The 72,089-nt window shown below is 43.9% G+C and overlaps 1 long non-coding RNA gene across 1 annotated transcript; it reads left to right on the top strand.

Moving 5' to 3' along the window:
• Positions 1 to 30,135: 30,135 nt before the first annotated feature.
• Positions 30,136 to 61,518, top strand: LOC122944378. The gene is made up of 3 exons (XR_006391009.1): positions 30,136 to 30,188; positions 47,283 to 47,951; positions 61,301 to 61,518. It is a non-coding gene; the product is annotated as an uncharacterized LOC122944378 (long non-coding RNA).
• The last annotated feature ends 10,571 nt before the right edge of the window (positions 61,519 to 72,089 follow it).

Below are 72,089 nucleotides of genomic sequence, written 5' to 3'. Positions count from 1 at the left end.
TGGTGCTGCATTATCTTTTAGCTTTTAAGGGGGGGGGGTTTCTGTGAGTTTATAGGAGAGGACTGCTGTACTTGGATCGCAGATACCAGTGATAAAGTCCAGGCACATATGGATAAGGTCACTGTAATTCAGGGCAGAGCTAGGGCTATTGCTAATGAGGGATGTAATCCTTTCACGGCTTTGGGTAGTTTTGGGGATTTCCTGTTTTCCATAGGTAACTGGTTAAAGGATGTAGGAGTATATATCCTCATGTTGTTCCTTTTTCTCTTTATCCTATATATCCTGGTGAGATGTTAATGCTGTTTGATCGATCCCCCAGGCACGTGCAGATGATCATATCCTCATCACAGCTCCCAGATATACCACAGATCAACCTATGTCTTTGATGGAAAGGATGTCCAACTTAACGTTAATTGCCAGGCCACACCTCCCCACATCAGGACCTCCCTCAGAGTCAACTCCCTGAAGAATCGAGCTGACATATGAATCATCATCATGGAGTCAATGACACCCAAGGAGCAAGCTGAGGAAACCGAAGATTCAGCAAGAGATTCAGAGAACACAGGGGACATATGACAAAGAGGAGGGAACTGTCGTGGACATTTTTATTAAGCATAGGATGACTATAGTGGATTTTCTTTTTGGCTTAGGAATGTTATGTAGGTTTATTTTGTATATGCCTCCCTGTGTAAGGTCTGAACGGATTACGGGTATAAAAGAGCGTGATCACGTCAAGACGTTACAAGGGAAATTCTATAGTTCAGCACTCGGGTTCCTACTCCCCCATGTGAAAGCCGCCACCGTTGGTTTGAGGGGGATCTAATGGCTGCTGGCTCTGAGAGCAATGTTCTTAGTGAAAGCTACCAGCGGGTTCTCATCAGCAACGGTGGGGTATAGCATGCTGATGCAGGTCTCACTGAACCATGGGGGCCCCAACATGAAACATTGGTTGGTGGGACTGGTGTCCATGTGAATGTTGTATCACCTTTCTTGATCGACCCTGTTTTAAAAGACCTTCCTCAGGGACTGGCCTCCCCTTTCCGAACCATGTCTAACAGAGGTTCACTTTGGGTCAGTAGGAAATTTGTACCAGATTAAATAGATATTGTTCAATTAGAGCCATATCTGTTTAAGTAAAAGGGCTGATTCATTTGGAAGCATTTGCGCTTGTTCTGGGTGTGGTAGTGGATGGTGAGCATGTTTGAGCTCCACCCACTGGCACTCTCAGGAAGTGTGCAAATGTGTACCTTCCAGTTCTGAAATGTATTTCTATTGGTCAAGGCATGAGGTGGATTGTACCTGCCTATCTGTAATATTATTGGGCAGCCATTTGCCATGGAGGGCAGGGTTAGCCCAGTAAAAGGTCTAACCCGAACATCCTATCTATGTGTAGAGCTTGCATGTTTCCAGCAAACACACAGAAAAACTTACCCAGGAGCAGTGATGGCCAGTTTGCCGTGTTCGCCCGCGAACACATGCGGGCTGCCATCTTAAATCACAAGTCCGGCGAGGCACAAGTAAGCCCTTGCCTGTGCATTCGCCGCGAGCCGGTCTGAAACAAATGCGGTCACCAGGAGCAAGCAGTTCCGAGAACAGCCACCGGGGGCCTTCATCTGGCTGTTCTAGGAACTGCCTACTCCTAGTGACCGCATTTGTTTCAGACCAGCTCGCGGCGCAGGCACAGGTAAGGACTTACCTGTGCCTCGCCGGACTTGTGATTTAAGATGGCAGCCTGCATATGTTCGCGGGCAAACACGGCGAACTGGCCATCACTGCCCAGGAGGACATATGGTGCTACTTGCAGAATAACAATGATCCCAGAGGCCTATTTTATGTTTTGTATTTTTTTTCTTATTTTTCTTTCTTCTCTCTTTTCCATTATGCAGGAGATTTTTCCTACTGTGCCAAATTACACAGATTTATTTTTTTATCTCCTTCATAGTCTTTAGTGTCTTCATGTGTCACATACACATATATATATATATATATATATATATATATATACACACACACACACACACAAGGCCTTAGATGGAAGAAAACATACAGTGATCCCGTTTTATTTTTATAGATATATATACCTTTCAATAGATATATATACCTTTTATAGATATATATACCTTTCAATCCAACCATTGATCCCAACTTTTATATATATATATATATATATAAAAGTTGGGATCAATGGTTGGATTGAAAGGTATTTTTTCATAATTTTACTATTTAGATATCACAGATTATACAAGGCCTAGAAGCCTTGTCTCTTGTAGAATGCAGTACTCCGAATTAGCACATCTCACACCCTTTGCCAGTTGGTGAACACAATAGCACCTTCCTCCCTTAACAAAAGGCTATTTAAAATCACATCTCACATACAATGACGGCAACATATGACAAGTCATTTAACTTATTAGAATTTAGATTAACCTTGGTCAATATGTAGTATAACCATTTCATGTATTGTATATAGCAGATATCAGTATTGTTTAACAAAGTTTCAATTGTATCTTGCCCCACACTATGTTCCCACCCCCAATGCCCTATAAGTATGTGCTGTGGAATAAAGATTTCAGATATTGACAGTCTGAGTTCAGTCTGGGCTGTCTTTAGCTCCTGGCCAGTAAAAATCAGATATCAATCCTTGGCTCTGGTAGCACCTGTGCCATCCCAGGGTACGACTCGCTCTCGGCCTCCACAATGTTCACCCAGTGTTCCGTCAGGGAAATGTAGGTTTTGTGACACTCCTTTCAGTTCATGACATGCATGTTGTATTGGCCCATGATGAGCTACCTGGTAGTTCTGTGCAAGAGTTGAGATGCAAAGATGTAGTACATTTTGATTTGTCCTTTGCTTAAAAGTGTTTGTTATCACTTTCAATGGGCCCAACCTTGCATACTCCCGACTTCCATAAACCCTACACATCTAAGTCTTCTCTTCCAATAAATTACTTGTCTTGGGTGAGTAGACTTGTGACACTATCCTCATTTTGCTTAGTCATTTATCTTAAAAGCGGTTGTTGGTTCTTTAAATTAATTAATTAATTATTTAATTTGTTTAATGTACTTTAGAACCCTTAGTAAAGATTAACATGCTAATACCATTAGCATGTCCTGTGAGAGTATCTTTCAATACATGCCAGTGAAAAGCACCTTGACCAAATTATACCAGTTGATGCTATGAAAGTATTAGCTCTTGTTTCCATAATCATTTATAGCTGGTTGCTTCCCTGAATACACTGGGACATGCTGTTACTGGGTACAGTTTGTTTTGTTCCTATTTTAAACATGCTTTATTGGGATATGTACTTTGATTTGGGCTGATTACTTATGTTATGTGATGCCCAGCCTGCGGCCCGCGAAGCAGTGTCATGTGGCCTTTGCAGTAACAGGACTTTATCAGCGCAGGGCGCACTGCGAAAGGCACAGGCAGCAAAGCGCCGCCTCCTAGCTAATTTATTCACTGAACTTGCTTCTGTCAAATTGAAGAGAAGCGCCATAATCTCGCACAGGCGCACTGGCAGAGGCATCGTCTTCCTGGCCTCTACCAGTGTGCCTGTGCGAGATTACAGCACTTCTCTTCAATTTCACAGAGGCAAGTGCAGTGAATAAATTAGCTAGGAAGCGGCTCTGGGTGGATGACACTGGGGGGGGATCTGTGGGTGACACTGAGGGGGGATCTGTGGATGACACTGAGGGGGTAAATGTGGATGACACTGAGGGGGTAAATGTGGATGACACTGAGGGGGGATCTGTGGATGACACTGAGGGGGGATCTGTGGATGACACTGAGGGGGGATCGGTGGATGACACTGAGGGGTGATCGGTGGATGACACTGAGGGGTGATCGGTGGATGACACTGAGGGGGGATCTGTGGATGACACTGAGGGGGGAACTGTGGATCACACTGAGGGGGGATCTGTGGATGACACTGAGGGGGGAGGGTCTGTGGGTGACACTAAGGGGGGCTCTGTGGATGACACTGAGGGGGATCTGTGGATGACACTGAGGGGGGATCTGTGGATGACACTGAGGGGGAATCTGTGGATGACACTGAGGGGGGGATCGGTGGATGACACTGAGGATGGAATCTGTGGATGACACTGAGGGGGGATCTGTGGATGACACTGAGGGGGGATCTGTGGATGACACTGAGGATGGAATCTGTGGATGACACTGAGGGGGGATCTGTGGATGACACTGAGGGGGGATCTGTGGATGACACTGAGGGGGGATCTGTGGATGACACTGAGGGGGAATCTGTGGATGACACTTAGGGGGATCTAGGGAGGGGTGTGGGGATGTTGGGGTGGGAGGTCCTGGAGAGGTGTTTGGGTGGGAGCTCTGGAAGGGGTGGGAGGTCCGATAGGTATGTGGGGGTGGGAGATCTGGGGGGGCCCCATAATTTTTTTTGCTATGGGGCCCAGTCATTTCTAGCTACGCCCCTGATTGGTAAGATTGGGCGGGCACTGGAGCGATAGAGCGCCCTGCTGAAGGAGAAGCCGGCGGGTGATGAAAGGAGGAGGGGCCAGCTCCTGGTGGTGTCGGGCACACGGCACAAGCATGGCGGTGGAGGATCTTACTGAAGCCTAAAGACCAGACATCAAGGTAGACCTGCAGAAGAAGGTGACAGCGCAGTATGTGATGTATACATGTGTGTAATGTATGTAGTGCAGTGTGTGATAATGTGCCTCCTCACAGTAGTTATGCGCCCAGATATGTGCCACCTCACAGTAGTTATGCCCAGATATGTGCCCCCTCACAGTAGTTATGCCCAGATATGTGCCCTCTTCACAGTAGCTATGCCCTGATATGTGCCATCCTCACAGTAGTTATACCCTGATATGTGCCCCCTCACAGTAGTTATGCCCAGATATGTGCCCCCTCACAGTAGTTATGCCCAGATATGTGCCCCCTCACAGTAGTTATGCCCAGATATGTGCCATTTTCACAGTAGCTATGCCCTGATATGTGCCATCCTCACAGTAGTTATACGCTGATATGTGCCCCCTCACAGTAGTTATGCCAGATATGTGCCCTCTTCACAGTAGTAATGATCACTTGTGCCCCCTTACAGTAGTTATGCCAGATATGTGCCCTCTTCACAGTAATAATGCTCACACATGCCCCCTCACAGCGTTTGCATTTCTTTCTGGCAAAGCTACCTTGTTCCGGTCCGCGAGATTTATACCAAGTCTAGTGCGGCCCTCAGACGAAAAATGGTTGGGCACCACTGACTTATGACATGCCCACAAATACAGTGTATACAGATACCGTATCTCACAGAACACCCCTCACATTTTTGTAAATATTTTATTATATCCTTTTATGGGACAACACTGAAGATAGAGATGTCACGAACATAAAACTTTCCGTTCGCGAACGGAGAACGCAAATTTCTGCAAATGTTTGCGAACGGGCGAACCGCCATTGACTTCAATAGGCAGGCGAATTTTAAAACCCACAGGGACTCTTTCTAGCCACTGTAGTGATGGAAAAGTTGTTTCAAGGGGACTAACACCTGGACTGTGGCATGCCGGAGGGGGATCCATGGCAAAACTCCCATGGAAAATTACATAGTTGACGCAGAGTTGGATTTTAATCCATAAAGGTCATTAATCACCTAACAATCCAAAAAAATTTCGAACAACGTGGTTTAAAACATCCAGTGTGTTTATACGATCAGGTAAGATGTTGTATCGATCAGGTAGTGTAAGGGTTACGCCCGCTTCACAGACATTGACAGACCAAACTCCCCTTTTAATGCACCGCAAACAACCGCAAACAGTCCATTTGCCCAACAGCAAACTTCTCATTTGCACAAGGTTGGATACCAAGCTAGCCATGTCCTGTTGATGTCATTGAAGGTTTCTTCCTCCACCCAGCCACGTACAACACCAAGGGTCCCCGAAAGGTGAATTGAATAGATTTTTCTAACGTGGAGATGGTTAAAAAAAACTCTGGCTCCCTCCCCTTTGTTTGAATCCACGCCACGGTCACTGCGTCTGCGCCGTGCAATTTTCTGTCACATCCGATATGAGTGGTATTTTCTGTAGTACTATTCTCATCAGTTTAACCCCTGTTACGTAACGTCCCCAATCTGGGGTCCATTTATTAAATTGATTTTTCGAACGGGGAGATGGTTAAAAAAACGCTGGCTCCCTCCCCTTTTTTGAATCCACGCCACGGTCACTGCGTCTGCGCTGTGCAATTTACTGTCACACCCGATATGAGTGGTATTTTCTGTAGTACTATTCTCATCAGTTTAACCCCTGTTACGTAACGTCCCCAATCTGGTGTCCATTTATTAAATAGATTTTTCGAACGGGGAGATGGTTAAAAAAACGCTGGCTCCCTCCCCTTTGTTTGAATCCACGCCACAGTCACTGCGTCTGCGCTGTGCAATTTACTGTCACACCCGATATGAGTGGTATTTTCTGTAGTACTATTCTCATCAGTTTAACCCCTGTTACGTAACGTCCCCAATCTGGTGTCCATTTATTAAATAGATTTTTCGAACGGGGAGATGGTTAAAAAAACGCTGGCTCCCTCCCCTTTGTTTGAATCCACGCCACAGTCACTGCGTCTGCGCCGTGCAATTTACTGTCACACCCGATATGAGTGGTATTTTCTGTAGTAATATTCTCATCAGTTTAATCCCTGTTACATAAAGTTCCCAATCTGGGGTCCATTTATTAAATTGATTTTTCGAACGGGGAGATGGTTAAAAAAACGCTGGCTCCCTCCCCTTAGTTTGAATCCACACCACGGTCACTGCGTCTGCGCCGTGCAATTTACTGTCACACCCGATATGAGTGGTATTTTCTGCAGTACTATTCTCATCAGTTTAATCCCTGTTACGTCCCCTATCCGGGGACATGTGTCGAATTGGATAATCATTGTCGAATCAACGACATCCTGAAATAATTTTGTTCTGAGCTCTGTACTTGCTTTGTATTGGAATTGATGGGGATTTTTTTAATTTTCTGCATTATTTCTAATAAACTATTAAGAGACTTTATTATGATTTTTTTATTTTATGTATTAAAAACCCATACAACTTTAAAAAAAAAAAATAAAAAAAGTTTTTTCTATGAAAAATTATCCAGCCGATCGCTTTTAGTCTGATCGGCTGGATAATTTTTCATAGAAAAAACATTTTTTTTTTTAAGTTGTATGGGTTTTTAATACATTAAATAAAAAAAATTCTGGGGTGTGGCAACATTGCCAACACACTCATAGAGGTGATGATCGTTTAATTGTGATACGCAAGCCCCTTCACCACAACAAGGTACCGATCACGAAGGGGAATTGACACATGTATGTGCATTTTTTTTGTTTTGTTTTTGCAGCCACAGTGCAGCACTAGAGGCTAGAAAAATTAGGCATGCACACATGCCTGAAAAACAAGGCATTGTTGCAGCCGCTGCTGTAGCAGCGGCCGGAAAAATTGATGTTTTCCAGGCAGAAAGGTGACTAAAACATTGCGGCTTGAACCCTAGTTGGTGGCGGAGAATTCACGAAAGTTATCCGGTATGCAGACATAAAATACAGCAGCGTGGGAACCATTTTGAGGCCAAGGCATGTCATTAGGCCTTTTGTTAGTCAAACGTATCCCCCACTGTCAGTCCCTTCGGGATCCATGCCTCATTCATCTTACTTTTTTGACCAAGGCGACTTCTTTTGTCAGTGATAATGCCTTCTGCTGCACTGAAGGTCCTTTCTGCCAGGAAACTTGGAGCGGGGCAGGCCAGAAGTTCTATCACAAACTGGGATAGTTCAGGCCACAGGTCAAGCCTGCACACCCAGTAGTCAAGGGGTTCATCTCTTCTCAGAGTGTCGATATCTGCAGTTAAGGCGAGGTAGTCTGCCACCTGTCGGTCGAGTCGTTCTCTAAGGCTGGATCCCGAAGGGCTGCGGCGATGTGTAGGACTGAAAAAGCTCTGCATGTCCTCCATCAACAACACATCTGTAAAGCGTCCTGTCCTTGCCGCCGTGGTCGTGGTAGGAGGAGGATTACTTTCACCTCTTCCCCTGTTAGATTCCCGTTGTGCTGTGACATCCCCCTTATAAGCTGTGTAAAGCATATTTTTTTGTTTGGTTTTGAACTGCTGCATTCTTTCTGACTTCCGGTAATTTGGTAACATTTCCGCCACTTTCTGCTTATACCGGGGGTCTAGTAGCGTGGCCACCCAGTACAGGTCGTTCTCCTTCATCCTTTTTATATGAGGGTCCCTCAACAGACATGACAGCACGAAAGACCCCATTTGCACAAGGTTGGATGCCGAGCTACTCATTTCCCGTTCCTCCTCCTCACTGATGTCATTGACAGGTCTGTTCTTCCCTCCAGCCATGTACAACACCACGGGTCCCAGATAGGTGACAACAACGAGCACCCTGGGATGACTGCTGTGGTTGGTCTTCCTCCTCCTCAAAGCCACATTCCTCCTCTGACTCCTCTTCCTCATACTCCTCTTGCAGCGTTGCCACAGGTCCGGCAAGCGATGATGACAAGTCTGTTTCTGGTGGTGATGGTGACCACAACTCTTCCTCTTCCTCTCATCTAAAGCCTGATCCAGCACTCTTCGCAGGGCACGCTCCAGGAAGAAAACAAATGGGATGAGGTAGCTTATGGTGCCTTCGATGCGACTGATTAGGTTTGTCACCTCCTCAAAAGGATGCATGAGCCTACAGGCGTTGCGCATGAGCGTCCAGTAACGTGGCAAAAAAAAATTCCCAGCTCTGCAGAGGCTGTCCTAGCACCCCGGTCATACAAATACTCGTTGACGGCTTTTTCTTGTTGGAGCAGGCGGTCGAACATTAGGCGTGTTGAATTCCAACGTGTCGGGCTGTCGCAAATCAAGAGCCTCACTGGCATCTTGTTTTGCCGCTGAATGTCTGAAAAGTGCGCCATGGCCATGTAGGAACGCCTGAAATGGCCACACACCTTCCTGGCCTGCTTGAGGATGTCCTGTAAGCCTGGGTACTTAGACACAAAGCGTTGTACGATGAGATTCAACACATGTGCCATGCACGGCACATGTGACAACTTGCCCAAATTCAATGCCGCCAACAAATTGCTTCCATTGTCACACACCACTTTGCCGATCTCCAGTTTGTGCGGGGTCAGCCACTGATCCACCTGTGCGTTCAGGGCAGACAGGAGTGCTGGTCCGGTGTGGCTCTCTGCTTTCAGGCAAGTCAACCCCAAGACAGCGTGACACTGTCGTATCCGGGATGTGGAATAGCCCCTGAGGAGCTGGGGGGATTCAGTTGATGTGCATCCAGATGCCGCAGCAGAAGAGGACTCAGCCGAGGAGGTTATGGAAGAGGATGGAGTAGGAGTAGAGGAGGTGGCAGTAGGCCTGCCTGCAAGTCGTGGAAGTGTCACCAACTCCGCTGCAGAGCCATGCATTCCATGCTTGGCAGCAGTCAGCAGGTTGACCCAATGCACAGTGTAGGTAATATACCTGCCCTGACCGTGCTTTGCAGACCAGGTATTAGTGGTCAGATGTACCCTTGCCCCAACACTGTATGCCAGAGATGCCATGACTTCCTTTTCAATCACTGAGTAGAGGTTTGGGATTGCCTTATTTGAAAAAAAAAAATTGTCCGGGTACCTTCCACTGTGGCGTCCCAATAGCGACAAATTTTTTTAAGGCCTCAGACTCCACCAGCTGGTATGGTAAAAGCTGGCAGGCTAAGAGTTCCATCATGCCAGCTGTCAGACGCCGGGCAAGGGGGTGACTCTGTTATATTGGCTTCTTGCGCTCAAACATTTCCTTTACAGACACCTGACTGTGGGCAGATGAGATGGAACTGCTGAAGGTGAGAGGCGGAGTGGCGGGTGGTTGAGAGGGGGCAAGGAGGGGCAAGGAGGACAGCAGTGGTTGACTGTAGATGCTGGACCAGGAGGAGGATGGTGGCTTTAAGCTTGTGTGCTGCTTTTACTCGTCATCATGTGTTGATCCCATAGGCGTTTGTGATGTGCGATCATGTGCCTTTGCAAAGCAGTTGTACCTAGTTGGGTGTTGGATTTCCCACGACTCAGTTTCTTTTGGCACAGGTTGCAAATGGCATCGCTGTTGTCAGAGGCAGACACACAAAAAAATGCAACACTGCATAGCTTTGCAATGATGGCATTCTGGTGGTGGCAACAGCATGCGTTGATTGGCGTGCTGTTTGGCTGACACCGGGTGCCGATACATGCTGTCTGACTGTGCCACTAGCTCCTTGCAACGACCTCCCCCTGCTTCCAACTTGTCTCCTCCTTCTCTCTGTCTCCAGCTTCTGAACTTTCCCCCTCTTCTTCTTCTCTTCGAGCAGGCACCCACTTGGCATCCACGGACACATCGTCATCATCAACTGCTTCACTTGCATCTGACACCTCAGCAAAGGAAGCAGCAGCGGGTACAACATCATCATCATCACACTGTACGTCCATGTGTGTAATGCTGCCTGACTGAGACAATTCCCTGTTATCTACATCCCCTGGCAATAATGGTTGCGCATCACTAATTTCATCCAACTGATGTGTAAATAACTCCTCTAAGGGATCAAGTGAAGCGGCTGTGGTGGCTGTGGTGGTAGTGGTGGTGGTGGCGGCGGGCGGGAGAGTGGTGACCAAAGCTGAGCTAGAGGAGGATGGTGCGTCAAGGTTTTTAGCAGAAGCTGTTGAAGATTAGGTGTCCTGTGTAAGCCAGTCAACAATTTTCTCAGAATTTTTTGGGTTCAGGGTACATGGCCTCTGAACACTGGGCATTATTCCAGTGCCAGTGGAAATCACAGCACCACGACCACAACGGCCCCTGCAGGGTGGCCTTCCTCTGCCTGACATTTTTTTTTAGATAAGTGGTTTATGCGTGCAAGGTACTGTTCCACACTATATAAGTTGTGGGCAGTGGGCACAGTACAGTCTGTGTGTGCCTGACACACACAGCCTTGCAATTTGCAAATGTTATAATATCACAGAAAATGTTTTAATATAATTTTTTTTATCTGCAAGGTATTTGAGTGAATGACACCCTGTAACGGTATGAGTGGAGGCCTAGCCATTAGCCAGTATACAGTATGTGTGGGCCTGACACACACGGGCTTGCAAATGTAATTACTTTACCATATCTATAAATGTAATTATATCACAGACAAATTTTAAATATAATTTTTTTTATCTGCAAGGTATTTGAGTGAATGACACCCTGTAACGGTATGAGTGGAGGCCTAGCCAGTGGCCACAGTACAGTCTGTGTGGGCCTGACACACACAGGCTTGCAAATGTGATTATATTACAGAAAATTTTTTAATAGAATTTTTTTTATCTGCAAGGTATTTGAGTGAATGACACCCTGTAACAGTATGAGTGGAGGCCTAGCCACTAGCCAGTGGCCATAATACAGTATGTGTGGGCCTGACACACACGAGCTTGCAAATGTGATTATATCACAGAAAAATTTGAAATATAATTTTTTTTATCTGCAAGGTATTTGAGTGAATGACACCCTGTAACGGTATGAGTGGAGGCCTAGCCATTAGCCAGTATACAGTATGTGTGGGCCTGACACACACGGGCTTGCAAATGCAATTATTTCACAGAAAATGTTTAAATATAATTTTTTTATCTGCAAGGTATTTGAGTGAATGACACCCTATAATGGTATGAGTGGAGGCCTAGCCACTAGCCACTGGCCACAATACAGTATGTGTGGGCCTGACACACACAGGCTTTCAAATGCAATTATTTCACAGAAAATGTTTAAATATAATTTTTTTATCTGCAAGGTATTTGAGTGAATGACACCCTATAATGGTATGAGTGGAGGCCTAGCCACTAGCCACTGGCCACAATACAGTATGTGTGGGCCTGACACACACAGGCTTTCAAATGTGATTATATCACAGAAAAATTTTAAATATAATTTTTTTTATCTGCAAGGTATTTGAGTGAATAACACCCTGTAACGGTATGAGTGCAGGCCTAGCCACTAGCCAGTGGCCACAGTACAGTCTGTGTGGGCCTGAAACACATGGGCTTGCAAATGTGATTATATCACAGAAAAATTTAAAATAAACATTTTTTTATCTGCAAGGTATTTGAGTGAATGACACCCTGCAACGGTATGAGTGGAGGCCTAGCCACTAGCCACTGGCCACAGTACAGTATGTTTGGGCCTGACACACATGGGCTTGCAAATGTGATTATATCACAGAAAAATTTTAAATAGAATTTTTTTTATCTCAAGGTATTTGAGTGAATGACACCCTGTAACGGTATGAGTGGAGGCCTAGCCATTAGCCAGTATACAGTATGTGTTGGCCTGACACACACGGGTTTGCAAATGTAATTATATCACAGAAAAATGTTAAATATAATTTTTTTTTATCTGCAAGGTATTTGAGTGAATGACACCCTGTAACGGTATGAGTGGAGGCCTAGCCACTAGCCAGTATACAGTCTGTGTGGGCCTGACACACACGGGCTTGCAAATGTGATTATGTCCCAGAAAAATATTAAATATAATTTTTTTTTATCTGCAAGGTATTTTCTGTCACACCCTGTATGAATGGTGTGCAGTGCACACAGTGCTGTCTGTGAGTGAGCCTGCAGCCTCTCACACACGGGCAGCCAGGCAACTGCAATATATATATTTAAAAAAAAAAGCACACTGATGTACCAGCCCTGAAAAGGGCTTTTTGGGGTGCTGTCAGGAGGACGCTGTCCTTACAGCAGATGAGTCTGTGGACACAGAACAATGCCCTAGCTAACGCTTTCCCTATTGAATCATCAGCAGCTACACTCTCCCTCCTCTCACTGTGAATGCAGTTTCCAAATGAATCTAAAATGGATGCTGTCCAGGAGGTGGGAGGGTCTGGGAGGGAGGGTCTGCTGCTGATTGGCTGGAATGTGTCTGCTGACTGTGAGGTACAGGGTCAAAGTTTACTCAATGATGATGTATAGGGGGCGGACCGAACATTGCATATGTTCGCCCGCAGCAGCGAACGCGAACAAGCTATGTTCGCCGGGAACTATTCGCCGGCGAATAGCTCGGGACATCCCTACTTGCTGACACTGATCCATGTGCACACAAGAGTGGAGGCAAAATGATCTATTCAACACACGGGGAAGGTCTTGAGTTCGGTTCCAAGTGGTACCTCGGGAAATGTTTTTTTACAGTACAAATTAATTTATGAAGTTATTGCCCGAAGTCTCGTGAGACTTCGTGAAGGAATAACTTTGGCTCATCGGAGCTCCTGCTCCGTACAGTATTGGAGCAAAGTTTTATGCTAATTGACTTTGGATGTTTAAAGGGAGTCTGTCACCTCCATATAGCCATATACAGTGCTTACATAGCTCTGTAGCACACCTATGCAGGATTGTAATTGTACCTTTGTTCTTTTCTTTAGACTTCCACCAGCAGGAGAAACGAAGTTTAATTCATATGCAAATAAGCACTCGCAAGTGCCCAGGGGCGGCGTTCAGTGTGTAGGTGCCCAGGCTGCTCTGCCTTCTTTTCACTTTACTCCTCCCCAGCCTCTTCCTTTGCCCGCCCTCCAAGTCTCTTGCCTCATCGATAAGTCCGGACTTGGAGGGCGGGCAAAGGCAGAGACTGGGGAGAAGTAAAGTGAAAAGAAGGCAGAGCAGCCTGGGCACCTACACACTGAACGCCGCCCCTGGGCACTTGCAAGTGCTCATTTGCATATGAATTAAACTTCGTTTTTCCTGCTGGCGCAAGTCTAAAGACAAACACAAAGGTACCATAACAATCCTGTGTAGGTGTGCTACAGAGTCATGTAAGCACTGTATATGGCCATATGGAGGTGACAGACTCCCTTTAATCTGAAGTCGATTCGCTGATCCCTAGTAGCTTTGCCACCTTTCCCAACAAACTTTAATTACCAAGGTTACACATGTATAAAGGGTATATAGTTTTGGGAGCACAGTTTAGCACAGGGTGATATTTCACACCAGTAGTTTAATGATACATTATTTGCAGCATGGCTTTAATAAACCTTTTTTTTTCCAGTCATTTTTAAAATAAAAAGAAGCCATAAATGATGCTACTGCATTGACTGAGGAGCAAAAATAAAACCACACAGCCAGGGAAATATATTCCCTACATCAACTTCACTGCTGCCCCTAAACATTGTCAACCTATGTAGGAGCCCAGAGTTTGCCCTAGTTTATCATACTGGTTTGTTTTGTAAAACTAATTGAAAACAATTGTTTTTGGTGTTTTTTTCTGACTAACAAAAACATTTTCCGTCTGTCAGAAACACAGTATATAAGATATTCCTCTCTAGAAATAATTGTTTTCACTAGTAATCCAGCTTTTAGAGAAGATAAGTGGTCCAGGTACTGTATGGACAGAAAAGGGACGATGTAAAATGTAACCTTTATTGATATTTATGTGTGTGGGGAGCAAGTGTTCAGTACGACATGCTATAATCTAGACGCTGGTAAATGTCTAGGTCGTGGCATAAGTAAACAGCTTAATTAGGTGCAGACGGGATTAAAAAAACAAGTGCTCATCTTCTCATACCTTTTCTGGGAAAAAGACCCCATATGTGAACAATCAGAGAGCAAGTATAGTCTCTGATAGATGGGGGGTTGATGACATGCACAGAAGTCCATGTTCAGCTTACAGTAGTTCAGATTTGCATTGGTGGTTCCATCAGGTGATATGTTCCGGTTTAACTCCCAAGGCTGAATAGATGCTAGCTATACAGCCTGAGATATAACCATTAGTAGCAAGGAAGTGGTACATATGTGAAAATCTGAGTCCATGGTAAGCTTAGTTCAGATTTGCATTGGTGGTTCCATCAGGTAATAGGCAAGGAAGTGGCACATGAAATGGCACATAATGTAGCTGTTACAAATAATATGATGGCACTGGCCTCCTTCTGGCAGAATCAGCTGTAGCAGTGATTAATAGGCCAAGTGGCGACCCTAACTACGTGCCATAGGGGAACCTGCAATTATGCAGGAACTCCATTTTTAGGTTATAAAAAGTGTCAGTAAAACAATGACCATCAGCATTTTAGCTGTTGAACAGTACGGTTGTTGCATTGGACATGCTTGCTCTTTGTATTTTGAATCGTCTTGTTTTGACAGATATATCTTGTAAAACCATTCGCGCTGTCGCTCTAGAATAAACAGGTTCCCAGATTATATCAGATCATGTATACTAGTAAACTCTGAGGAGATCTTTGTTTACTTATTCACAGGCTATGACATTCATTCCACGTACTCAGAAAAGCAAACAAGAACATCCCAAAGGATTCGAGAAGATGAATCTCTTCCCTGAACAGTGCAGCCGTTTATAGCAAGTGATGATACTTTCTGGAATATCATATCAGCGAAGAATTAGCAGAACAAGCAAAAAAGTAGAATAAAAAATTATGAGGAATTGGAGCAAAGCCCTGCATATCACATTATGCACACCACTAAAATGAAATGATGTTTTCTATATCCCAGATCTATATATATTAGCAGATACTTATCAGGGTGATTTCCACCTGGATTATCTTGTTAATATGAATAATGCATTGGTATGTAAACTGAGTCTGCTCTTTCCTCAGAATTGGCCCATGAGAGGGTTCTAGCCCAAGCAAATAACTTTACAATGAGCTGTGTCAATAATAATCATGATTACATATTCACATACTGTATATTTATATACACATTTATATAGTGTACTAGCATTTCTGATTATGATATAGAAACCACATTTATAGTGTGCATGCCTAGGACAGCATACCGGTGAACAGTGGCATAACTAGAGTGCTATGAGCCCCAAGGCAAACTTTGGATCGCCATGCCCAGTCGCACCCTCTGTGACAGCGATCATTACACCCCTAGTCCTTGATCCCTCAGTAATGTGCCCCACTGACACCAGTAATGTCCCCCACTGACCACAGTAGTGTCCCCCACTGTCTCTAGTAATGTCCCCCAATTCCCCCAATAGTGCCCCCTACTGCCCTTAGTAATGTCCCCTAATGCCCCAATAGTGTCCCCCACTTCCCCTAGTAGTGTCCCCCACTGCCCCCAGTCTTCACTCACATGTAACAGGGCCTGGCATTGTCACTGTACTTCATGCCGGGCCCCGTCATGCTCAACTAACCTGCATCATATTCAGAGCGCTCAACTCACCTGCATCCTATACACTCCAGACCTCCAGCATCAGGCCCCAGCGCTGCCCTACTATAATTAGTAACAAAGTAAATAGGTGGGCGGAGCCTGAATAACATTGGTTAGGCTCCTCCCACCTACTAAATTTGTGACTAATTCTAGTAGGGCAGCGCCAGAGCCTGATGCTGGAGGCCTGGAGTGCATATGATTCAGGCGAGTTGAGCGCTCTGACGGGGAACGCATGAAGTACAGTGACAATGCCAGGCCCCATTATATGTGAGCGCAGCGGGACCCCTCCCCCCACCCTCTGCAACTGTGATCGTTACACCCCTACTGGTGAAAATATAACAAGGCGCCACAGGCAAAAAACAAGCGATTATTAAACTTATTTTAACTAGTCTCATTCACAATATATTCTAAATAGTCATAACTATTAGGAAATAGACACACTGATACTAAACATGGTAGGGGATAAGAATCTGATGAACGGGTGTCCGCCCTTTGTAACCCCCACCAATTATGACAACAGTTGTCCCATTCCACTAAATTAATCGAGCTGCCGAATGCTCATCACTGCTGCAACTCTATTCATAAGCCTATGGGACTGCCAAAGATAGCCGACTGATGACCACAGGCATGTTAAAGGGCGTCTGTCAGCAGATTTGTGCCTATGGCACTGGCTGACCTGTGACATGATCTGTTACATATGCACTTGGCAGCTGATGGCATCTGTGTTGGTCCCAGGTTCCTATGTGCCCACATTGCTGAGAAAAATTACTGTATCTTTTGCCCCATAAGACACTGTCCCCCCCCCCCCCAAAGTGGGGGAAAATGCCCCTGCGTCTTATGGGGTGAATACTAGTGAGCGCTTCCATTATGGAAGCGCTCATTAGTACCGGATGACCGGGAAGCGGTGAAGGCTCTGTACTCACCGCTGTCAGCTGTGCTGTGGCTGTGCACAGAATGAGGGAACTCTTTGACCTCACGCAGTGCGCACTGGGTCACAGCACAGCCGACAGAGGAGAAGGAAGAAGAGTGCTGGAGGTGTGGAACGGAGGCGCCCAGAGCAGGAGAGGTAAGTGATTTTTTTATTTTATGTCATCTGAGGCATGGAGCACATCTGAGGCAAGGGGGGCTGATTAACCCCTTAAGGACTCGGCCCTATTTTACTTTACGGACTTGGCCATTTTTTGGCCATTTTTTGCAAATCTGACTAGTGTCACTTTAAGTGCTGATAACTTTAAAACGCTTTGACTTATCCAGGCCATTCTGAGATTTTTTTGTCACATATTGTACTTCATGACACTGGTAAAATGAAGTAAAAAAAAAAAATTTTTATTTATAAAAAGAATACCAAATTTACCAAAAATTTGTGAAAAATTGCAAATTGCAAAGTTTGCAAAGTTTCAATTTCGCTACTTCTATAATACATAGTAATACCTGCAAAAATAGTTATTAATTTACATACCCATATGTCTACTTCATTTTTGGATCATTTTGGGAATGATATTTTATTTTTGGGGGATGTTACAAGTCTTAGAAGTTTAGAAGCAAATCTTGAAATTTTTCAGAAATTTTCAAAAACCCAATTTTTAGGGACCAGTTCAGGTCAGTTCAAGTCACTTTGCGAGGCTTACATAATAGAAACACCCAAAAATGAACCCATTCTATAAACTACACCCATCAAGGTATTCAAAACTGATTCTACAAACTTTGTTAACCCTTTAGGTGTTCCACAAGAATTAATGGAAAATAGAGATACAATTTCAAAATTTCACGTTTTTGGGCAGATTTTCCATTTTAATAATTTTTTTCCAGTTACAAAGCAAGGGTTAACAGCCAAACCAAACTCAATATTTATGGCCCTAATTCTGTAGTTTACAGAAACACCCCATATGTTGTCGTAAACTACTGTACAGGCACACGGCAGGGCGCAGAAGGAAAGGAATGCCATACGGTTTTTGGAAGGCAGATTATGCTGGACTGGTTTTATTGACAACATGTCCCATTTGAAACCCCTCTGATGCAGCACTAGAGTACAAACTCCATAAAAGTGACCCATCTAAGAAACGACACCCCTCAAGGTATTCAAAACTGATTTTACAAACGTTGCTAACCCTTTAGGTGTTCCACAAGAATTAATGGAAAAAAGAGATGCAATTTCAAAATTTCACTTTTTTGGGCAGATTTTCCATTTTAATAATTTTTTTACAGTTACAAAGCAAGGGTTAACAGCCAAACCAAACTCAATATTTATGGCCCTAATTCTGTAGTTTACAGAAACACCCCATATGTTGTCGTAAACTACTGTACAGGCACACGGCAGGGAGCAGAAGGAAAGGAATGTCATACGATTTTTGGAAGGCAGATTTTGCTGGACTGTATTTTTTTACACCATGTCCCATTTGAAGCCCCCCTGATGCACAGAGTAGAAATGCAGCGTCCCACTACATGTGTGTGGGCACTGCTTAAAAGCACTTTTTGCACTATTGAAAGCACTAGGTCGTAATGTATAACTTTGCATTTGTGTATCTGCAAAATCCCTTTTAACAGGCCTATTAGGTGTAATTTATACATCCCACTACTAGATGGGGATATAGTTCAGGTCTAATATATATACCTAGGTCAGGCCTAGTTAGTAAGATGATGAGTGTGGAGTAAAAATGTAGTTCAGAAGAGAGCAGATCTGAGGTAGTCAGATCAGAATTAGTGGGAAGAAAATGTAGAGTGAAGACTTCGCAACACAGATTAGTAAGTGGAGCCGAGGTGATACTCAGATGTGAGGCGCAGAAGAGCATTTTCCTTCTGTAGCCGGACTATGGACCTGCATCCCTGACCAGTAGGAGAATAGTTTGCCTCCCTGGAAAAGAAACAAGCATTCCTAGGAATTCATCGGTGATAAGAGCCATTATTGAGGGCCACAGACACTTTTGCATGGTGGAGGTTTTATAGCTTCAGGCAGCCACACCAAACTTCTAAGAGACAGTTGAGTTTTCCTGTCCAAAATATTCAGCTTGTAGGGAAAGACAAGGAATAGGATCCAGGTACACCTAACCCACTGCTCCAAAACCAAGAAACCTAAACAGCCTAAAACAGTGGATTTGCAGAATTAACTCTGTACCATCTAGAGACTGCATAATTGTACTGCTGCAACCAAAAGACATCCAAAATAAAAGTTGTGAGTTGCATCTTACCACTGTCTACCTCATTATTACTACATATGGTTGTGCCACCATTAACGGTACTGGCGTCACGACAAAAACCATCAAGGGACTCAGCCGCAACAAGCACCCTAAGCACCCCTAACATCAAGGGCACCTCAACCACCATCTTGGCTGATGCTTCCTACCACAGAGCGTGCCCCGGAGGATTTTGTGCTGTCTACCTCAACACTGTGCTGCCAGCCCAGGGAGGCTATATGATAACCGTGAGTAAACTGATGAACTGTGTGTTATATCATTTGGCCTCTCATCGGTCCATCATGCACCTCACGTGTTGCCCCTGCTACTGGCTGGCTGCAGAAACTCCATAAAAGTGACTCTATCTAAGAAACTACACCCCTCAAGGTATTCAAAACAGATTTTACAAACGTTCTTAACCCTTTAGGTGTTCCACAAGAGTTATTGGCAAATGGAGATGAAATTTCAGAATTTCAATTTTTTGGCAAATTTTCCATTTTAATACATTTTTACCAGTAACAAAGCAAGGGTTAACAGCCAAACAAAACTCAATATTTATGGCCCTGATTCTGTAGTTTACAGAAACACCCCATATGTGGTCGTAAACAGCTGTACCGGCACACGGCAGGGCGCAGAAGAAAAGGAATGCCATACGGTTTTTGGAAGACAGATTTAGCTGGACTGTTTTTTTTTTATGCCATGTCCCATTTGAAGCCCCCCTGACGCACACATAGAGTAGAAACTCCAAAAGAAGTCCGTATTTTAGAAACTACGGGATAGGGTGGCAGTTATGTTGGTACTAGTTTAGGGTACATATGACTTTTGGTTGCTCTATATTATACTTTTTGTGAGGCAAGATAACAAGAAATTGCTGTTTTGGCACAGTTTTTTGTTATTTACAACATTCATCTGACAGGTTAGATCATGTGATATTTTTATAGACCAGGTTGTCACGGATGCGGCGATACCTAATATGTATACTTTTTTTATTTATGTACGTTTTACACAATGATTTATTTTTTGAAGCAAAAAAAAATCATATTTTAGTGTTTCCATAATCTCAGAGTGATAATTCTTTCAGTTTTTGGGCGATTACCTTGGGTAGGGTAAGATTTTTGCGGCATGACATGATGGTTTTATTGGCAGTAACCTCTATTTTGAGGTGCGTGTGACTTTTTGATCGCTTGCTATTACACTTTTTGTGATGTAATGGTTTATTTAGCACAGTTTTTAATTTACATTTTTTACGGTGTTCATCTGAGGGGTTAGGTCATGTGATATTTTTATATAGCCGGTCGATATGGACGTGGCAATACCTAATATGTATACTTTTTTTTATTTATGTACGTTTTACACAATAATATAATTTTTGAAAGAAGAAAAAAAATAATGTTTTAGTGTCTCCATATTCTGAGAGCCATAGTTTTTTCAGTTTTTGGGCGATTATCTTAGATAGGGTCTAATTTTTTGCGTGACGAGATGACAGTTTGATTGGCACTATTTGGGGGTGCATATGACTTTTTGATCGCTTGCTATTACACTTTTTGTGATGTAAGGTGAAAGAAAATGGTTTATTTAGCACACTTTTTATTTTTTATTTTTTACGGTGTTCATCTGAGGGGTTAGGTCATGTGATATGTTTGTAGAGCTGGTCGATATGGATGCGGCAATACCTAATATGTATACTTTTTTTCCCGCTATGTTTTACTAATTTTTTTTAACCTTTATTTGGGGAAAATTACGTTTTTGTTTATTTTTACTTGAAATTTTAATTTTTGGGGGGAAAACTTTAATTTTTTCAACTTTTTTTTCACTTTATTTTTTGCCCCACTTTGGGACTTGAACTTTTGGGGGTCTAATCCTTTACAATGCATTCCAATACTTCTGTATTGGAAAGCATTGGGTGTATCGGTAATACTGTGTGTATTACTCATACAGCTTCCGGGGGACCCGGTGGCACCGCCGACTACCGCCGCCCGCACAATAAAAAGCCGCAAACCGCAGGTCTGTATTGACCCGCGGTTTGCGGTGATCGCCGACACGAGGGGGTCACGGGACGCCCCCGCGGATTTAGCCGTGGTGCCCGCTCAATGATTTGAGCAGGCACCGTGTTCCGATCACTGCCCGCCGGACGGCTGTGATCGGAACTATAGATGACGTACTGGTACGTCATGGGTCCTTAAGGACTCCTGATCCATGCCGTACCGGTTTGTCATGGGTCCCTAAGGGGTTAAAAATGGCAAGAGGGGTGTGTGTTATGGGCCGGTGTGTCTTTATAGGGCAAAAAATTCTGTATTCTTTAATATATGCAAATTGGCTTTTAGGAGCAACGGGGGCGTCATGTCATGTCAAAGTGGAGAGAGCATGGCAGTTGCAGAGAGAACAGAGCCTCTAGGTGAAATGGTAACACCCCCATTACTCCTAGAGGCTCATTTGCATATATTAAAACATGATTTTGCTCCACATATGAACCTGGAACCAACACAGATGCCTTCAGCTGCCAAACACACATGCAACAGGTCAGCCAGTTTCAAGGTACAGAATTAAAGGGGTTATCTGGGTTCAGAGCTGAACCCGGACATACCCATAATTTCACCCAGGCAGCCCCCCTGATGTTAGCATCGAAGCATTTCATGCTCCAAAGCTCTCTTTTGCCCTGCGCTGGATCACGCAGGGCAAGGGCGCCCAGCAGTGTGTTCGTGACATCACCGGCTCTGATGAGCGGGCTTTAGCGCTGCCCTAGATGTCACCGGGCTCACTGCTGGGCATAAGCCTCCGCTTGGCAGCCCCATGGAGAGCCCGGTTTAGCGTAGGACAAAGGAGAGCATCGGAGCATAAACTGCTCCGATGATCATGTCAGGGGGGCTGACTGGGTGAAAATGGGGATATGTCCGGGTTCAGCTCTGAACCCGGATAACCCCTTTAACCACCTCCGGACCGCCTAACGCGCCGATGCGTCCGGAAGGTGGTTGCTTTTCTCCTCCTGGACGCATCGGCGCGTCATCTCGCGAGACGCGAGATTTCGCCGCAGCCGGCCCGCACATGCGCATCGCGGGCCGGCATTTCTTCGAGAAGCATTTCGTCAGGACCTGCCAGCCAGCGATCATTGGCTGGCAGGTTGCTGATTTTCAAAAAAGCCAATCACAGAGCAGTATAGCAGATCATATTAGTAAATATGATCTGTTATATGGCTGCCTGCTCCTCTGCTGGTTCTTTTCGTCGGTTGGATCCAGCAGAGGAGCAGGCTTCACAGTGAGTACACCAACAGTACATACTTAGCCCCAGATCACCCCCCTGAACCCCTATTAACCCTTTGATCACCCCTTCTAGCCCCTGTCAATCACTAGTGAAAGGAAAAAAAGTGATCAGTGCAAACTGTCACTTTTTTTTTTCACTGGTATTGACCGTTAGGTTTTAGGTATAGTTTAGGTCCCTTGGTTAGGTAGTTAGGGATCAGTTAGCGCCCAGCCCACCGCACCGCAGTCCGTTATTCGCTGATTAGCGTATCGCTAATCAGCATTTGTACTTTTATAGTATCTGGAAGTGATCAAAACTGATCACGGTCAGATCTATAACTGTATTAGTGTCACTTTAGGTTCGCCCTCCACCCAAAACGCAGTGTTTGCCCGATCAGGCCTGATCGGTCGCCCACACGTGCGTTCGCCCACACCCGCCCCACCGCAGTGACAAAAAAAATTTTTTTTTTGATCGCTGCACATCCACTTTACACGCACTGCGGCGATAAAAAAATCACTTTTGATATTTTTTATCAACCGCAGCGGCCTCCGGTACTTCGCTAGCCTCCCCTTTGTAAGACAGGCTTGCTTTTTTTACCTGGGTAGTCTCAGGGAATACCCCTAAATTTAGTTGCCCACATGTCAAACAGGGGGTATTCCTCTGAAGAGGCCTACAGGCTTCTGACCCAGTCGGATGAGGAGTGGGAACCCTCATCTGATGAATCCAGCGGGTCAGAATACGAACCTGTAGAAAGCAGCGGCTCTCTGACCCAAAGTTCGGACGAGGAGGCTGAGGTCCCTGATAGAACCAGGCGTACCCGGCCCCGTGTTGCTAGACCGCAGGTTGCGCAGGATCCGCTTCAAGAGCATCAGAGTGGGGCTGGTGCTGCCGGATTACGTGGTGAGGCATACACCAGCAGCCCAGCCCATCCTGGACCTAGTACCAGCACTGCCGTACAACCTGGTGAAGTAGCGAGCACCAGAAGGGCAGTTGAAGCTGGTACGGTGGCACGAGCAGTAGTGACCCCGTCGCAGCCACCGCAAAGACGTGCCCGTAGAGCCCCTAGAATCCCAGAGGTGCTGGCAAACCCTGATTGGCAGCCCCCAACTTCAGCCGCACCTGTAGTTCCCCCTTTCACCGCCCAGTCTGGAGTTCGGGTTGAGACGGCTCAGATCGGTTCGGCCCTGGGATTTTTTGAGCTGTTCTTGACTGCGGAGCTTTTAGACTTAGTCGTGGCAGAGACAAACCGGTATGCCACACAATTTATAACCGCTAACCCGGGAAGCTTTTATGCCCAGCCTTTCCGGTGGAAACCAGTCCAAGTTTCCGAATTTAAAACTTTTCTGGGCCTCCTCCTCAACATGGGCCTGACAAAAAAACATGAATTGCGGTCATATTGGTCCACGAACCCAATTCATCACATGCCCATGTTCTCTGGTGCAATGTCCAGGACACGATTTGAGACCATCCTGCGTTTCTTGCACTTTAGTGACAACACCGCCTCCCGTCCCAGAGGCCACCCTGCTTTTGACCGGCTCCACAAAATTCGGCCCCTCATAGACCATTTCAACCAGAAATTTGCAGATTTGTATACCCCTGAGCAAAACATCTGCGTAGACGAGTCCCTAATACATTTTACCGGGCGCCTTGGCTTCAAGCAATACATCCCAAGCAAGCGCGCCCGGTATGGGGTCAAATTGTATAAGCTCTGTGAAAGGGCCACAGGCTATACCCACAAATTTCGTGTCTATGAGGGAAAAGATCAGACCCTGGAGCCGGTCGGTTGCCCTGACTACCTGGGGAGCAGTGGGAAGATAGTTTGGGACTTGGTGTCACCCTTATTCGGCAAGGGGTACCATCTTTATGTGGACAATTTTTACACAAGTGTGGCCCTCTTTAGGCATTTGTTTCTAGAACGGATTGGCGCCTGTGGTACCGCGCGAACTAGTCGCGCGGGCTTCCCCCAACGGCTCGTTAGCACCCGTCTTGCAAGGGGGCAGAGGGCCGCACTGTGTAACGAAGAACTGCTCGCGGTGAAATGGAGAGACAAGCGTGACGTTTACATGCTCTCCTCCATTCACGCAGACACGACAATACAAATTGAGCGAGCAACCCGTGTCATTGAAAAGCCCCTCTCAGTCCACGACTATAACCTCCACATGGGAGGGGTCGACTTCAATGACCAGATGTTGTCTCCGTATTTAGTTTCCCGCAGAACCAGACGCTGGTATAAGAAGGTGTCTGTATATTTGATTCAATTGGCGCTGTATAATAGTTTTGTTCTCTACAGTAAGGCTGGGAGAACTGGATCCTTCCTCAAATTTCAGGAAGAGATCATTGAGAACCTCCTGTATCCAGAAGGTTCCGTGCCCCCATCCACCAGTGTAGTTAGCCGTCTACACGAGCGACATTTCCCCAATGTCGTTGCTGGTACCTCAACCCAACCGTCACCCCGAAAAAGATGTTGTGTCTGTAGCAGGAGTGGAATAAGGCGTGACACCCGGTATTTCTGTCCTGACTGTCCCGACCACCCTGCCCTATGCTTAGGGGATTGTTTCCGAAAGTACCACACACAGGTACACCTAGCATAGGGATCATCTCACCAGGATAGGCACACAGGGCTATTAGGGCCCATTCACTCACACAGCTGCTGCAAACGTCTCCTTTCACATGGGACAAAGTGCATAACGCACTTCGCCACATCTTTGGGCGATTTGCGCTTTGCACATTGACCCATGGGGGAGGAGAGGTTTGTTCTATAAAGGTAAAAAAACAAAAAAAAAACAAAAAAAAAAACAGGTAAGCAAACAGGTTAATGTTTAGTTCCAAAAGTTAAAGTTAAATGTTCTGTTCCAAAGTTAATAAAATTATTGCGTTGTGGCCTGGTTTTTTCATTTTTTTTTTTTTTTGTCTTTTTACCTTCCAGGTGGACCAACCGATGAACTAGCTGCAGCACCGATGTGCATTCTGACAGAAGCATTGCGCTGCTGTCAGATTACACGCAAGTCGGTGTATGCGGCGCTGCAAGACGGGATTTTCTCCTCTGCAGTGACAGATACGTTTGCCGAAGCATACGAGCTGAGGAGGAGGCGGCGTTCCTATGCTTTGGCAAGCACTTTGTATGTATATATATATATATATATATAAAAAAAAAAATCCCGGCAATGATTTATTCATCCACATCGATTGATGCGAATGGAGAAATCTGGTTTGCCAGGGCATACGAGCTAAGTGGGTATGGATGTAGGGCGGAGCTCCTATGTCCTGGCAGACGCCTTTCCCCTCCATTTTTTTTTTTTGGCAGAGATTTTTTCATCCACATTGATCAATGCGAATGAAGAAATCTGTGCCGTTCATTTTTTTCTTTCAGCCCAGAGGCTGAACGGAAAAAAAAATCTCATTACCTGTATGCTCAATATAAGGAGAATAGCAGAAACTCCTAATGCTGGCCATACATGTAATGATTGCGGAGACCCTCAAATGCCAGGGCAGTACAAACACCCCACAACTGACCCCATTTTGGAAAGAAGACACCCCAAGGTATTTGCTGAGGGGCATATTGAGTCCATGAAAGATTGAAATTTTTGTCCTAAGTTAGCGGAAAGTGAGACTTTGTGAGAAAAAACAAAAAAAAATCAATTTCCGCTAACTTATGCGAAAAAAAAAATTCTATGAACTTGCCAGGCCCCTCATTGGATACCTTGGGGTGTCTTCTTTCCAAAGTGGGGTCACATGTGGGGTATTTATACTGCCCTGGCTTTTTAGGGGCCCTAAAGCGTGAGAAGAAGTCTGGGATCCAAATGTCTAAAAATGCCCTCCTAAAAGGAATTTGGGCCCCTTTGCGCATCTAGGCAGCAAAAAAGTGTGACACATCTGGTATCGCCGTACTCAGGAGAAGTTGGGGAATGTGTTTTGGGGTGTCATTTTACATATACCCATGCTGGGTGAGAAAAATATCTTGGTCAAATGCCAACTTTGTATAAAAAAATGGGAAAAGTTGTCGTTTGCCAAGATATTTTTCTCACCCAGCATGGGTATATGTAAAATGACACCCCAAAACACATTCCCCAACTTCTCCTGAGTACGGCGATACCAGATGTGTCACACTTTTTTGCTGCCAAGGTGGGCAAAGGGGCACATATTCCAAAGTGCACCTTTCGGATTTTGCAGGGCATTTTTTACACATTTTGATTGCAAGGTACTTCTCACACATTTGGGCCCCTAAATTGCCAGGGCAGTATAACTACGCCACAAGTGACCCCATTTTGGAAAGAAGACACCCCAAGGTATTCCGTGAGGGGCACGGCGAGTTCCTAGAATTTTTTATTTTTTGTCACAAGTTAGCGGAAAATGATGATTTTTTTTTTTTTCTCTTTTTTCATTACAAAGTCTCATATTCCACTAACTTGCGGCAAAAAATAAAAAATTCTAGGAACTCGCCATGCCCCTCACGGAATACCTTGGGGTGTCTTCTTTCCAAAATGGGGTCACTTGTGGCGTAGTTATACTGCCCTGGCAATTTAGGGGCCCAAATGTGTGAGAAGTACCTTGCAATCAAAATGTGTAAAAAATGCCCTGCAAAATCCGAAAGGTGCACTTTGGAATATGTGCCCCTTTGCCCACCTTGGCAGCAAAAAAGTGTGACACATCTGGTATCGCCGTACTCAGGAGAAGTTGGGGAATGTGTTTTGGGGTGTCATTTTACATATACCCATGCTGGGTGAGAAAAATATCTTGGTCAAATGCCAACTTTGTATAAAAAAATGGGAAAAGTTGTCGTTTGCCAAGATATTTCTCTCACCCAGCATGGGTATATGTAAAATGACACCCCAAAACACATTCCCCAACTTCTCCTGAGTACGGCGATACCAGATGTGTGACACTTTTTTGATGCCAAGGTGGGCAAAGGGGCGCATATTCCAAAGTGCACCTTTTGGATTTCACCGGTCATTTTTTACACATTTTGATTGCAAGGTACTTCTCACACATTTGGGCCCCTAAATTGCCAGGGCAGTATAACTACGCCACAAGTGACCCCATTTTGGAAAGAAGACACCCCAAGGTATTCCGTGAGGGGCATGGCGAGTTCCTAGAATTTTTTATTTTTTGTCGCAAGTTAGTGGAATATGAGACTTTGTAAGGAAAAAAGAGAAAAAAAAAAAAATCATCATTTTCCGCTAACTTGTGACAAAAAATAAAAAATTCTAGGAACTCGCCGTGCCCCTCACGGAATACCTTGGGGTGTCTTCTTTCCAAAATGGGGTCACTTGTGGCGTAGTTATACTGCCCTGGCAATTTAGGGGCCCAAATGTATGAGAAGTACCTTGCAATCAAAATGTGTAAAAAATGCCCTGCAAAATCCGAAAGGTGCACTTTGGAATATGTGCCCCTTTGCCCACCTTGGCAGCAAAAAAGTGTGACACATCTGGTATCGCCGTACTCAGGAGAAGCTGGGGAATGTGTTTTGGGGGGTCATTTTACATATACCCATGCTGGGTGAGAAAAATATCTTGGTCAAATGCCAACTTTGTATAAAAAAATGGGAAAAGTTGTCTTTTGCCAAGATATTTCTCTCACCCAGCATGGGTATATGTAAAATGACACCCCAAAACACATTCCCCAACTTCTCCTGAGTACGGCGATACCACATGTGTGACACTTTTTTGCTGCCAAGGTGGGCAAAGGGGCGCATATTCCAAAGTGCACCTTTCGGATTTCACCGGTCATTTTTTACACATTTTGATTGCAAAGTTCTTCTCACACATTTGGGCCCCTAAATTGCCAGGGCAGTATAACTACCCCACAAGTGACCCCATTTTGGAAAGAAGACACCCCAAGGTATTCTGTGAGGGGCATGGCGAGTTCCTAGAATTTTTTATTTTTTGTCGCAAGTTAGTGGAAAATGAGACTTTGTAAGAAAAAAAAAAAAAAAAAAAAACATCATCATTTTCCGCTAACTTGTGACAAAAAATAAAAAGTTCTATGAACTCACTATGCCCATCAGCGAATACCTTAGGGTGTCTACTTTCCGAAATGGGGTCATTTGTGGGGGTTTTCTACTGTCTGGGCATTGTAGAACCTCAGGAAACATGACAGGTGCTCAGAAAATCAGAGCCGTTTCAAAAAGCGGAAATTCACATTTTTGTACCATAGTTTGTAAATGCTATAACTTTTACCCAAACCATTTCTTTTTTTGCCCAAACATTTTTTTTTTATCAAAGACATGTAGAACTATAAATTTAGCAAAAAATTTATATATGGATGTCGTTTTTTTTGCAAAATTTCACAGCTGAAAGTGAAAAATGTCATTTTTTTGCAAAAAAATCGTTATATTTTGATTAATAACAAAAAAAGTAAAAATGTCAGCAGCAATAAAATACCACCAAATGAAAGCTCCATTAGTGAGAAGAAAAGGAGGTAAAATTCATTTGGGTGGTAAGTTGCATGACCGAGCGATAAACGGTGAAAGGAGTGTAGTGCCGAAGTGTAAAAAGTGGCCTGGTCATGAAGGGGGTTTCACCTAGCGGGGCTGAAGTGGTTAAAGCAAATGAGCAATTAAAGACACACCAAGTCACTCTGTGCACCCTAGCATCTCCTGTACTAAACTCCGTCCTCTCATAATGTACTTATTCCAGGCTTTTCAGGAGGTTGTCACTTGCCACAGAATAGACTTTTCACTTAAGCCACAGTGCACAGTACGCTTGTCGGCATCATTACTCACAGTCCTAAAGTTCAAGGATACAGTTTTACCAGGTAAGTGCTCCCAAACTTCACAATGGTACACTGCCTTATATGTGCTGTGCCTTACAACATTGACAATACCCCCACAACAGTGCTAGCCTCATGGTATTACACAATATACCCAGTCAAGACAGTGTTCATTAAGTATCGAAATCTGAATACTTGAGCATTCGTCTATAGCAGGGATCAGTAACCTTTGGCACTCCAGCTACTGCAAAACTACAACTCCCAGCATACAAACTTACTCTGCTGTTCTTGTAATTCCCACAGAAGTGAAAGGAGTATTCTGGGAGTTGTAATTTCAGAACAGCTGGAATGCCGGAGGTTACTGATCCCTCGTCTATAGTGAGTACTCGGCAGTACTCATCATTTATTTAAGCCACAGAAGGATCATTAAAATCAGTCACTAACCCCCAATTTATATCAGTATGAAGTAAGCTGTGCTCATACTTCATACTCCCCTTGTAAATGTGTGGGGGGTTATAAGTGAGGTATATGCTTAAAGGGGTATTCCGGTTACCATAAATATAACTTATGTTTTAGACTAATTGATCATCAATAATTACATAATGTAATGTAAATTTCACATATTTACCACTGTGCTACCCCATAAATTACCATGCCATCAACCTGTAGTTCTGAGCCTTTGTCCAGTCGAGCATGCTCAGTGTGCTGCTATCAATTCTCTAGCTAAATGTCTTGTGAAACAAAGGGCGTGTCAGTGCGCTGATGATTACTGAGTAGAAGGGGCGTGACTGGACTGTATATCAGGCAGCCAATCAGTAAACATCAACACTCACAGCAGGAAAGCTAGGGATTGTGGGGATTGTAGTTTTGTGAGGGAAGATCAGGCGCCATGATACTGTGTGCTGCAGGCTCACACAGGAGCTAGACAAATGGATTGCAAGGTAAGTTGAAACTCTGGTTATATGTACAGGTATGGGTTCTGGTTGGGTCACAGCTTGCAGCCTTAATGCAGTGTCACGGATCATCGGATGTGAACCCACTGTGCCACTGACTGGCTATGCTCTAGAGGGGCGTGTCTAAGCAACTACCTGGTATTCACCAGAGCCTCAGATGATGAGGATGGACTTGAGCCGTTACGGTAGTTGCCAGGGGCCACTCCGGAGTAACCACCGAGTCAGTGGCAGCTGGTCCAGGCAGACCAGGGAGTACCTGAGCAGGTACCTGAAGTATAAGCAGAGAAGTAACCAGGACCAACAGTGCAGGACTGAAGGATGAGGCAGAGGCGTCATCAGACAGGCAGGACGTTGGGGCAGGCGGCACAGGTACAGGTCAGGCAATCCGGATCGGCAACAGGAGAATCAAAGCAGGGAGGCAGGGATGAGATGACCAGCAGAGTCCAGGAATGAAGTGCAAGATCAGAAGCACCAGTGGTTATCAGGCTCTTTAGCAAATACTAGGACCTTGACACTGAGGTGTCTGGGGAAAAGGCTGAACCACTTAAAGGGGTATTCCCACTTCATTAAATAGGGTTACATTAAATCATTGCCCCCCACTGAACATTTCTTATAATATATGTAATAAAAAAAAACATACCATTCGGCATAAAAATGCTCCTTTCACTCCCCTGTGTTTATGCTGGTATCCCATGGATACGGCCACATACTTGCGGGTCTTGTATGGGCCGCGCCTGCGCACAATGTCCTACCTTCTCCCCAGCCGGCCGCTCTAGAACGCGCACGCTGGCTGAGGCCGCGCATGCCCAAAGAGATCCTGCAGATGCTCCCCTATTAGTCCCGGGCCGACTCCTTCTGGGCACCGGAGCACACGGCGTCCTCGGTTGCTATGACGCCGTGCGCTCCCTCCTGCCGCCGGAATACAGTGATACACTCTTATAGATCATAGCAGTGTATTACTGTTTTCCGGCAGCAGGAGGGAGCGCACGGCGTCATAGCAACCGAGGACGCAATGCTCTCTGGTGCCCAGAAGGAGTCCAGGCGGCCATCCACAGATGCCCCCCACCCCATAAGTGCCATCCACAGATGCCCCCCACCCCATAAGTGCCATTCACAGATGCCCCCCACCCCATAAGTGCCATTCACAGATGCCCCCCCATAAGTGCCATCCACAGATGCCCCCCCACCCCATAAGTACCATTCACAGATGCCCCCCCATAAGTGCCATTCACAGATGCCCCCCATAAGTGCCATCCACAGATGCCCCCCACCCCATAAGTGCCATCCACAGATGACCCCCACCCCATAAGTGCCATCCACAGATGCCCCCCCACCCCATAAGTACCATTCACAGATGCCGCCCCATAAGTGCCATCCACAGATGCTCCCCCCCATAAGTGCCATCCACAGATGCTCCCCCCCATAAGTGCCATCCACAGATGCCCCCCGATAAGTGCCATCCACAGATGCCCCCCCATAAGTGCCATCCACAGATGCCCCCCCATAAGTGCCATCCACAGATGCCCCCCCATTAGTGGCATCCACAGATGCCCCCCCATAAGTGCCATCCACAGATGCCCCCCCATAAGTGCCATCCACAGATGAACCCCCCCATAAGTGCCATCCACAGATGCCCCCCACCCCATAAGTGCCATTCACAGATGCCCCCCACCCCATAAAAGCCATTCACAGATGCCCCCCCATAAGTGCCATCCACAGATGCCCCCCCCCACCCCCATAAGTGCCATTCACAGATGCCTCCCCCATAAGTGCCATTCACAGATGCCCCCCCCATAAGTGCTATCCACAGATGCCCCCCCACCCCATAAGTACCATTCACAGATGCCCCCCCATAAGTGCCATTCACAGATCCCCCCCCCCATAAGTGCCCTCCACAGATGCCCCCCCACCCCATAAGTGCCATCCACAGATGACCCCCACCCCATAAGTGCCATCCACAGATGCCCCCCCACCCCATAAGTGCCATTCACAGATGCCCCCCATAAGTGCCATCCACAGATGCCCCCCACCCCATAAGTGCCATCTACAGATGACCCCCACCCCATAAGTGCCATCCACAGATGCCCCCCCACCCCATAAGTGCCATCCACAAATGCTCCCCCCCATACGAGCCATCCACAAATGGGCCCCCCATAAGTGCCATCCACAGATGACCCCCATCCCATAAGTGCTATCCACAGATGCCCCCCCACCCCATAAGTACCATTCACAGATGCCCCCCCATAAGTGCCATTCACAGATGCCCCCCCATAAGTGCCCTCCACAGATGCCCCCCCACCCCATAAGTGCCATCCACAGATGACCCCCACCCCATAAGTGCCATCCACAGATGCCCCCCCCCCACCCCATAAGTGCCATTCACAGATGCCCCCCCATAAGTGCCATCCACAGATGCCCCCCACCCCATAAGTGCCATCTACAGATGACCCCCACCCCATAAGTGCCATCCACAGATGCCCCCCCACCCCATAAGTACCATTCACAGATGCCCCCCCATAAGTGCCATCCACAGATGCTCCCCCCCATAAGTGCCATCCACAGATGCTCCCCCCCATAAGTGCCATCCACAGATGCCCCCCACCCCATAAGTGCCATCCACAGATGCCCCCCCACCCCATAAGTACCATTCACAGATGCCCCCCCATAAGTGCCATTCACAGATGCCCCCCAAAGCTGGGTAATAAGTCTGTGATAATATCAGACATCGGGAAAGCTGGGTAATAAGTCTGTGATAATATCAGACACCTGGAAAGCTGGTAATAAGTCTGTGATAATATCAGACACCGGGAAAGCTGGGTAATAAGTCTGTGATAATATCTGAGACCAGGAAAGCTGGGTAATAAGTCTGTGATAATATCTGAGACCGGGAAAGCTGGGTAATAAGTCATTGGTAATATCGGACATCGGGAAAGCTGGGTAAAAGGTAAGTGATAATATCAGACACCGGGAAATCTGGGTAATAAGTCAGTGATAATATCAGACACCGGGAAAGCTGGGTAATAAGTCTGTGATTGTATCGGACATCGGGAAAGCTGGGTAATAAGTCTGTAATAATATCTGAGACCGGGAAAGCTGGGTAATAAGTCAGTGATAATATCTGAGACCGGGAAAGCTGGGTAATAAGTCAGTGATAATATCTGATACCAGGAAATCTGTGTAATAAGTCAGTGATAATATCTGATACCAGGAAAGCTGGGTAATAAGTCTGTGATAATATCAGACACCGGGAAAGGTGGGTAATAAGTCTGTGATAATATCAGACACCGGGAAAGCTGGGTAATAAGTCTGTGATAATATCAGACACCTGGAAAGCTGGTAATAAGTCTGTGATAATATCAGACACCGGGAAAGCTGGGTAATAAGTATGTGATAATATCTGAGACCGGGAAAGCTGGGTAATAAGTCTGTGATAATATCTGAGAACGGGAAAGCTGGGTAATAAGTCAGTGATAATATCGGACATCGGGAAAGCTGGGTAATAAGTCTATAATAATATCTGAGTCCGGGAAAGCTGGGTAATAAGTCTGTGATAATATCAGACACCGGGAAAGCTGGGTAATAAGTCAGTGATAATATGTGATACCGGGAAAGCTGGGTAATAAGTCAGTGATAATATCAGACACTGGGAAAGCTGGGTAATAAGTCAGTGATAATATCAGACACTGGGAAAGCTGGGTAATAAGTCTGTGATTGTATTGGACATCGGGAAAGCTGGGTAATAAGTCAGTGAATATATCTATCTATATCTAGCACAGATCATATGGCTACTAGCTAACATGCATTTGGGCTGTAGTGATTTATTGTTTTTGCTGCACAGAATGGGTTTGTAACATAGGTTTTATGTGTAAAAGTGTATTAGAATGCAGGACAGCCACAAGTTACTACATTAGTTCACTAACATTGGTCAGTGGTCACTGAGTGATTCCCCAGCAGGGGGATGGGCTTTACATACTCTGCAGGCTCCATGTGGATGACTCATCCACATGAACGAGCACGCAAGGACTGAGCTCTCAGGGTGAGTCATGAGGAGGCGTGGCCTTCACTCAACTGCCTGAGCCAAACCAGGAAGTTAACAGGACATCTACTGCTGGTAAGATTGAAAAAGCAAGATGGGAATACCCCTTTAAATACCTGCAGGAGAGCTAGGGTTGGTCAGCGAGTTCACCTGACCTAACCCACTCAGCCCCGGGAGTGATGGGTGCGGCCCCTATAGCAAGGTAACATGATACCAGCCGAACTCAGGCTGTGTCCATGGCTGAATAGAAGCTGTGGAGCGGAATCCTCAGAATCAATATCACCTATACAAACAGAGTGTCCCAGACTGCAGCGGTAATCAGGGGAACAGCGGCGCACCGTAGGCGCTGTTACATGCAGTTTTCAATAATTAAGTTACTTTACTGGAATACCCCTTTAAGCATTAAACTCACATTGTGCAGTAGTCCAGCAATAGAGGTTTTGAAGTTCCAAATAAATAATGTTGCACTCTGAATACAATCTAGCAGTAAAAGACAATTTATAAAGGTCCAGAGCATAGAAATTTCTGTTACTACACTTATTGATATCCTGGTCCATCGGTATCATATTGTAGGTCTAGCTTTTAATACTAGAGCTGGAGTATTACAATACAATGAATTCAGATCCTTTGACTTTTTTCACATTTTGTTATCTTGTGGCCTTGTGCTAAAATGAATGAAAAAAAATCGTTTTCCCCTATTATTCTACACTCAGTAATGACAAAGAGACAGGATGTTCGAAATTTTTCCTAATTTATTGAAAAGGAAAATCTAAAATATTGCATTGATTGACATAAGTATTCTGATCCTTTACTCAGTACTTAGTTGAAGGACCTTTGGCAGCGATTACAGCCTCCAGTCCTCTTGGGTATTATGTCAAAAAGTTTCCACACCTGTAATTGGGAATTTTCTGCTATTTTTCTCTGCAAATCCTCTCAAGTATTGTTAGGTTGGATGGTGACTGTTGGTAGATAACCATTTTCAGGTCTCTCCAGAAATGTTCAGTTGGATTCAAATCATGGCTCCGGCTGAGCCATTCAAGGACATTCACAGAGTTGTCCCTAACCACATTGAGAAAAAGTTATCAAAGCATGGAGTTAGTAGACACTTCACCTATAAACATGACAGAGATGTAAATCGTTTTAAAATTACTCTAATTGACCACGTTCCCTCTAGCACTTACCATGGGTTTGAGGTTCCAAAAAGGAAGGAGGTGTTTTGGATTTATAAACTACAGACTATTAGCCGTCATGGTCTTAATGAAGTTACAGAAACTTTTCTGTGATATAATTTTATTATTTATATATTACATATATTTTACATATATATTTTAATATGCAACTTCCATTTTTTCTATAGATTCTAACCTATTTATTACAGTTATTTGAGGGTATTTGGGTCCCCTAATGGCCACAAATACTAACTGCACAGATATGTTAAAATGTTTTATAATTCTTTGTTATAATAATTAGTGTTGAGATCAGAGATCTGAAGTCGATTTGTTCAAACACTTTGGTTTTAATGCTGTCTCCGTGTACAGCATTAAAAGGTATTGCTTCCATGTAGGAAAATTTGTTTCAGCCAAAGCCGTGTGATTAATTCAGTAATCACATCTGCGTCTTTAAAATACATTTTAAAATAGCAATCCGAAGTTGGGTTTTGTACCTGCTGGTACCTAGATGATGTTTTTCCTCCTGCACTAGAGTTCTCCCTAAGCCACTGCTGTGTTGTTTTGGCTGTATGCTTAGGTTCATTGTCTTGTTGGATTGTAAACCTTCAGCCCAGTCTGAAGCCCAGAGCACTTGTGTTTTCATTAAGATTGTCTCTTTGCATTGCTTCATTCAGCTTTTCCTTGCCCCTGACCAGTCTACCTGTCCCAGCTACTGAAAACCCCCCCCCCCACAGCATGATGCCACCATCATGCTTCACTGTAGGGATTGTATTGGGCAGGTGATGAGTAGTGTCTGGTTTCTTCAAGGCATGACTCTTAGAATTCAGGTCAAAATGTTCAATCTTGATTTCATCAGACCAGATAATCTTGTTTTACAGTCTTTTATATGCTTTTTTGCAAACTCCAGGTGGGCTTTCATGTGTCTTTTATTGAGAAGAGGCTACTTTTCTGGCCTCTTTGCCATAAAGCATAGATTGGTGGTGTGCTGCAGTGATGGTTGATCTTGAAGTTTCTCTGATCTGCACACAGGATCCTTGGAGCTTAGCCTGAGTGGCCATTGTCTTTGTGGTCACCTCTCTAACCAAGGCTCTTCTCCCCTGATTACTTAGTTTATTGGGGCAGCCAGCTCTAGGGAGAGTCCTGGTTGTTCTAAACTTCTTCCTTTTAAGAATTATGGAGGACACTGTGCTCTTGGGTGCTTCTAGTGCACCAGAACTATTTTAATACCCTTTTCTAGATCTGTGTCTCCACAAAATCCTGTCACTACAGGCAGTTCCTTCGGATGACTTGGTTTTTGCTCCTATATACATTGTCAGTTGTAGTGATGAGCAGGAGGTGCAATATTCGATTTTGCAATATTTCGCGAATATTCGATTGAATATTCGTATTATATTCGTCTAAATCAAATATTCGGAATTATTTCATTTATCGCGATTAATATGTGATTTAAATAATCGCGTATTGCGATTTTTAACTTAAGGCTAGTATTCTCCATCTTCGTTTTTAGCTATATATTCATCAACTTCGCTAATTCTAGCAATCAAATGGGAAAGTTGACTATAGAGACAGCTACGTTTAATTCGCTATGCGATTATATTACTTAGCTTTTTTTAAAATAAATAGAATAATTATAATACCTGATAATTATTATAATTATTCTATTTATAAAAAAAAAGCTAAGTAATATAATCGCATAGCGAATTAAACTTAGCTGTCTCTATAGTCAACTTTCCCATTTGATTGCTAGAATTAGCGAAGTTGATGAATAGGTAGCTAAAACAAAGATGGAGAATACTTTGTTATCTTTGTTTTGTGGAATATGACGAATACATTCATTATCTTCGTTTGTGGAATATGACGAATACATTCGTCATATTCGCTAATTCTACCAAGCCAACCATAGTAAACCAGGTCCAAGTTGAAATCGCAATGCGATTATTATAACTTGAATTAATCGAATTGCGATTTCAACTTAGCACTGCTATATTCCATATTAGGCTAGAATTAATGAATATGGAATATAGCAGTACTAAGTTGAAATCGCCATGCGATTACTTCGAGTTATATTAATCGCATTGCGATTTCAACTTGATGCTGCTGCTGGGTCTCAACTAAACCAGGTCCAAGTTGAAATCGCAATGCGATTAATTCAAGTTATAATAATCGAATTGCGATTTCAACTTAGCACTGCTATATTCCATATTCGTTAATTTTAGCCTAATATGGAATATAGCAGTGCTAAGCTGAAATCGAAATTTGATTATTATAACTTGAATTAATCGCATTGCTATTTCAACTTGGACCTGGTTTACTATGGTTGGCTTGGTAGAATAAGAGAATATGACGAATGTATTCGTCATAGTCCACAAAACGAAGATAACGAAGTATTCTCCATCTTCGTTTTAGCTACCTATTCATCAAGTTCGCTAATTCTAGAAATCATATAGGAAAGTTTTCTATAGAGACAGCTAAGTTTAATTCGCTATGCGATTATATTACTTTGCTTTTTAAAAAAATAAATAGAATAATTATAATACCTGATAATTATTATAATTATTCTATTTATAAAAAAATAAAGCAGTAATATAATCGCATAGCGAATTAAACTTAGCTGTCTCTATAGTAAACTTTCCTATATGATTGCTAGAATTAGCGAAGTTGATGAATAGGTAGCTAAAACGAAGATGGAGAATACTTTGTTATCTTCGTTTTGTTGAATGTAACGAATACATTCGTCATATTCGCTAATTCTACCAAGCCAACCATAGTAAACCAGGTCCAAGTTGAAATCGCAATTTGATTATTAAAACCTGAATTAATCGAATTGCGATTTCAGCTTAGCGCTGCTATATTCCATATTAGGCTAGAATTAACGAATATAGCAGTACTAAGTTGAAATCGAAATTCGATTATTATACCTTGAATTAATCGAATTGCGATTTCAACGTAATTCTCAAATCTGAGAGTACATTCTAGTATATGGAGACGTTCCCATAGTGATGGGGACGCTCCATGAGCACGGAAGTCGGCAGAAGCGTCAACGGGCACTGACTGGAGGAGCCAGGAATCCAAAGGACAGGTAAGAACAACTTTAGGGATGTGGAAAAGAAAAAAAATATAACAATTTAAAAAAAAAATATATGAATATTCGATTTCGCAAATATATAGAACTATATTCTAAATATTCACGAAATCTCGAAGTCACGATATTCGAGAAAAAATTTGCAATTCGAATATTCGCGCTCAACACTAGTCAGTTGTAAGATAAGATAATCATTTAATAGTCCCACTATGGGGAGATTCACAGTGTTACAGCAGCACAGAGAATACAAAAACTCCAAAATAAAGGCATTACAGTGACCGTAGATTATAGATAAAAAATGTAAAAAATAAGTGATAAAGATATCCCAGCTTATAGAATTCAGTCTCTGGATGGAATGATATCCACAGGAACCTGTAGACGATGAGTGCAGTCTATCTCCACTTGGGTCGGTGTTAGTTTTACAGCCTAGCAGCAGCAGGGAGGAATGACTTATGATAGCGCTCCTTCTCACACGTAGAGTGAAGCAGTCAGTCACTGACGGTACTGCCCAATGATATCACAGTCTCATGCATGGGATGGGAGTTATTCTCCAGCATGAAGATCAGCTTGGATAGTATCCTTCTCTCACCTACCACCAGCACTGGTTCTAGGGGGCTGTGTGGGACATCATAATGGATTGGATGGGGGAATACAAAGTTGCAACGAGGCCCGCAAAAAAGATATCTTAATAGAAAGATTTTAATGCAGAACTGGTGTGCAGCAGATATATTAAAAACCTGTCAAAACACATTAACATATTCACTGGCCTCTCTCTTTCATCAGAGGCAGGGGGACTACTGGGGGTTCCTGCAGATCCTTTTTAACACCTGTGTGCATTGTAGCAAACTGTAATTTCTTTGGGGGATCAAATAGCTTGATTAACTGGCTGAATCTTCTGCTACCCCAGGCAACCAGACTATAACCGTCACATATATATTAAGTTCTGATTTTATCCCTTTGATTTTCCAAACTGTTATTTTACATTATATGTATATGCCTGTATTTTTTATGTTATATTTTCTTATGATAACTACATTTTTTGTAAGCCCTGGCCTTTTTAATATTAAAGCTTCACTTTAATAAGGGTCTATTCACACGTCTGTGGTGTGTTGCAGACACCACATCCGCAACACACCCGGCCGGCACCCCCTATAGAAATGCCTATTCTTGTCCACAGCTGTGGACAAGAATAGGACATGTTATATCTTTTGCGGAGCTGCGGACTGGAAGTTCGGGGCTGAAACCCGGAAGTTTGGGGCCGAGCTCTGCAAATGCAGAAGCAGAGAGCACATAGTGTGCTCTCCGCTTCACATCCGGGCCCATAGAGAATGAATGGGTCCTCACTTGTTTCGCCTGGCAGTCATTTTGCGGCGAACTTTGCTCATTTGTGGTTTGCCGAACGGGCGAACATATGGCAATGTCTGCCGGTGCCATATTCTTTTACATTGTTAAGAACTTTGACCCATGACACATCCATCAGGTGGTACAGGACAGCCAATTGAGACGTTTAAGCACAAGGACATACCCCCTACCTTATAAAAAAAAAATGATCTGGCCGCCATTTTATATTCAGTCTTTTGCCAGTGTAGGGAGAGGTTGTTGTGTGGAGAAGAGACAGACTAAAGAAGGGACACCAAAAGCTAGCTAATAGGGCCACAAAAGTCCTTTTAAGGACTAGTATAAGTGTGCTATCGATAAGTGTGACATACTGAGGGGTGTAATATACTTATAATATACTTTCTAACATATAAAGTATATTATAGTGCATTTGTATTGTGCAGCAGTTGTGTGCGGTTCTTCTGTGATACTGCAGCTACACAGAGTGACAAACGCGATTGGAAAAAATAATTTCTACTACTGTGATATACCAGTTGCCCCCCAAAAAACTGATTGAAGCAGGAGAGAGATATACCTATAATATACATTCTATATAGTGAATTAAGGTAGTGCCGCATTTGTTTGCGGTTTTGCTGCGTTACCTCAGCTACACAGAGTGACGAACGCTATTGGAACAAATAATTTCTACTGGTGTGATATACCGGTTGCCCCCCCAAAAAACTGATTGAAGCAGGGGTGTTATATACCAATAATATACTTTCTATATGGTGCATTTGGGTAGTGCAGCATTTGTTTGCGGTTTTGCTGCGTTAACTCAGCTACACAGAATGACAAACGCTATTGGAACTAATAATTTCAACTAGTGTGAAATACCAGTTGTCCCCCCCAAAAAATTGATTGAAGCAGGGGTTTTATATCTCAATAATAAACTTTCTATATAGTGCATTTGGGTAGTGCAGCATTTGTCTGCGCTTTGCTGCGTTACCGCAGCTACACATAGTGACAAACGCTATTGGAACAAATAATTCCTACTGATGTGATATACCAGTTGCCCCCCAAAAAAACTGATTAAAGAAGGGATGTTATATACCAATAATATACTTTTTATATGGTGCATTTGGGTAGTGCAGCACTTGTTTGCAGTTTTGCTGCGCTACCGCAGCTACACAGAGTGACAAACGCTATTGGAACAAATAATTTCATCTGGTGTGATATACCAGTTGCCCCCCCTCCCCCCAAAAAAATTGATTGAAGCAGGGGTGTTATGTACTAATAATGGACTTTCTATATCGTGCATTTAAGTAGTGCAGCATTTGTTTGCAGGTTTTGCTGCATTACCACAGCTACACAGAGTGACAAAAGCTATTGGAACAAATAATTTCTACTGGTGTGATATACCAGTTGCCCCCAAGAAAACTGATTGAGGCACGGGTGTGATATACCTTCTCTACAAATACTGCTGCTGCTTCTATAGGGACTTTTGTCACAGGGTAATTTTGAAAATGACAGGCAGAGGAAGAGGCTGGCCATTCCGCAGGGGTGGTAGGGGTCCGGCAGGTGCACCAGGCCGGAGCCTAAGTGGGAAGTTTCAGAAGGTGTGTGCGATTATGTCAAAGGACGCACCAGACTTGGTTGAGTGGTTCACTCAGCCTTCCGCTTCTGCACCCTCCTCATCCTCTCTATCTGCACCCTCTTCACTCTTTGCAGCCCCAAAGACACCACCACAACCACCAAATCCCCTCTGCACGAGTCAGAGGAATTATTTTCCCATCCATTACAAGACTTTACCGATGCGCAGCCATTCTTGGCATCGATCAGGAGGAGGAGTTATCAACGGTCGCCACCCAGCATTCTGACGACTGTACCCAGATCATCCCAAGGAGGGTGATCCCCGCTGGTGCTGCCTACTCCGAGATCTCTACTGTCAGTGGTGGTGAAGGTGACAATGATTAAGTGTTGATGGACGTCACGTGGCTGCCCACAAGAGAGGAAGAGGAGGGGAGTTCAGAGGGAGAGACGGAGCAGCAGAAGGAGGAGAAGCAGGCAGAACTTACAGTGCACAGATAATATATCTGGAACGAGCCATCCACCATGCACGGTCACATCTGGTGCTCCCAGGAGGCCCCAGTACATTCCTCCGCAGTGTGGGCTTTTTTTAACGTGTCTGCTACTGACAATAGTGTTGCCATCTGCAGCCTGTGCTGTCAACGCATAAGTCGGGGGTAAGCCTAACACTCACCTAGGGATGACCGCATTAAGAAGGCACCTGGCCAACGATCACCGAGCCCAGTGGGAGAAAAACCATCAGAACCCACAAAGCCACACTCCCGGCGCTCCACATCTTGCATTTTCTCCTCTCTCCTCCCATTTGTCCTCCACTACACCTTCCACCGTGCCGTCATCGCGTTCATCTGGCAAAAGGCAGGCTTCTGTGGCCCAAATCTTTGAGCGAAAAAAGATGATGCCGGAAAACTTTCTTGCCTGATGGCTGGATTGTCGGAACTGCTAGCCCGCCAACTACTGCCATATAAACTGGTGAAATCGGATGGTCTAGCAAACACGGGCAGGGAAGAAGCATAACTTTTACTGCCCACTGGGTGAACCTTCTGACGGCCATCAAGCATGCAACCCGTGGCACCTGTGTGGATTTGGTGTTACTGCCACAGATTGCATGCAGACCTGCTTCTTCTTCTCCTCCTCTTACTCCATCCTCTGTCTCCTCCTCAGCTGGCTCCTCCTTTTCCACTGCTACCGCCTCTTCCGCTGCGCCCCTCAAGCTCCCTAGAACTTATTTGATGTGCCAGGTGAGACGTTGCCATGCTGTGCTGTGGCTCTTGTGCGTGGAAGCCAAGAGCCACACTGGTTCTGCACTCCTTTCAGCTTTGCGGTCACAGGCCGATCAGTGGCTAACCCCGCTAAATTTGACAGTTGGTAAAGTGGTGTGCGACAACGGTGCCAATCTGCTAAGATTGCTGAAGCAGGGCAAAATTACACTAGTGCCGTGCATGGCACACGTCCTGAACTTAGTCGTGCAGCGATTCATTGCCAAATACCCCGGGGTCCAGAACATCTTGCAGCAGACCAGGAAAATCTCTGGCCATTTTAGAAGATCTTACACGGCCATCGCTCGCCAGCTACACCACCATGTAGACGTCTGATTTGTGAATACCCGAAGGACTGGAACTCCACCTTGTATATGCTTGATAGGCTGCTCCAGCAGAAACATGCTGTTAATGACTACCTGTACGGACTCTGCGGCAGGACAGGTTCTGGGAAGCTTGTTTTTTTTCTTACAGCGCCAGTGGCTGCTCATGTGCGATGCATTCAGACTTCTGCATCCATTTGATGAGATCATCAAACTGGTCACTCGGAGCCAGGCGCCATCAGTGACATCGTACCTTACGCCTTCTTTCTGGAGCATGCATTGCTTTGTGTCATTGATCAAGCCGTCGAGGAGCAGGAAGATGAGGAATTTGCCATGCTGGATGAATTCCCAGTGGGGGCTACTCCATCTGAGACAAGTTAACAGGAGTCTGAAAATGCGTCAGAGGAGGATGGTGCTGGGGCGGAGGAGGAGCAAGAAGAGCATGCTTTGAACTTTTCTGGGATCCCTGGTGTTTTCTAAGGCTGGGGGGAGGAGACCAAGGACCACATTATCCTGGACGATGAGCAGGAGCCAGGCCACTCCACCGCTTCCAGTTTAGTGCAAATAGGAGGCTTCATGCTCCAGTGTTTGAAGAGAGACCCCCGTATAAAAAGTATAAAGGGCAAGGACCTTTACTGGGTGGCAACATACTTAGAGCCCCTGATACAAACACAAAATGGCGGACATGTTACCAGCACCACAGAGGGCTGTCAGAATGCAGCACTTCCAGGCCTTGTTTCGAGAAATGCTGTATTCTGCTTTTGCGGGCACTGGCAGAGGAATTTCCATTCACAGAGAAACAGTTGCGTGTACCAATGCAACAGCGCATGCAAGAAAAGGGTGGTTTGCAGATGTGTTGGTCACTTTGGATATGAGATCATTCCTGCAGCCAACCCATCGACAGCCTTTTCTGTCCGTTGAATGCCTAATGTTTTGGGCCTCGGAGGAATTCAACACCTGTGACGACCTGTGTGTTTCAACTATTCTCATCAGGGTTTTTTTTCAAGAGGGGGGATTTCATTAGCCGTATTTTTAATCCAATTTTATATTTTTAGTTCTTTTAAACATATATATTTGACCTGTATTTGTACTGACCTTCAGCCACATAATCACTTGATCTGTACGGCGAATGCATAATTTTTGGGGCCTGTAGTACACTGGCCTGCAGAAAAATTGATATCCAATGACTGTGTAATCTACATCCAGCCACATACTTACTTGTTCTTTTCTGTATGCTGAATGCATGATTTTTGAGGAATTTATTTCCCTGGCCTGCTGTAAAATTGATATCCAATGACCGTGTAATCTATCTCCAGCCACATACTTACTTGTTCTTTTCTGTACGCTGAATGCATCATTTTTGGGGCCTGTAGTACACTGGCCTGCTGTAAAATTGATATCCAATGACCGTGTAATCTACCTCCAGCCAAATACTTACTTGTTCTTTTCTGTACGCTGAATGCATAATTTTTGGGGCCTGTAGTACATTGGCCTGCTGTAAAATTGATATCCAATGACCATGTAATCTACCTCCAGCCAAATACTTACTTGTTCTTTACGGTGAATGAATAATTGTTGCGACATCAGAGGAATTCAACACTAGTATTGAGCACGAATATTCTAATTGCAAATTTTTTTCTCGAATATTGGAACTTCGAGATTTCGCGAATATTTAGAATATAGTTCTATATATTCGCAAAATCAAATATTATTATTTTTTTTGTTTTTTTTAAATTGTTATATTTTTTACTTCCCCACTTCCCTAAAGTAGTTCTTACCTGTCCTTTGGATTCCTGGCTGCTCCAGTCAGTGCCCGTTGCCGCTTCTACCGACTTCCGTGCTCATGGAGCGTCCCCATCACCATGGGAATGTCTCCATATACTAGAATGCACTGTCGGATTTGAGAATTACGTTGAAATCGCAATTCGATTAATTCAAGTTATAATAATCGAATTGCGATTTCAACTTAACACTGCTATATTCCATATTCATTCATTCTAGCCTAATATGTAATATAGCAGTGCTAAGTTGTAATCGCAATCCGATTAATTCAAGTTATAATAATCGAATTACGATTTCAACTTTTTACGTATATTCTTAATGCTCTAACTTCGTCTTTTAGAATATTCGTAATATTCTAAAAGACAAAGTTAGAGCAATATAACGAATATTCTAAAAGACGAAGTTAGAGCAATATTACGAATAGTCTAAAAGACGAAATTAGAGCAATATTAAGAATATTCGTAAAATACACATATAGATTGTAATTTAGCTAATATACTGCTATAGTAATTTTTTTAATAGTGTACATATTTTACAAAACTTAAGTTCATAAGAGGCAAAAAAAAATTAGAAAAAAAAGGATTATAGCACTATAGTAGCAAATTACAATCTATATGTGTATTTTACGAAAATTCGTAATATTGCTCTAACTTCGTCTTTTAGAATATTACGAATATTCTAAAAGACGAAGTTAGAGCAATATTAAGAATATTTGTAAAATACACATATAGCCTAGCCATAGTCAATTAGTCATAGGAAGTTCCTATTAGGAACGTTGCCTAAGAAAAATAAAAATAAAAAATCGCAATACGCGATTAATTAAATCGCATATTATTTGCGATAATTGGAATAATTACGAATATTCGATTTCGACGAATATAACACGAATATTCAATCGAATATTGGCAAAATATCACGAAATCGAATATGGCACCTCCCGCTCATCACTATTCAACACCTGTGACGAGCACGTGTTATCGAATTTCAACTATTATCATTAGGGTTTTTTTCAAGAGGGGGTTTTCGTTAGCCATGTTTTTAATCCAATTTTATATTTTTAGTTATTTTAAACATATGTTTTTGACCTCTATTTGTACTGGCCTGCATTAAATGTATATCCATTGACTGTGTAATATACCTCCGGCCCCATAATTACTTGAATGCCTAATGTTTGGGGCCTGTAGTCCAGTGGACTACAGTCAAATTTTTATTCATTGACTGCATAATGTACCCCGAGCCACATAATCAGAATTTATTTTATGTCAGGTGAATGCCTAATTTTTTAAGGCACATACTCCCGTGGCTCCGACAGGGCACATTTCAGAGAATTTCCCTTTAAAACTGATAAAAATGTCCCCTGATTAAGACACATATTTTTGTTGGAATTTTTGTCATTGATCCCATTCTAGTATGTCACTGTCCATGTTGTGGGACTATTTGTGCAGTTCTACTAAGTATTTGGTGGCTGCAAATATGAGCTGATGGTTTTTCAGGTTCGCCTGCCATTAAAGTAAATGGGGCCCTTCGCGAACTTGTGGTTCGCAAACATTTGACCGCATTCACGCAATTGCATTTGTGAACTGTCCAGGCCGATGTTCGTCTATCACTAGTGGCAGCTAATACCGCTTAGATTTGGAAGACAGAGAGCTGACAGAGGAAACCTAGCATGACCCTGCAAGCTCTCCTCCTGAGTCTAAGTTGCTATTCTGACAGGGGTACTCTTCTTCTATAACTCTCTTAATTGATTTCTGCCCTAACTGTCTCATCTCCTGTTATTTCTGAACTTGACCTATGTTAGGAGACACCTTAGTGTCATGTGCATGCTTCCTTCCTTTACGCTACACCTTCTTTTAACTCATAACAATATGTAGGTAGTGTGGGTGACTGAATTTATAAATTTAATTAATGATAATCAATATAATTTAAAAATTTACACCCAACATTAATAACAAAAGAGTTGAGTTTCTGGACCTTAAAATAGAAATGCAAGTGGAGAAATTTATCTGCAGCACATTCCAAAAGGATGTGGCTAAGAATAGTCTTACATTCAAGTTGCCATCTACCAAGATGGTTACTTAATGTACCGAAAAGCCAATTTCGACGCTTTAAAAGGAAACTGCACTCAAACTGATCAATTCAAAATTGAGGCAGAACAACTAAAGGCTTCAATTTTTTGAAAAACAGTACCCACATTAGAAAAATCCCTGAGAGAAGTAAAACAACTAGATAGAACCCTTTTCTTTAAATCAAAACCAAAAAAGGTACCAAACAGAGGTACGATACTGGTAAATTGGTTCTGCCATTTAACAGCAAATATAAAAGAGTATCCAGGATTGTCCAAAAACATTGGCATTTACTAAAAGAAGATAAGATATTGGGATCCTGATAGGCCCCCAATAGTCTATATTAGAGCACCCAATTTGGGCTTACAAATAGCACCAACAGTGAAAAACCCCAAGTATAACAGTAAAAGACAGATGGTGACAAAAAACTGGATGGCACTTAACTTTTTTTTGTTGTTTTTTTTTAGGTGTGGCAACTGCCAGAATTGCAAGCAAACTAAACTTTAAAGGAAAACGAGTATGATCAAGTCCACAACAAATAATTATAAATAGGAAATAAAAGAATTACTTACATGCAGCAGCAAGTCGGTTATTTATATGAGTGTCCATGACAAAGACAGTATATTGGGCGAACTAAGAGAACCTTAAAAACAAGAATCGCCAAACATATCAATAATGAACATACCGATAATATTAAAAAAGGTTAGGAAAAACATACACTATCAAACCATTTTAAAACGTGTCATGAGAGCAGTCCAAAGGGTCTGAAATTCAAAGCACTTGAAACGATTACATCAAATTGGAGGGGAGGTGAGCCAGGAAAATATATGAATTCGGATCTCTGATGCCAAAGGGCTTGAATGACACTGAGGAAGGGGAGAGTTATCCCCGAAACGCGTCTGACGTAAGTTTCACCCCTGAAAGACTTGAACCCGATCAAACAGTGCACTGTTAACAACAAAGGATATCGAGGATTCAAGAAAGAAGACTTTGCACACACCTACCTTTAATCAGCTGAAAGTGATTACTGGGAACACATCCCTTGCGAAATACAGAGTATTGAAATACCGACATACCAAAGACCGGGACGCCGGCCTGCAATCGGAACCAACTACTCGGAAAAATAAAAAGGAAAGGTAAGCCCAAAATTGTGGGTTATTGGTATTGACTATAACTCTAACGCATATCTTGCGAAAAATACCAGCACAGTTTCTGTCTACAGAAAATCTTTGCATGCGATCTTCTACATTGATTCTGTGATGCTGTTTTTTCTAATGCCAATATAAACCAAAGTCTGCGTAGAAAAATCTTTCGAAAAAACTTTATTTTTTGGTCAATTTCAAAAAAAATATTTCGGACACTTTTGAAAATTTCAATGAAAGCCCATGAGAGGATTCTCATGAGGAATTGATTACAGACTATCTGGGAAGTGTACGGACTACGCAGATAAGAAGTGTTACATATGTATGTTGATGTTTACTGTTGCAATTGAGCAGATAGTTACCATTGATCAGAACTAACAGGTTCACATGAGATATAGCCACAATTTACGTGCAACTAAGCCATAATGAGGGCATTTGTACTTATTTCGGATATCACCAGTATCCGCAATAAGTAAATCAGAACAATATAGAAACAACTGAATTTACTGTTTAATTATTTTTTACATATTTTATTCAAAGGTATTTTATTGTATTTTATCATATTTTAACCAAGTACAGTTATAATAAATTGTTCAAATTCCGTGGGGCTCTGCATGTATGAGTGTGCCAATCTTCTATTGACAGTTATTTAATTTGAAGGGTGAATCATCAGATTGTGCACCTCCTGTGATTGTGGGGTCGGTGAGCTATTTCCAAGATATCTACTTAGTGAAAGTTCCTTTTGGTTGTGGTGTGTTCTTTGCTGTAGTCACATGAAGGGCAGTGATCTTAGCTAGTTACTGGGTCCCCCTAAACACATTACACGATGTGACCCTTCTTTAGTGAAAGACACCGCCCGCTGGCTTGTATGACCTGTAGCCGGCCGCTCCCCTCCCCACTTATGGGTAGGGTCCACCCCTCCTACTCTGGTGCTGGCAGCAGATGACCCATAAAACCCCTTAGGAATCATAGCCCCAGACCAGAATGTTGCAGGAAGTTGGTTCCAGGCCCAATTGTTCCGGCTACAACTAGATGATTTCAAACATGATACAGTTATTTGGTTTCTGTGGGCAGATATGTATATCTCCCTTCCATTGCATCCCACCATCAAACCAAAAACATGGGCACGTTCATCATGGCCACTGGGACACAAATATGTACCCGGTTTGCGCCTACAATGGTCGGGAGATTCATAATTCCTTATGAAATGTAGGTGCCAACATGTCTGGGAGGTAGCATTGATCCTGGCAAGGGCTAATACCTCCTGCTGGGGGGTTTTCCTGCAGGATCAGTGCTGTCTGACTGGAGGTGTGAAATGTAACAAAAGGTGTCCTGCTAGGAGTTTTCTACTAACTGGCTTTGGCTTTGAAGCAGGGCCATCCTGTGAAGCTTGGGTTCCTCTGCCATCTTTCAGCAAATGGTGGGTGTGAGGACATGGCTGACAGTAAATATTAATCTATATTCCTCACACCCACATATAACACATCATGTGAATGTTGTAAATAAAAAAGATATACCAACATATACTTTATTGAAAAGTGTTTTTTGAATAAACAGTGAAGCCTTAAAGAGGCATTATATTATACATAGCTATTTGATATATTTAAAAACTATAATCCTTATCTGGTAGTTTCCAGCAAAGGTGGTTACTAATATTAATATAGTATGCTCAGGGCCGGCTCCAGGCTCATGTGGGCCCTTGGTCGATAAATCTCAGTGGGCCCCCTTGTGGCATTTGTCAAATGTCACCACAGCATCTGAGTGTGTTAAAAAATGGAAGCGCGGGCTTCCTGCTCAGATGCGCCTTCCCCCAGTGGAGATCAGGGAAAGCACTCTGTTCTAAAAATGAGCCACAGCCTGTTCTAGGTTTTCAGGCTCATTGTTAGTATATCCCAGTTCAGGCCACTAGGTGGCAGCACTAAACTGTGATATAGTGATTTCTATAGAGAATAATGGAGCAATTTCCATTATTCCGTATAAGTTGCAATCTGATGAAAAGTAATAAAAAAAAGTTAAAAAAAAGTTTTGAAAATATTAAAAAAAGGTTGAACGTTTAATCACCCCACTTTCCCCCAAAATGAACAAGAAAAGAATAAAATTATGGGCATCGTCGCATGCGAAAACACCCATAATATTAAAATATTTTTAAAAAGTTAGCCCATATGTTGAAGGATGAAACAGAAAAAAAAGAAAAATAGGCTGATTTGCCATTTTTTCATAATTTTTTCTCCCAAGAAAATTGAATAAAAAGTGATCAAGTCATACACACCCCAAAATGGTAAATATTGTAAAAAAAAAAGACAGATTTCCCTCAAATGAGCCCCCACACATCTCTGTAGACATAACTATAAAAAAAGTTATGGGGGTCACCGGGGAGCAGGGGTACTGTTAGGGTTGCCACCTTTCTCAACAAAAAATAATAGTTACACAAATTAAAAAGGTTGGTGTGTCTATTTAAGGTTTATTTAACCTCTATTTTTTAAATGATTATGCTGGGATATGAACTCACGGCTTTCTACATTAAAGTCATGAAGTTATAGAGCTTCATGTTAACCTGCTGTACTGTACCTATATTATGGCTAAAAACCTCAGTAGTAGTTTCCCCTATATTATGCATTCATATATATCAGAAGTATGATTGTATATATATTATTTTAGTAATTACACATTTGTTTTGCGCCATACATTTTTTTGCAATTACGTAAGAAAAAAATAAAATAAAATTATACTTCTGCTGTATAGGAATACCTAATACATGAGAAACTACTATGAGGTTTTTCTAGCACAGTGGTTAAGGTTCTTGCCTGTAACATAGAAGGTTGGGAGTTCACATCCCAGTGGAACCATTTCAGAAATAGTGGCTAAATTAGACTTAAATACACTGGGTGTCCCAAAGAATACTGATATTGCTTGGGGATACCCCCTTCATGTTCATAGAACTGACTCAATATCTGGAAATATTAGCCATATTTTGTCACAATCAGTGTGGGGGGAAAACGTCCACACTGAACACAGGAGGGAAGGGGAACAGTAACCTTTATCCGGGCCCTAACTACCTATCAATATGAATAGACCTTGAAGGTATAAATATTCATATGCAGGATACCTAGGCCCTTTATTCCCTATAAGGCTCTGGAATAAGGTTAGGACCAGAGACAACCCATTCCTCCCCAGATGGACAAAAGGAAGTCTCTGTCTCAGGCCAAGATACAAACAACAGGGGATATAACAAACACAAACGTGTCCAGAGAAGGACGAGCGGGGAACACCAGAGACGACCTCACACCAGCTCGGCCAAACCCAAATGAAAGCTATCTGCTGCATATTCAGAAGGGTGGGGTCAGACTATAAAGGGTATAAGTAATGACCAGTGAACAACAGCTAAAAAAAGGGAAGTGGTCATTAACCCTATCAATATTGAATCAAGAGAAATCAAGGAGGCTGGTAGATTCCTCCACGCTCAGCCTCCTTGATCTCCTGACTAGAGTTGAGCGGACACCTGGATGTTCCGGTTCAACGGGTTCGGCCGAACTTTACAAAAAAGTTTGAGTTCAGGACCGGACCTTGACCCTGAACCTGACCTTGACCCTATTGAAGTCAATGGGGACCCAGACCTTTGAGCACTAAAATGGCTCTAAAAATGTAATGGAAAGGGCTAGAGGGCTTCAAATGCCAGCAAAATGTGGTTAAGAGCATGGCAAGTGCTCTGAAAACAAATGTGGATAGGGAAATGACTTAAAATAAAATAAAATACATAAAAATAAAAAATTATAATCTTGATCTAGGAGGATGAGCTCCATATGGAGTAGGAGGTTGAGGAGGCAGTGGATGTGGCGGTGTAGGTGGAAGTGGCGGTGGAGGAAGAGGAGGTAGCCTACACTGGTTTTTGGTTTTAAATTTTATTTTTTATTTTTTAAATTAGGGTACACCCCAAAACATTGGGAAATATAACCTGTTATAACCCCCTCCAGCCGTGCTAAACAAAAGTTCAGACAATACACTGGCTGCAGGGCAGGCCAGCACCTCCAAGGTGTAAAGGGCACGTTTAGGCCATGTGCCCAATTTGGAGACCCAGCATTGCAGGGGGCAGACCCATCAGTCGGTTCATGTAGGCGTGTGCATACATACTGCCTCACCATGTCGCACGTCCCCGTGATGGTCACGATCCAATTTGATATATATGCTCTATCAACTTTCGATGTTCTTTTCTGTGCCTACCATGTTGATCATGGTTAGCGGCGAATCACGGTTCCACGCCGGAGAGGGAGCGTGAGAAAGGGATAGTACATCCAAGGGAGATCAATGGATGAAATTTAATTGTGATCGAGCGGAAATGTAGGAGAAGTTATTAAAACTGAAGAATCGAAGGAAAGGAGGGGGCGCGCGGCAATTACCCACTCCCGACTTGGGGAGGTAGTGACGATAAATAACAATACAGGACACTTAAGATGCCCTGTTATTGGAATGATTAATAATTAATTGTAGGGAATGTCACTGGGGTATTTAGGATTTGGAAACGTTAGACAGGAGAGTCAGGGTTCCATGCCGGAAAGGGACCGTGAGAAAGAGAGAACACATCCAATGGAGGTTAATTTTTTTCAATGAAATATGATCGAGCGCAAAAGTGGGACAAATTATTGAATTGCAAATGTGGGACAAGTTGTTAAAGTTTAAGCATTGAATAAAAGGAGGGGGCGCGCATCAATTAAAGAAGAATTTTAGAAATTGAATTCCCTGCCACCTATGCAGAGCAGGGTTTTGCATACAGAAAAATTGGTAAAATGTCACCTGACAATGTAATAGACGATTTTTTTAAATTTATGTCCCTATCACCTATGCAGAGCAGGGGTTTAATCACGGCAAAAATGGTCAAATGTCACCCAAGAATGTAACAGAAAAATTTGTGAAATTTGTTTACCTGTTTACTAGGTACAGCAGGGGTATATCACACCGAAATATTTGTGAATTTTACCCGAATATGAAACAGACAAATTAATGACATTTTCTTACTTGTCTACTAGGTATAGCAGTGGTATATGACACCCCAAAATTTGTGAATTTCACCCGAAAATGTAACAGACAAATTAGTGAAATGTTTTTACCTGTCTACTAGGTAGAGCAGGGGTATATCACACCCAAAAATTTGTGAATTTCACCCAAATATGTAAAATAAAAATTAGTGATTTTTTTCTTACCTGTCTACTAGGTATAGCAGTGGTATATCACACCCATAAATTGGGGAATTTCACCAGAAAATGTAACAGAAAATTTGTGAAATGTTTTTACCTGTCTACTAGGTACAGCCGTGGTATATCACAACCAAAAATTGGTGAATTTCACCTGAATATGTAACAGACAAATTAGTGATTTTTTTTTTAACTGTCTACTAGGTATAGCAGTGGTATATCACACACAAAAATTGGTGAATTTTACCCGAATATGTAATAGACAAATTAGTGAAATGTTAACTGTCTACTAGGTAGAGAAGGGTTGTATCACACCCAAAAATTGGTGATTTTTTTACCTGAAAATGTAACAGACAAATTTGTGAAATGACATAAAATAAAATAAAATACGTACAAATTAAAAAAATGTAACTTGATTTATGAGGAGGATATCCATATGGAGTAGGAGTTTGGTAGGCGGTGGACGTAGCGGTGTAGGTGGAAGCGGCGGTGGAGAAGGATGAGGTAGCCAACACTGCTTTTTGGTTTCATTTTTTTATTTTTATAAGGGTACACTCCAAAAGAGTGTGAAATATCCAAAATACAACAATGAGCAATTGCGCTGTAGTATAATATTGGCTGGTTAAGGCCGGTATACATGTCTATTCTGCAATAGGTACGGACTAGTCCTGTGGGATACATGCCTGTTTCATTTTAATTAATGTGAGCTTGTCCACATTGGCTGTGGACAGGCGGCTGAGCTTGTCTGTGATAACGCCCCCTGCCGTTCTAAACACACGTTCAGACAATACACTGGCTGCAGGGCAGGCCAGCACCTCCAAGGTGTAAAGGGCAAGCTCAGGCCACATGCCCATTTTGGAGACACAGAAGTAGAAGGGGGCAGACCCGACATTCAGTACGTGTAGGCGTGTGCACACATACTGCTCCACCATGTTGCTGAAATGCTGCCTCCTGCTAAAACGCTCAATATCAGCTGGGGGTGCTGGTTGCTGTGACATGCTTACCCTGCCTTCTGAGGTGCTGGTGGTGCCCCAGCTGCATTGGCGACCTCTTCCTCCTCCTCTGCCTTCACATTGTGCTTCCACTGTGCCCCTGATGTCAGGTGGGAATGCCACCAGCAGCGTGTCTACCAGCATGCGTTTGTACTCGTGCATTTTACGATCACGCTCCAGTGGCGGAATTAAGGACGGTACGTTGTCCATGTAACGGGGATCCAGCAGCGTGGCCACCCAGTAATCAGCACAAGTTAGAATGTGGGCAACTCGGCGGTCATTGCGGAGACACTGCAGCATGCAATCGCTCATGTGTGCCAGGCTGCCCAGAGGCAATGAAAAGCTGTCCTCGGTGGGAGGTGTATCATCTGTGTCCTCTGTATCCCCCCCAGCCACGCACCAGTGATGGCCATGAGCTGGTTTGGGTGCCACCCTGCTGTGAACACTGTTCCTCCTCCTCCATCTCCTCCTCCTCATCCTCCAGAACTGTGCCCTGGCTGGACAATTGTGTACCTGGCTTTTGTGGGTGCAGGAACCCACCCTCGGAGCAACTTGAATGACTGGCCGGAAACCCTATGAAATGATCCCTCTTCCTTCTCCTCCTCCTGTGCCACATCCTCTTCCATCATAGCCAGCAGAGTTTTTTCAAGGAGGCATAGAACTGGCATAGTAACACTGAAAACAGCGTTATCGGCACTGGGCATGTTGGTGGAGTACTTAAAACAGCACAACAAGGAACACAGGTCCCGCATGGAGGCCCAGTCATTGGTGGTGAAGTGGTGCTGTTCCCTACAGCGACTCACCTGTGCGTGCTGCACCTGAAACTCCACTATCGACTGCTACTGCTCGCACAGTTTGGCCAGCATGTGCAAGGTGGAGTTCCACCTTGTGGGCACGTTGCACATGAGGCGGTGAGCGGTAAGGCGAAGTTACACTGCAGCGCTGACAGGAGAGGAGGACAGACGGCTCGCACTTCATGCAGCAGCTCTGACATATCGTGGTAATTTTTAAGGAACCTCTGAACCACCAAATTCAGAACATGAGCCAGGCAAGGGATGTGCGTCAAACCGGCTAGTCCCAGAACTGCTACGAGATTTCACCCATTATCGCACACCACCAGGCCGGGCTTGAGGCTCACTGGCACCAGCCACTCATCAGTCTGTTGTTCAAGGCCAGTCCACAGCTCCTGCATGGTGTGGGGTTTGTTCCCCAAACAAATAAGTTTTAAAACTGACTGCTGTCATTTACCTCTGGCTGTGCTGAAGTTGGTGGTGAAGGTGTTACGCTGACCAGATGAGGAGCTGGTAGAGGATGAGGAAGCAGAGTAGGAGGAGGAAGCAACAGGAGGCAAACTGAAGCGCCCTGCAATCCTTGGTGGTGAAAGGACAAGCGCCAAACTGCTATCCACCTCAGGCCCAGCCGCCACTGCATTTACCCAGTGTGCCATTATGGAGATGTAACGTCCCTGACCGTGCTTACTGGTCCACGTATCCGAAGTTAGGTGGACCTTGCCACAGATGGCGTTGCGCAGTGCACACCTGATTTTGTCCCCCACTTGGTTGTGCAGGGAAGGGATGGCACGTCTGGAAAAGTAGAGGCGGCTTGGCACGACATACTGTGAGACAGCCACCGCCATAAGGCTTTTAAAACTCTCCGTCTCCACAAGACGGAATGACAGCATTTCAAAGGACATCAATTTTGAAATGCTGGCATTCAGGGCCAGGGATCGCAAGTGGGTAGGGGGGTACTGCCTCTTCCGCTCCAGTGTTTGGGAGATGGAGAGCTGAACGCTTCCGTGGGACATTGTGGAGATGCTTGGTGACCAAGTTGGTGGTGTTGCTGGCAGATCCTCTGTTTGCGGGGTGGCAGGTGGCACTGTCACTCCAGAGGTGGATGAAGAGGCCAAGACTGCAGCAGAAAAGGAAGCAGGAGGAGCCAGAGACCTTTCTTGGTTTTTGAGGTGTCTACTCCACTGCAGCTTGTGCTTTGCACTTAAATGCCTGGTCATGCAGGTTGTTGAGAACATTTATGCCTCACTTCAGGCTCTGATTGCACAGCATGCAAACCACTCGTGTCTTGTCGTCAGCACATTTTCTGAAGAACTGCCACGCCAGGGAACTCCTTGGAGCTGGCTTTGGTGTGCTCGGTCCCTTGCTGCCGTGGGCAATAGCAGGCATACTGTCTAGAGGACGGCCGCTCCGCTTTTGCACCCAGCTCCCTCTTCTGCTGTGCTGGTGGTTCTGTGCGACTACTGCCTCTTCCTCCGAACTACACAGGTAACTCGCATTACCTTGATTCCATGTGGGGTCGAGGACCTCATCGTCTTCCACATCATCTTCCACCCAGTCTTCACCCCTGCCCTCCTTGTCGGTCTGCACACTTTCGAAAGCCACAGCAGTTGGCACCTGTGTTTCGTTATTGTAAGACCGTGAACTGGGGAGGGACCCCAGGATACAGCAAAGTCATGGAATAAGGAAAGCGACACAGACACCAGATCTTGATGCAAAAAACAGTAACTTTACTGAACTATAACAGTAGTATTAACAGATATTACAACAGTAGTTACAGAGAGTATACAGTATATCATATACAGTATTAAATACAATGAACAACACAACATCACATTCCCTTCTCTTGCCCCCAAATTACACTGTTCATGTGCCCTCAATACTCCCAGCCTAGATGCTGGAGTAGCCTTGGAATGTCTAGAATACCTGATACTCCAGGCTCAGAGTAACGGTACCAGCCCAACATCATCATCCGAGATGTGCTGCGGTGGTCCTCCCATGTACTCATCTTGAAAAATAAGTGGTTGGGCATCGGTGCACTCAATCTCTTCCACTTCTGGGGCAGGGATAGGTAGATGGCCCTGGGAAACCCTGCTAGCAGAGTCATCAAAAAGCAGAAGAGACTGCTGCGTCCCTTATTTGACGCTCTCCTCATATTTCTTCAATTTAGGATCTTACCCAAAATGGGTGTTTTTTAATAACAGACTAGAACAACAGTATCTAAAGGGTGCATCTCACAATGACAGATGATAGATTTTGTGCCCAAAATGAGTGTTTTTTTAAAACCCAGAATATTATTGCTGTATTTCAAGCTTGTATCTAACACTGACAGATGCAGACAAGGCCGCAAATTTATTTTTTTGCCCAAAATGGGTGTTTTTTTAATAACAGAACAAAACACCAGTATCTAACGTGTGACAAGGGCTGCAATATTAAAGGGAGTCTTTCACGCCGATTCACCGTATTAACCTAACAAAAGACTTATGTCCACGGCATCCCCCATATTAAAACTGTGCTTACCGTATGTTGCTTGCTATCATCGTTCTGCCAAAAAACACTTTTAATCCATATGCAAATTAGGCTGTGAAGGTGCCATGGGGCCCAGGCCCCTGGGTCATTTTCATACGAATCCACTCTCCCTCCGCCACGTCTGCCCGCCCTTGGTCTCTGCTCTAACCTCCCTCCTCCCGTCCGTAATCCCGCGCATGCGCCGATGACCGCGAAATCGGCGCGTGCGCATTGAATGACCACAGTCTGGCCGGGGCATCAAAGTATACCATGCGCATGCGCCGGCCCCGGCCTAACTTACAATCTTGCCGTGATCACGTAATTAAACTAAAACACTGTAACAATACAGGAATACAACGTACATACATTGTAACTATCGCTACCTTCAAATTTTCGTAATGCGAATTTTTATCGCAAATTTTTCAGTTGCCGAGTAAAAACATGATTCCTGCCTGCTTCTTGATTGTGGACCAATGAGTCATATTTTTCGAATATTCGTAATATTCTAAAACAAGAATATACACTCACCTAAAGAATTATTAGGAACACCTGTTCTATTTCTCATTAATGTGATTATCTAGTCAACCAATCACATGGCAGTTGCTTTAATGCATTTAGGGTTGTGGTCCTGGTCAAGACAATCTCCTGAACTCCAAACTGAATGTCAGAATGGGAAAGAAAGGTGATTTAAGCAATTTTGAGCTTGGCATGGTTGTTGGTGCCAGACGGGCCGGTCTGAGTATTTCACAATCTGCTCAGTTACTGGGATTTTCACGCACAACCATTTCTAGGGTTTACAAAGAATGGAAAGAATGGTGTGAAAAGGGAAAAACATCCAGTATGCGGCAGTCCTGTGGACGAAAATGCCTTGTTGATGCTAGAGGTCAGAGGAGAATGGGCCGACTGATTCAAGCTGATAGAAGAGCAACGTTGACTGAAATAACCACTCGTTACAACCGAGGTATGCAGCAAAGCATTTGTGAAGCCACAACACACACAACCTTGAGGGGGATGGGCTACAACAGCAGAAGACCCCACCGGGTACCACTCATCTCCACTACAAATAGGAAAAAGAGGCTACAATTTGCACGAGCTCACCAAAATTGGACTGTTGAAGACTGGAAAAATATTGCCTGGTCTGATGAGTCTCGATTTCTGTTGAGACATTCAAATGGTAGAGTCCGAATTTGGCGTAAACAGAATGAGAACATGTATCCATCATGCCTTGTTACCACTGTGCAGGCTGGTGGTGGTGGTGTAATGGTGTGGGGGGTGTTTTCTGGGCACACTTTAGACCCCTTAGTGCCAATTGGCCATCGTTTAAATGCCACAGGCTACCTGAGCATTGTTTCTGACCATGTCCATCCCTTCATGACCACCATGTACCCATCCTCTGATGGCTACTTCCAGCAGGATAATGCACCATGTCACAAAGCTCGAATCATTTCAAATTGGTTTCTTGAACATGACAATGAGTTCACTGTACTAAAATGGCCCCCACAGTCATCAGATCTAAACCCAATAGAGCATCTTTAGAATGTGGTGGAACGGGAGCTTCGCGCCCTGGATGTGCAGCCCTCAAATCTCCATCAACTGCAAGATGCTGTCCTATCAATATGGGCCAACATTTCTAAAGAATGCTATCAGCACCTTGTTGAATCAATGCCACGTAGAATTAAGGCAGTTCTGAAGGCAAAAGGGGGTCCAACACCGTATTAGTATGGTGTTTCTAATAATTCTTTAGGTGAGTGTATAGCAATATAGCGAATATTCAAAAAAAACTAATCTAGAGCAATTTAGCTAATATACTGCTATAATCAATATTTTTTTATAGTTTTAATATAATTTTTTTTCCAATCTGCACTTCAGATGACAAAAAAAATTACAACTATTAGACAAAGAAGATTATAGCACTATATTAGCTAAATTGCTCTACATTTGTTTTGTTTTTTCAAATATTCGCTATATTGCTGTATATTCTTGTTTTAGAATATTACGAATATTCAAAAAAAACAAATATATTTGCTATAGTGCTATATATTTGTTTTTTAGAATATTCTGCATTTTTCCCATCTAAAGTCATGATTCCTCGCTGCTTAAGTTGCCTGTGGGCCAATGACTCATTGGCCCACAAGCAAGAAGCAGGGAGGAACCATGTTTTTACTTGGCAATTAAAAAATTTGCAATAAAAATATTCGTGAATATTCGTGAATTTTCGAAGTCCCTATATTTGCGATAAAAATTTGCAATTTGAATATTCGGGATCAACACTAGTGAGTACAAGCAAACCTTAACACAGATATAACTGAAGCAAATGCAAGGGTTCCATGTGATCAGTTGCGGCTAAGCCGTTTTTAACTTTCATATATGGATTATGATATTTGATGAAGTAGTCATTGTCCAAACACTCATCTTAATATTTTTTTTTTCAGCCATTTTTTTTATATATATTTTTATTTTTTGTGATTTTTGGTTTTGTATGTGAGAGCTCTGCATAATTTACCTGGGCCTTTCAACTAATGTATAAGATTTGTATGTATTTTAATATAAGGTTTTAAAGACTATGTGATTAGAGATAAGATAATTGTATATATGTATGCACAAACTGTTAATTAATAAAACGTAAGTAAACTGCTGAGAGCCAGTCATCTATGTAGGGAATTTTTCCTTTTTAACACCTGTGTGCATTGTAGCAAACTGTAATTTCTTTGGGGATCAAATAGCTTGATTAACTGGCTGAATCTTCTGCTACCCCAGGCAACCAGACTATAACCGTCGCATATGTATTAAGTTCTGATTTTATCCCTTTGATTTTCCAAACTGTTATTTTACATTATATGTATATGTCTGTATTTTTTATGTTGTATTTTGTTATGATAACCACATTTTTTGTAAGCACTGGCCTTTATAATATTAAAGCTTCACTTTAATATGAGCCTTCTTGTGTACTAATGAATCCATGACCTTAGAAGAAGTGTTACCAATATTGGTGTATTGACCCTGGGAACGATAGAGAGCATAGTACGTTTTATGCTTTCCGTATACGGGCCGTATTTTGATTCCGTATACAGTCCGTATACGGGACTATTCATTTCAATGGGTCCGCACTCTATGTTGCTTCGTTCCGTGGCCCCGGAAAAAATGATGAGGCATGTCCTATTCTTGTCCATTTTGCGGACAAGGATAGGCATTTCTATAGTGGGCCTCCTGTTCCGTTCCACAAATTACGGAAGGTGGCATCAGTTTTTTGTGGATCCGGTTGTGTGCATGAGTTCTTAGTTCTTAGTACTTGTGTATTGTCCAATGTAAGGCGTCTCGTCAGCCTGATATGATGAGTGGTGGCAGCTAAAACCTCTTAGACTTGGAAGCTGGAGAGCTGACAGAGGAAAGCCTAGCATGACCCTGCAAGCTCTCCTCCTGAGTCTAAGTTGCTATCCTGACAGGGGTAATCTTCTTCTATAACTCTTTTAATTGATTTCTCCCCTAACTGTCTCATCTCCTGTTATTTCTGAACTTAACCTATGTTGGGAGACGCCTTAGTGTCATGTGCATGCTTCCTTACCTTTACGCTACATCTTCTTTTAACTCATAACAATATGTAGGTAGTGTGTGTGAATTAAATTCAAGCTAGCATGGGTCTTTCCCTCACCTTACACCCTCTTTTCTTTTCTGAAAACAAGGAGGCTACAAACAGAAACCCACAACCTGTTGCAGCCTGTAAATGTGTGTTCCTGCACAATAACAATAATGTACCATGTGTGTTGTGACCAACAACTATAATTTAAAAAAAAACAATCGCCAATCAATAGTATACATTGTAAGCCCTTGAACTGTCCTATACTAATTTGATTCAACCTTTTCATTTTTAGGTTGTTCCTGGGAAATCTGAGTGACAATGTTCTGAAAGTGATGAACTTTACTTGACCTACCTATTCTGCAATGCATGAGAGGAGATGTATCACTTCAAAATGCCACAAAATGCCCTAGGAAAGCATGACAAGCCTTGTCAGGGTGGTCAATTTAGTTGCCTTGTAGAAACAGATAATAAAAGAAATAGTTGAATAGAATTTTGAAACAACTTGACAGAAAGGGACAACTTTACCAGTGACTAGTGAAATCTGACTACTGCCGGTATGTATGACAAAAACGGAACCCGTTTGTTCATAAATAGGTCCAAGTAACAAGAGTAATTTATAACTGTCCATGACGACGGATACAGTGTTGACTAGTGGTACAGGACCTGACAAGAAATAACCTGTGAGGGAGGAGCATTGAGAGATGAACATTTTTTATTTCATATCTGAATTTTCAGTTACAGAACTTCTAGGCCTCATGCATACGACCGTTTTTCAGGTCCGCATACGAGATGCAGTTTTTGTGGCTCCAGTGCGGACCCATTCACTTCAATGGGTCCGCAAAAGATGCGGACAGCACTCTGTGTGCTGTGCGCATCCATTGCTCCATTCCGTGGCCCCGCAAAAAAAAAATAACATGTCCTATTCTTGTCCATTTTGCGGACAAGAATAGGTACAGTGGCGGAAATAATTATTTGACCCCTCACTGATTTTGTAAGTTTGTCCAATGACAAAGAAATGAAAAGTCTCAGAACAGTATCATTTCAATGGTAGGTTTATTGTAACAGTGGCAGATAGCACATCAAAAGGAAAATCGAAAAAATAACTTTAAATAAAAGATAGCAACTGATTTGCATTTCATTGAGTGAAATAAGTATTTGAACCCCTACCAACCATTAAGAGTTCTGGCTCCCACAGAGTGGTTAGACACTTCTACTCAATTAGTCACCCTCATTAAGGACACCTGTCTTAACTAGTCACCTGTATAAAAGACACCTGTCCACAGAATCAATCAATCAAGCAGACTCCAAACTCTCCAACATGGGAAAGACCAAAGAGCTGTCCAAAGATGTCAGAGACAAAATTGTAGACCTGCACAAGGCTGGAATGGGCTACAAAACCATTAGCAAGAAGCTGGGAGAGAAGGTGACAACTGTTGGTGCGATTGTTCGAAAATGGAAGGAGCACAAAATGACCATCAATCGACCTCGCTCTGGGGCTCCACGCAAGATCTCACCTCGTGGGGTGTCAATGGTTCTGAGAAAGGTGAAAAAGCATCCTAGAACTACACGGGAGGAGTTAGTTAATGACCTCAAATTAGCAGGGACCACAGTCACCAAGAAAACCATTGGAAACACATTACACCGCAATGGATTAAAATCCTGCAGGGCTCGCAAGGTCCCCCTGCTCAGGAAGGCACATGTGCAGGCCCGTCTGAAGTTTGCCAATGAACACCTGAATGATTCAGAGAGTGACTGGGAGAAGGTGCTGTGGTCTGATGAGACCAAAATAGAGCTCTTTGGCATTAACTCAACTCGCTGTGTTTGGAGGAAGAAAAATGCTGCCTATGACCCCCAAAACACCGTCCCCACCGTCAAGCATGGGGGTGGAAACATTTTGCTTTGGGGGTGTATTTCTGCTAAGGGCACAGGACAACTTATTCGCATAAACGGGAAAATGGACGGAGCCATGTATCGTGAAATCCTGAGCGACAACCTCCTTCCCTCTGCCAGGAAACTGAAAATGGGTCGTGGATGGGTGTTCCAGCACGACAATGACCCAAAACATACAGCAAAGGCAACAAAGGAGTGGCTCAAGAAGAAGCACATTAAGGTCATGGAGTGGCCTAGTCAGTCTCCGGACCTTAATCCAATCGAAAACCTATGGAGGGAGCTCAAGCTCAGAGTTGCACAGAGACAGCCTCGAAACCTTAGGGATTTAGAGATGATCTGCAAAGAGGAGTGGACCAACATTCCTCCTAAAATGTGCGCAAACTTGGTCATCAATTACAAGAAACGTTTGACCTCTGTGCTTGCAAACAAGGGTTTTTCCACCAAGTATTAAGTCTTTTTTTGTTAGAGGGTTCAAATACTTATTTCACTCAATGAAATGCAAATCAGTTGCTATCTTTTATTTAAAGTTATTTTTTCGATTTTCCTTTTGATGTGCTATCTGCCACTGTTACAATAAACCTACCATTGAAATGATACTGTTCTGAGACTTTTCATTTCTTTGTCATTGGACAAACTTACAAAATCAGTGAGGGGTCAAATAATTATTTCCTCCACTGTATGTCTACAATGGGCCGCTTGTTACTCCTCAAATTGTGGAAGGCCCACGGGTGGCTTCCGTTTTCTGCGAACCGCAAAACAACGGCACGGTTGTGTGCATATAGCCTTAAAATGATGATGAAACACTAAAGTAAATCTCTAGTTGGGGCATTACAGCTCCCTTGGAGGTTGACACCGAATTTTGTTTGGTGTCTAGGCAAATTAGCCTAGAATTGTAGAAAAAAAAAAAAATATATGGTCAAAGACATAACCAGGTGAATATATCCTTCCGGGAATCTGGAAACAATAGCTGCCAACTACCTGTAATGCACTTCAGGAAAAACAAACAAGTAATGGATTATAAAAATGTAGCCAAAGTTATTTTATTTTGTCCAGAGTTACTTCCCATCCCAGCCATTTAACCCCTTAGATGATGCTGTCAATAGTAATAAGGAAGGTGCATTACTGTGGATGCAAAGAAACAAGTCTGACTAAACCCTCAAACTGGTTTTATAATTGAGAATTTAGCCAATATATCCTTACATGAAGCACATATCTGAGCCCGAGCACCGCGCCAATGTATCTCAAATAGCTTGGGACCTAACACTAACCTAACTGTGCCGTATGGTCAATATCAGGAGCCAGTGGGTGAATTACAGGAGCATAAGGTCCGACTCACAGCAAACATCCAGTTACAGCATGCAGCCATGCTTGCATTGGGAGAAGGGAGGAGGCTGTGACTCCCACCCAAGACTGACTGATAAGGCCCAGGCCTCACAAGTGTGTTGCCTGTAGATGAAAATCAGGCACACTTGAGATACCTTGGTGCGGTGCTCGGGCTCAGCTATGTCCTTCATATACAGATATATTGGCTAAATTCTCAATTTTAATACCAGTTTAAGTGTTTAGTCAGTTTTGTTTGTTTGCATCCACAGTAGTATACCTATAGCTATTTACATCCACACATTTTTCTTGCGTAGGATGTATTTTTGTGGTACTTGTGGTCCGCTGAGGGCATCCTCCTCTGTATTCATTTTTGCTGGGGATCGCCATTAGCAACGGGTAACAAGTGCAGGGTCTGGTCCCCTGGTTATAGATGCACAACTACTTATGGGGTTGAGAACTTCCTGCCTTTTTACACCATGCCATTTTTTGTAGTTTGTATATACAGTAGATATGTTTGGAGGTATATAAACTCCATATTTAAATGTGCCTGATTTTCATCTACAGGCAACTTTTAGGTGCACCTGTGAGGCCTGGGCCTTATCAGGCAGTCTTGGGTGGGACTCACAGCCTCCTCCCATTGCAAGCATGGCTGCATGCTGGAGGTAACTGGGAGTTTGCTGTGAGTCAGACCTTACGCTCCTGAAATTCGCCCACTGGCTCCTAGTATTGCCCATACGGCACAGGTAGGTTAGCTTTAGATCCTGAGCTTAATGTTTATTTCATATAGATATTTACATCCACACATTTTTCTATCTTGTGTAGGATGTCTTTTTGTGGTACTTGTGGTCCGGTGCAGGCATCCTCCACTGTATGCATTTTGCCATTAGCAACGGGTAACAAGTGCAGGATCTTCTTCCCTGGGTATAGATGCACAACTGCATATGGGGTTGAGCACTTTCTGCCTTTTCACACCACACCATTTTTTGTAGTTGGTCAATAGAGTGTGTAGCATCTAAGTGGCAGATGGACAAAGTAGCCTGCCCCTCCACCCCTGACCACTGCTCCTCCACCTTCTCCTTTGCAAAAGCAATCGCTAGGTACTAATGGTTGTCTGGCAGCCAGAGGACAAAACAAAGGCCGCCAGGTGTGCACTGGACGTACACTTGTTAGACCTAATAAACTGGGTGTCAATTTGATACTAAGAGGCAATAAAAATGTAATAATTAGGGATGAGCGAATCTACTTCGTATGAAACATCTAAAGTCGATTTGCATAAAACTTCATCCAAAACTGTACAGAGCAGGAGCTCTGTACAGTATTATACTGTATTGGCTCCAATGAGCCGAAGTTATTGCTCCACGAAGTCTCGCAAAACTTCAGGCAATAACTTCATTAATTAATTTGTACTGTAGAAAACCATTTCCCGAACTTGGGTTTGGTTCCAAGGTACCATTTGGAACCAAACCAGAGTTCGGGAAATGTTTTTTTACAGTACAAATTAATTTATGAAGCTTACCCGAAGTCTCGCTAGACTTTGCGAAGCAATAACTTCAGATCATCAGAGCCAATACATTCTAATACTAATACTGTATGGAGCTCCTGCTCTGTACAGTATTGGAATGAAGGTTTATGCAAATCGACTTTGGATGTTTCATCCAAAGTCGATTCGCTCATCCCTAGTAATAATATTTAAACATTGGAAAAGTAACCAAATGATGATTTTGAAGTCCCCTAGAGGGGCTGAATGAAAATGTTCTCATTATCAAACAATAAATCAAAGTACAAACCATTTTCCATAAAATGTGGTTTTATTTTACAAATGTGTAGACAAATAAAAAAATATAGTATTGCTGTAATCTTGACAACCTATAGAATTAAATTAACACGTTATTTAAATTGAACAGTGGAAAGAATAGGCAAGACATGTCTACTCAAAAATACGACTTGTTCCACAAATACATTCCCTCATAACACTATAGAAAAATTAAGTAAGTACAGCAACTTGTTTAAATAATGGAGCAGAAGAGTTTGCCAACCTTGAGGGAGAACCACCCTTTTGGTTGCATTGTATTATATAAGATATACACCCTACATCTGGATACCTGTAGCAGAGTAAGCTAGCAAAGTGCAGAATTAAGAAGGCTACTTAAAAGAGATACCTTAATGGGCTATTATATACCTGTGCAGCAATGAAATCTATAACATCTGTGCCATTTTGTGTACCACCTTACCAGTCCGTGCATGATAAAGAACTGCCCTGATGTGTTTGTATTTGAGTTCTTCAGTAGAGAACTGTTTTGCTGCACAACTGCCTCCTCATTGCTTCCTGTGCTATTACACTGAAATGTGTTGGCATCATGACAACTTGCCTTGCACTGTAAAACCCTCAACACCAAGAGCACCTCAACTATAATCAAACAGGAGGACCCCAGAACCGAAGTTTGCACCGAAGGGAGGAATCAATGCACCCTTACCATAACTGCATGCCGGCCCAGAGAGCTTGGAAACTCTAAGCACATCCATATGGCTTATTAGGGCTTGTTTTCATGATAACCCTTTGTCACGGCTGGCGGTGGGGAAAACCCCCAGCCGTGCGGTGCCAGGAGAAGGTAGGGTTACCACTTGGCCGGGACCACAGAGTTAGGGAGCAGGTCACCTCCTATAGCGTCCCTTACGCTGACCCTGTCTCCTGTCTGTATGAGCCGACCTTGGTGGTAGGAGGGCTCATACGCCGGAACCTAAGAGTCCCTACAAGCCCTCAAGTCGGCCCTGAACTAGGGGACAGAGTAAGACGACCTGCTCCTCCTAGACACGGAGGAGCAGGAGTCTCAACGGCCAAGCAACACAGGGGGAACATCAACAGACATATGGAAATGACAGGTAAGTGAGACTAGTCCTGCACTTACCTGCCACAGACACACAAACCTGGAACCCATGAACCAGTGCTGATGTCCACAGCAACATAAAGGACACAGCACACACCAGACATACAAGGGAAACCAGGATACCATAAGCTGCACTAACAAGATAACCCCACACACACCTAGATAACACCAAGAAACATAGAAATTCCCAACACAGGTTTTATGACCAGAAGGATGGTCCTCACCAGGCAGATGGAGGAGACAGGAGGCTGCTCCAGCCAGCATGGCTGAGAGCAACCTACTGAGCCCAGCCAGGGACTGAGGCTTTATAGGCCAAGAGGCCCCACCCAACGATCAACCACACCCAGTGACATCACACACACTGGGAAGGAAGTTAACCCTTCCAGCACACAGAAGGGAAAACACACATATAAGGGGAAGTGCACATAATACATAACCTCGTGCACCACAAAACGACAAAGGGAGTGCACATAAAACACGTTGCCAAGGGCAACCGCACGCACACTTGTTGTCCGCGGCAACCGCACCTGAGGCAAACAACTAAGTGCCCCAGCTGCGGTTGACGAACTCCCAAACCGCGGGCAACAGCATGCGGCACCCAAGGAGTCACGACCATGACCAGGGGTCGTGACACTCCCTCCCCTCAAAGCCCCCTCCAACCGAAAAGGGAAGCTGGTGGGACCAAAACAACAGGGAGGGGGGGAGGGGCAATGCCTGATAACCACCAGTGTCTCCCTCCAGAGCTGCCGCCAACGGACCTGGACCGTACACAACAGTCCCAGGTCGCCAGCCAACAGAGCAGACTGGAAGAGAGAACACTGGAGGCACTGCCAGATAGATGCCCGTATCTCCCCCCGGAACTGCCGCCAACAGACCTGGACCGTACACAACAGTCCCCAGGTCGCCAGCCAACAAAGCAGTCCGGAGGAGGAACACAGGACACCAGACCGATGCCCGTATCTCCCCCCAGAACTGCCGCCAACAGACCAGACCGTACACAACAGTCCCCAGGTCGCCAGCCAACAGAGCAGACTGGAAGAGAGAACAGGACACCGCGTCCAACTCAGGAGGACGTTCCTACTCCAGGTCGCTGCCAGCAGACACTCCCAAACCAGCACACCTGCCGGAACACCGAAGGAATGCTGCCAGCAGACGACCAGAGATAGGAACCCTGAGAGGGACGAGGGGTCACCAACACGGACACGGTTAGCAAGGTGGCGGGGAAAAGCCACCAACCGCGCCGTTAACGGTGAACCCCGTAACGCTCTCCCTCCGGAGAACGCGCATGCACCCCAACGGTCAATGGATGCATGCTTCACCCTCTTTCGAGGGAAGACCAGGTGAGGTGCCAGTTCTGGTCATACTGTCACGGCTGGCGGTGGGGAAAACCCCCAGCCGTGCGGTGCCAGGAGAAGGTAGGGTTACCACTTGGCCGGGACCACAGAGTTAGGGAGCAGGTCACCTCCTATAGCGTCCCTTACGCTGACCCTGTCTCCTGTCTGTATGAGCCGACCTTGGTGGTAGGAGGGCTCATACGCCGGAACCTAAGAGTCCCTACAAGCCCTCAAGTCGGCCCTGAACTAGGGGACAGAGTAAGACGACCTGCTCCTCCTAGACACGGAGGAGCAGGAGTCTCAACGGCCAAGCAACACAGGGGGAACATCAACAGACATATGGAAATGACAGGTAAGTGAGACTAGTCCTGCACTTACCTGCCACAGACACACAAACCTGGAACCCATGAACCAGTGCTGATGTCCACAGCAACATAAAGGACACAGCACACACCAGACATACAAGGGAAACCAGGATACCATAAGCTGCACTAACAAGATAACCCCACACACACCTAGATAACACCAAGAAACATAGAAATTCCCAACACAGGTTTTATGACCAGAAGGATGGTCCTCACCAGGCAGATGGAGGAGACAGGAGGCTGCTCCAGCCAGCATGGCTGAGAGCAACCTACTGAGCCCAGCCAGGGACTGAGGCTTTATAGGCCAAGAGGCCCCACCCAACGATCAACCACACCCAGTGACATCACACACACTGGGAAGGAAGTTAACCCTTCCAGCACACAGAAGGGAAAACACACATAAGGGGAAGTGCACATAATACATAACCTCGTGCACCACAAAACGACAAAGGGAGTGCACATAAAACACGTTGCCAAGGGCAACCGCACGCACACTTGTTGTCCGCGGCAACCGCACCTGAGGCAAACAACTAAGTGCCCCAGCTGCGGTTGACGAACTCCCAAACCGCGGGCAACAGCATGCGGCACCCAAGGAGTCACGACCATGACCAGGGGTCGTGACACCCTTTTAATGAATTAATTGGGTTATTAAAGGAGTTGTCCGGCCCAGGAGCCAACAGCCAGATGGTCGTAACTTGTGGTCAATCAAAAAAATAAATTAAAAAATCACCGGTCCAAGGTCCCCCCATTCACCCATCACAGCCCCATTCACTTCTAATCCTCGTTAGAACCACTGCAGACAATAACTTGTTTAAGTGGTCATTGGCTACTAATAACATGTGACGTTCCATTCTCTCACAAGTGACTGCTGAGGCCAGTGATTGGCCACAGCGGTCATGGGACCAAGTGAAATCCAGTCTGGCAGGGATTGAGCGTTTTCAGGAATGGAGGAGAAGGTTACTGTAAAGGTGTTTGTATTTTGTTGATAGTGCCTACTGAAAAATTCAACTCCTGCTGTTCTGTAGGGTTAGAAGAAACACACTTGTGAAGGTAACAATTCCAATAATATTAAGTTCAAGTTTTGTTCAATGTGTAATAATAATAACATTAAGAGACATAGCTAAACATCTTCACTACCGTAAAAAAAACTGCAGTTATCGATCAATTCGGAAATTTAAAGGATAGAATTAAAACTAATAGCCGTAGAAATGATATTGCAGAAACCTTAACCTGTGAATCCAAAACCACAGACTATATGACAAAACTGTACCTGCCGTGGATATTGTCTGATTTATTCCCCATTGAAGTGAAAAATTACCAAACACTCCATGTAGAAAAATCTGATTGAGGCTAACCAGGATTTTATTTTTGTTCGGAGCTTTTTGGGGGATGTGGCAGCCAATGCTTCATACTTTATATACAAGGCATGCGCTGTCTAAATTTGATTTATGTCACCTTTACAGTTTTGCACAGTTCAGCTGAATTTCTCTGCTGCTTGGTCAAGGTCAGGAAGCCAGAGAATGAGCCTTTTATCTTTGTGAATTCAACAGTGAAATGGTTCATAAAAAACCTTGATACTTAGAAGGTAGACAAAAGAAAATACAATATTGTTTGGTGTTACGTACTGTACTACCATACATTATTACACCGCATGAAAACTAGATTTATAACACTGAAGTATAAAATGTATTTCTGCTAAATGCTTTGTTTTCTACAAAGAAATTATGGGTCCAATACACTGACAGCATGAACATTTTCTGCTCTTTGTACTGTATTGGTCAAACCATGCTGCTTTCTTGTCTGGATTAATGCATGGCATTAAACCAACTTTATATACGTTTAAAGATAATCTCCTGGCAGCAGTATGTGTTCTGCTTTTATTGGGAAAACACATAAAATAACATAAACAAGTGAATGACTCAGAAAGTCGCCAAATCCAAATGAGAAAATGCTGAATGACAGTAAAATGTGCATGTTGGGGGTGGGGGGGAGCACCTTGTATTCTCAAATGTGACCCTGCCTTGCATTTTAACAAGAGTTTCTATCCAAAACGAGATAGTGCAGAACTAAACAGTGATGGCACTAGCACCATAGCAGGCCTGGCAGCCGCTACAGGTTTGGGGTCTCGGAGATCCAGGCTACCCAGCTCAGCCTATGGAGCCAGATGCAGATTGGCCATAGACCCTACAGGGAAATTTCCCAGTGGGCCGATGCCTAGGAGGGGCACCCAAACCTTCCTCACAGCCGCAAGCCAGGTTCATAACAAACTGATTTCTTTTGCACCTGACCAGCGGCCACAGGTGCCCTCCCGAATCCACCTGTATTGACGTCCTCAGAACAGCAATACAGGTGACAGTATTTTGTGCTGCACTGTGGTATTTGGTTCAGGTGGGGCGGTATATTGCTCTGCTCTATGGTATTGCTTCCCCTGCCTAATTATGTTACCCCGTCTTCCATCAATTTGGACCCACCTGCAACATAGGGCCTCTTTTACCTTTTTTTTCCAGGGCCACTTTTAGTTCCCAGTCTGCCCCCCTATATGGAGCTCTTCCTGCCACCAGATGACCATTCATAGCGCCAGCTCCCTTGGTGAGGTGGAGGGGTGCAACAACACTAGACACTTTCTACAGATAATTGGAACTTATCAAGTCAATGAAGGTCTGCTACACCTCTCACTTCAATCAACGTGTGGAAGACAAATTCTCAGTATGAACTACGGTGAGGATTTCCCTTTAAAAACAAAGATGACAGAGTGTTTTTTGTGCACAAAACCCACATGGAAAATCGGCTGTGTAAGCATGTCCTTATTAATGCCATTTCCAAACAAATGGAAATTCAGCAGGTTTCCCCCGTTTTTTTTTTAATAATGGTTTCACACAAAATGGGTCAGATATAACAACATTGGTCCATATTTACTAATACATAAAGATGCCATAAGTTTAGAGAGACTGTCTAGACCTGTACCAGACTTGTCACAGGGGCTCAGGCTAGATGATAACTCTGGTGCAGGGATGAACTCTTTTCCCTGACTCTGTACCAACTTTTGATTGGCTTAGTCTGAAATTCTTTTTTATGTCAGAATTGTGGTGCAATTTTGGCACAAGATGATGGATCTTAGGCCCCGCCCTGACTTCTGGGAAGCTCTGCCCCCTTTCCACTAAGCTCTCCCCCTTGTCAAGCATGTTGGGAAGAAGTGTAGAAACCCGATTTGCACCACTTTTTGGACAGATTTTGGTGCAGACACATTAGTGAATCTGGGCATTGTCTTTGTGAAAGACTGAAGT

The sequence above is a fragment of the Bufo gargarizans genome, chromosome 8, assembly GCF_014858855.1.
Source record: "Bufo gargarizans isolate SCDJY-AF-19 chromosome 8, ASM1485885v1, whole genome shotgun sequence".
Lineage (NCBI taxonomy): Eukaryota > Metazoa > Chordata > Amphibia > Anura > Bufonidae > Bufo > Bufo gargarizans.
Note: the sequence above shows the minus strand (reverse complement) of the source record. Positions and strands in the feature narration are given on the sequence as shown.